This window comes from Monodelphis domestica, chromosome 6 (genome assembly GCF_027887165.1).
Source record: "Monodelphis domestica isolate mMonDom1 chromosome 6, mMonDom1.pri, whole genome shotgun sequence".
Taxonomy (NCBI): Eukaryota; Metazoa; Chordata; class Mammalia; order Didelphimorphia; family Didelphidae; genus Monodelphis; species Monodelphis domestica.
The window spans coordinates 279,397,439-279,469,527 of record NC_077232.1 but is presented as its reverse complement, the minus strand read 5'-3'; the positions used below and the strand labels follow the sequence as shown (position 1 = coordinate 279,469,527).

Genomic DNA, 72,089 nt, shown 5'->3' with positions numbered 1-72,089 from the left:
AATACTGAGTTACCACCTTCTGGGGATTAAAATCTAGAAATAGATTATGGATTATAAATCAATCTTCCCAATAAAGGAAGAGCTAAGTACCTTCATTGTTACAATCAGGAGTTTACAATTTAATCTTCACAATAAAGGAAGAGCTAAGTACCTTTATTGTTATAATCAGGAGATAGCTAAATCCAATCTTCACAGATTGCTGAGTTCTTTACAGGGCTGCTCATTCACCTTTGGTGTCTACCTGTCACCCAGTTCTCAACTGTGACTCCAAAAAGTTGTAACATATACAGTAGCAACACCTCAGTGCATTGTAGTCGATAAAAGATATGTTTAATATTTATTCTTTTCTACATTTAATGGGAAGTTCAAAGCAAGAAAACCAAATAACACTGATAATATTTTAAATTTTGAATAGTATGTTACATCTATTATATCACATCTTCACAACAATCCTGTGTGAGAGATGGTATTTGTATTTTAGTTTATAGGTGAAGAAATTGACTTTGGGAGAGAAGTGGCATCCAGAATTATATAGCAAAGAAGTATCTGAGATAGGATTGGAACTACACACTATCTACCATACTATGTAGCAACATCTTGTTTATGTCCTACCTAACCACGCCTAACTTTCCTAAACTTATACTAAGGTATCTAATTTTTATTTTTTTGTTTATTATTTATTTGTTTATTATTATTGAGATTTTAGTTCAAAAAGGGATGCATTAAAGCCCTCAAATATAATTTCCTATCTATATCTCTATAACATTTAGTTTTTCCTTTAAATATATTAATTTGTTGCATTTTTGTTAAGTATTGATAATAATCCACTGTCTGTGGCATCTTTTTTTTAAAAAATTAGTTTATTACATTAAAGTTCCCATGTATTTCCCTCCTTCCCCCCAAGCTAGTGTTTATGGCATATTTACATATATTATTATCATAGATTCAGAAAAAGCCTTTAACAAAATGCAATCTTCATTTATGCTAAAAACTTTGAAAAATATAATCAAAGAAGAACATCTTTTTTAATATCATATATAGCAACTCTCTCAAACTCAAAGTAATCATTGTATACAATAGGGATATACTAGTAACTTTTTCAATAAGTATCAAAATAAGGTAAGGATGCCCACCCTCCCAGCTAAAAACATGTTTAAATGGTTATAGAACTATCCTTATCTATTGTTGACACAATTGTATTGTGATATTGAAATCACTTTTAAAGACTGATATATATTAATTTAAGGTCGCCAAGGATTTTACTTATGAAAATCCAAAGTGAAACACTCAAATCAGAATGGAGTTTTATGGTAGTTTAATATTACAACAGGAGTAAGAAAGGAGAGGGAGAGAAGGAAAGAAGGGGATAAGGAAAGAAGTGAACTCAATCTTCTGGCAGAGCCAGAGGGAGTTCAGGCCTTGGAAGGCCAAGGCAGGGAAGGGAATCAGTCCTTTCACTCACATGACCAATCTGAAGGAAAGCTGCCTGAGGGCCACCTCCCTGCTCGAGCTCCTAGAATGAACTGCGCTTAGCCCTGTCCATAGGAAGTGAGCAAACTCCAGAGGCTGTTCTCTACCTCACTTCCTACGCTTCACATGTGCCAATGGTGGCTCAAACGTGGCTTAGGACAGCTCAGGTGGCCAGTTAGTTATTTCTGATTTGTCATTGACTAGCACATGCCCATGTAGTGTGGGTGTGCACAATTTTGGGTGCTAGACCAAGCAAGATGGAGATTTAAAAATCACAGTATGTTGATTAATTTTCAGTGCTCACGGTTGTGCCGTGATATTACAAGATAAATGACAATATTGCAAAGTTAATTTTCATTTCAATTTTACACCAAGCAAATCATCAAAGGGATACTTTATAGAACTTAATTATAAAAAAATTCTTTTGGAAAAAGCAAAAGAACAATGATGTCAAACTAAAAAATGAAAGGATCCCTTGAAGGCTGTGTATAAATTTAAAATACCATAAATTGACATTATCCTGTATTGTATTTCATTATGTCAAATATTTCTCAGTTACATTTTAATCTGATTCAGGCCACAGAGTTTGACACCTCTGATCTAGAATATCAAGTGATACAATAAAAAGAGGTGGGATGAAGTGAGAATAGGACTTCTAGAAACCAAACTATATTTAATAACAGTAGTCATCAAAACTACCTAGAACTGAGAAAGATCAAGGGAACAAATCAGACCAAAAAAAGGATCATAAAAAACAAAACTCAAAAATCTAGCATTTGATGAACTGGAAAATATAAATTACTGAACAAGAACTTTATCTGCTCAAAAATAACTTGGCAGAAATTAGACCAACCATATTCTACAATATCATGCATTCTAAATGGATACATAACCTTAATAATAAATCACATATTTCTAAAAATAGAGGGAAAGAAAATTTTATACTTCTTGTAGACATGATTGCACATATGATTTGGAACTCAAAAAAATTTTTAATGACTATTAAAAATTTATTTTGTTATAAGTGGGGGAAATAAAATATTAAATATATATATAAATATTTCTTGAAGGGATTAGTAGGAGAGGTAAAATTAATCAAACAAGGGAGATATTACAAAAATAAAATAGATGATTATGATTACATATAACTGAAAATCTATGCATCCATCCAATATTAATTTAAAATAATTAAGAAGGAAAGTAGTAGATTTGAAATTAGCTTTGCCCCCTTTGACCCAGAGATTCCATTATTGGCCAGAAGCACTAAGGAAGTCATCAATATGAATAAAATCCATATATATCAAAATATTTAAAACTATATTTTTGTGATTGCAAAAAACTGGGAAAAATAGGTTTCCATTGACTCTGGGATAATGAAAGAAAATTTGTCACATTGATGCAATGGAATGGTATTGTAATGTGAGAAATTCTGAATATAGTGATCATAAAAAGCATGGAATAAAAAGAGCTATAAATGTGATTTTGTTTCAGACTGAAGCAGATCCAAGAAAACAATGACTACAACAATGTAAGTAAGTAGAAAATGACACACATACATAGAAATGTTGCAAAATATAGATAAAAAGCATGACTGGAAAGAAGAGATATGAGAGAAAACTCCCAAACAACCTCTTTTGAGGTGGGAAGGGATGATGTGGCATCCACTGACATTGCTATTTTATATTTAGTCATACTTTTTCAATGTTTTGATTAACTGTGCTGACACTTTCCTCTGAAAATAATTTGTTATAGAAGCTAGCCCTGTTTAAAATGAATGGAAAGATACTGAAGGAAATAATAATAATAATGTAAAAAAAACAGAAGGGATAAATGAAATTTTTAAATTTTTTTCCATACTGTTCTTATCTTTAAAATAATGATTAAGAACCAGTGCTCTATAACTAGTGTAATCAGACTCTGTCCCCTGTCCATCTTATCCTTACCCAAGCCTCTTCACAATCAACCCTCTAGACTATAACTTGTTCAATGATTACCCAATTTATGGGCAATCCTCATATTCCCATGTTCTATCACTTCAAAAGAACTAAAACATTTTCTGTCCATTCTTATTTATAGATTTTTTAAGGTTAATCCTTCTTCTACAAACACTCCAATTCTTCTGTCTCCTTTCTCTATTTTCCCTGTTATTTCTCTCACTCCATTCTGTTTTGGTTGCCCTGCCTCATTTCAATTCCATGCAACAAGATGTCACTCCTCTGTTAAGCATATCACTTCTACTTTTATCATTATGCTGCTAACTCAAACCTTGATTGACACTAACTCTCTCAGCCTTCTCTTCCCTTTGACCAGAGGATTGTGTAAAAAGAAATTCTTTATTCCTTTTTTTAAGTTAGTAGAGGACTTGGAGATTTTCTTACCATAGAGATGTGAAGGAATTAAGGAGCCCACAGAGATAGAAAGTAGAAACTGTAGAGACAGGAAGGAGGAACCACAAAGACAGGAAGTGAGGTAGAAAAGGGGCCAGCATCAGTTGATCAGGCTGGCAGTTGCTGGCAGTTGCAGAGAAGTTGACTGTTGGGAGTGTGTTAGGTTAGTGATTGGTGTTTAGTTGCTGGAATATAAAAGGCGAGTCTGAGTTTACTGAGGGCTTTTTGGCTTTAGCCTTTAGAGGGCTTTTTGGCTTTTGGATTTGGGGCTTTTGCTTTGGGTTGTTAGGGTTTTTTTCCTTTCTTGAACTTTTTTGTGAGGTAGTTTGGTCTTTGTTGACAGATCTAATTGGGGTTGTATTAAACACTGATTGGGTTGATTTTGATTGGGGTGGATTGGGTTAGAACTATGTGGTGTGATTGTTATTAGTGGTAGTTATAGGCAGTTATAGGTAGATATAGACAGTTTTAGGTAGTAATTATAGGTAGTTATAGGATAACTAGTGTAGACATTAGGAAATTTTCTTTCTCTACCTCTTTCCTATATTTCTCTTCTTTACTATATTCTTTTGCCATCTCTATTTTAATAAAACTAAATTGTTAATTGTTAAAAGTTGCTAGAAGTTTTCTTTTTCTGGCTTAAAAGGATAATATTAAGTTACAATTCTAGTATATTCTCTTTAAAACTTAAGTTATTAAGAGCTGTTCTCTTATTTTGACAAAACCCCTATTTTAACCCTTACAGTTGGAGGGTGGAGTACCAAAATCCTCCCAATGTTTTCCTTTATAAAGGAGAAGATACTGTTTTTTTCTTCTATTCATTCCACATTGCTTTAGTTTCAACTCCAGGGAACAAGATGCCTCCATGAAAGACACCCACCTAGAATCATCCCTCACCACTTTCATGCAGTTCCATTGGGGAAGAAACTATCTTTCTTTTGACTAATATTTAATACTTAGCATAGTCCCTGGAATATAATAGGCACTTAATAAATGTTTATTGCATCGAATTATATATTTCCCCTTGAGGGGATCATTTGTTCCTATGATTAATTCAGAGTGTAATTAAGATTTGTGTAAGCTATTCTGCCCAAACCCTCCTCCTTGTTTATATAGATGGGTATTACCAAGCCTGACTATGTGAGATAATTTTTCTCTAACTTCCTTTTCTCTTTTTCCCATTCGCAATTTATTTCTCTTCCTTTTTCTCTCAAGTCTTCTCATAAGGAGAGCATAAGACTCATAACAGAGTCATTTCCCAGCTTTATCTAATTAGATTCTTTTCATGTCCCATGGTGACAATAGGAGTCATTTATCATACAACATATAAGAATGTAAGCAGTTTCTGATTGTTTATTCTCTTATAACTATTCATTCATATTTATCTCTTTTTTTAACTTCAAAATTTTTGGTCTTTTCATCAGTAATTTTAAAAAATTTTGTATTTCAGTAAAAGCCCATTTTTCTTTATTGAATTATACTAAGTTCAGCTGGATATATTCTTATCGCCTATATTCCAATATCCTTTGTCTTCTGGAATATTACATTCTGGGCACTCAGCTCTTTAATGGTATTGGACAAAGAACTGTGTATAATCAGAAAAGTGTTTGAATTCTCTGTTTCTGGCTGCTTGCAATATTTTTCCTTTTAACTGGAAGGCCTGGATCTTGGGCATAATATTATTGAGATTTTTAATTACTTTGGAGTTTCTTTCAGTAGCAAACTGGACATTACCTACTGGTTCTAAGAGAACCAGTTTACTTTTAAGAGTTCTTAAATAGGATGTCTGCACTCTTGCTTGAGTAATGACATTGAAGCAATCTGGTGATTCTTTAATTTTTCTCTTCAGTGTTTTTTCCCCCCAACTCAGTTGTTTCTGCTATGCTATCATACATTTTCTTCAGTATTATAGTGATATTACTTCCTTTTTGTCTTGTGGATTTAATGGCATCCATTTGAAGCATTCCAATTTTCACAGGGAAAGGGATTGTTACTTGGGTAAGGTTTTGCTCTTCTGGCAAGCTATACATTTCATTTCCAATTCATTCTTCCATAACTGTAATTTATTTTCCAATCTTTTTCTATCTTTCTATCACACTCATGGCATTGATAAGAATATTTTAATTCTTAAAAAAAAAAAACCTCGATTCCTCTCTTCTAGGAATTTTTAGTGGAATTTCTACTTAAGTTGTGTTTTTCTTTGAAACTTTGCTCTTTGATATTTTGCAGTCTTGAGTTCTTCTGGGTTTGTGTCTTTTTTGCTTACTCTTTTTTTTCCCAAAGTTCTTTACTTCAGACTTGGTATTAGGAATAAGCTCTATACCTTTGTTTTGAAGGTCTCATCCTATCCTGCTAGTGCTTTAGGGAGATATTGAGTGTGCTATATTGTTCCAGAATCTCAGAGATATCACGGGCTGGAACCTAAAAACTTTCGGTTTTCTAAAAGTTTGTATCCAGGATCAAAAATGATTGCTGCATCCTCGTAGGAACCTTATATTGTGAAGGGCTAAATTTTGGATTGGAGTTTGAACAAAGGTCAGGAGAGCAGTTTAGTAAACACAAAACAGTTTATTTTTAGGAAAGTTTGGATAGGAAATAGAAAGGAGGAAAGTGAGAATAATCTCCTAATATCTTATAATTATACCTAAGATCCCAACCCTAACTAAAATTTCCTAAAAAACCCTAAATCTACCTGCTCTCAAGGACAGTGTCTTCTGCTGGGCCAAGCCCAGTCTACTCTCCTACTCTGACTATCTAAGAATTTACCCACTATCTAACTACTTACTTAAGTTAATCAATAATTAATACTCAATAAGGCTATTAAGGCCTTAAATCCATCTTCTCTATCACCAACTGTCAGTTCAAAAACTGCCAGTCTCAAAGAGAAAGCCAGAAACTGCTGCTCCTCTCCCTAGGGGACCCAAAGTCAAAAGATTCCCAACTTGCAGCTGTAACTGATTCCAACTGACAAATCTCTCTGCTTCTCTGCCTCTTAAAGGGGCAGAGAGAGTGATTAAGAAAATCCTTATAACAGTATGTTCCTGTCCTAGGTGTGGGTCTGAGTAAACAGCTACTAGATTAGATGATGGATAAATCTATTTTTCTTTCTATCTATCTATCTACCTACCTGCCTACCTATGTCTATCCTAAGTTATTAGCAAAGTACCTAGGAAGACAATTTATGCTTAATAAATGTGTTTTATTCACTATTTTAAGGAAACATCTACATCAAAAATAAATCAAAACTGATTCAATTTTACTTTTTTCTCTAATCTTTCTATAGGTTTAAATTTTAAATAGTAGTAGGTTTGGGAGCATGTTTTTTTCTACTTACAAAAATGGCATTTTAAAATTATAAAACATTTAATTTCAAGTATTCAGATAATAATAATAATAATAATAAAAACCAAGAGCATTGTGAGAAGATGGTAGAATGGGACCTTACTCTCCAAATTCCACCATAAATAATTTAAAATAATGGTTGTGATTGTACTTCAAAGCAATAAAAGTAGTTAAGGGTAGGTAAGAAAAAGTCACCCCTAGTAGCAAAACTTGGAAAGAAGCTGGAACACTCTAGGTAGTCAGTCTGACAAACAAATCCAGAGACTGCAGGGCTCAGCTTCAGAACCTTCAGTCAACTGACTGTGTGTGGGTTGGCGAGCAGACTATTGTGGAGCTATGTACACTGAATAGACACCATCTTAGAGTGCAGCTGTAGAGATGGAGTGAACACACACTACTGAGTGTGGTTGAAGGGAGGTGAGAACCTTGAGAGAACACAGTACTTCATTGCAGTTCTAGGACAGAGAGGTTAAACTACACTTATAGCTTCTAGAGGAAATATGGGGGATAAAAGTGTTAAAAGTGATAGTGTTGCTGGGGACCCTGAAATATATAAATTAAAAGAACCAATAATTTAAAGACCCCTATAGAACTCAGGAAATCACAACAGAAACAAACTAAACCTGAGACATCATCACACACACACACACACACACACACACACACACACACACACACACACACAGAGAGAGAGAGAAGAGCCTGACACTAGCATAATATTTAGCAAGTAAATTTAGATGATAGTGATATTAAAACATGCATTTCCAAAACTTCAGAAAAAATATGAAATAAACAGAAACAAAAAAAGTATTTGGGGAGAGCAAAAGACTTTTAAAAACTAAAAGAGGGAGGTTGATGAAAAATTAAGGAAAAAAAGAAAAGAAATTCAAGAGAGTCAATAAAATTATGAAAAATCAACGAGTTGGGAAAAGTGATCCAAAAACTCACTGAAGAATATAACTTGTTAAAAATTAGAATTGGACAAGGAGAAATTGAATTCTACAGAAAAGAAATAATGAAACTAAATTTTAAAAAATTGAAGAGAATATGAAACATCTTATTACTGACCTAGAAAAGAACTGATCTAGAAAATAGATTCAGAAGAGGCAATATAACAATTCCTGGACTACCTGACAGTTATAATCAAAAAAGACTTTAGACACACCATACTTCAAGAAATTATTAAAGAAAATTGCTCTTAAGTTTTATAAGGAGAAGATAAAGTAAAACTTAAAAGAATCTAATGATCAACCTATGAAAGACTCCAACAGGGAAACTCACAGGAACATTAGAGCTAAGTTCTCTAACTCCTAGGTTAAGGAGAAAATACTAAAAGCTTCTTAAAAAAAAACAATTTAAGTACTATAGAGTCACAATGAAGATGACAAAATATTTTGTAATGTTTACATTAAAACAAAGAAAATAAAATCCAATATTTTTAAGACCAAAAGATCTGAGTTTACAACCATGAATTACCTACCTAGCAAAGCTGAGTACCATTGTACAAGGGGGAAAAAAAGATTATTTAATGAAATAAAAGACTTTCAGATATTCTTGAGGGGAACAAAAGACCAGAAATGAACAGAAAATTTGATCTACAAAAATGAGAAGAAAAATAAGGAAACATGGTAGCCCAATTATAAAGGACAGAATAAGATCAAACTATATTTTGTGTATATGGAAAATGGTATTTATTAACCTTACAAATGATATCATTAATTGGGCAATTTGAAAATGTATATATAGATATACCTGAGTCCAAGTTGAATTAATGGAATAATTCAAAAAAGTTAAATAAACTTGAATGGGTAGAGATAAAATGAAATAATTACCTTATACAAAAAGGGCATGCATGAAAGAAATACTACAGTGACTAGGAAGAAGGGAATGGAGGGCTCCTAATGCTAGAAACTTATTCTCGTAAGATCAGGGTAGAAGAGGAAATAATACATATATAGAGAAAGATAAAAATTTTCTTAAAATAAGGAGATAGGTGGATGAAGAATAAAGGTAAAAGAATCTTTTAGCAAGGTATAGAGATTAAGGGAAAATAGGGCAAGGGGATAAGGTAAGGGAGGGAATATTAGAGGAAGACAAGCAGGAAATAGAGGAAATCATCCAAGACATTCATACTAAGAAATATAAATCTAAGGTAGCCACAATTAGAAAAAAAAAAAGCAGAAAATTTGTGAGGAAATTATATAGATGTTTTGTCAGAGAAAGGTCTCATATCTAAAATATATAGTTAATAAATAATAAAATAAAACATAGAGAACTTTGTCAAATATTTAAGAATATAATCTGTTCCCAATTTGACAAATGGTCAAAGGTTGTGAACAGACAATTTTTGGATTAAAATATCAAAGCTTTATGTAACTATACAAAAAAGTTCTAGGTAATTATTGATTGGAATAATATTAATCAAAAAAACTCTGAAATGTCATCTTGTACCTCTAAGATTTGCTAAAATGATAAAAGAGCAAAATTACAACTGTTAGAGGGAACAATAATACACTGTTGGTAGATGTGAACTAATGCGACCATTATGGAGAGTAATCTTGAATTATACCCAAAGATTTATCTAACTATACACTATTAGGTTTATCTCTTAGGATGATTTGGGGGTGGAAATCCTATATGGAAAAGAACCTATATGTTCTAAAATATTTATAATAGCACTCTTTGTGGTGGTAAACAACTGGAAATTGAGAGGATGCCTAAAAATTTGGGAATGACTGAACAAGTTATGGTATATTTTTGTGAAGGAATACTAATGTGCCATAAGAAATAATGTGAAGGTTAATTTTTTTAAATCATAGAAAGACATACAAGAAATAATAAAGAATGAAATAAGCAGAACCAGGAAAACATTATGCACAGCAAAAGAAATATTGTTTTAAGAATGACTTGTGTGTATGTCTACCTCCACAGAAAGAATTGACACTATAGAAATGTAACAAGATATAGCTTTTTATTAAATGATACTTTCTCTAGCATGGGAAGGAGTGGAAGGAAGTGAAATGCCTGGGAAAACAATCATTCTTTTAACATCAAGCTATATTAACTATGAAAAATGTTTAATAGGGAAACATTGTTAAATAAATGTTTCATAAAGTCCATAAATCTTTTTTAATAATTTGTGAAACAAGTTCATTGAAGATTTAACTAATTTAATTTCTCTAATTTAATTAACTTAAAGCAAAAATAATAAGATGATAGATGACATTGATTTTATTGATTTTAATAATTCCTAGGTGATGTCAATTCATGAACTTGACAACAGAGGATCATGACAAAGTCCATTCGTTGAAAAACAAAAAAGCATTGGAGCTTTATCTTGAAGATCTATACTGTATCCTAATGCTTAAAATGGTATTCAGTTACTCAGTCACCTCTGACATAAATAATTCACACAAATGTCAACCCTTTTTCTTGTCATGGCTGATCTGGCTTACATCCATGAGATAAAATTTTCCTGGCAGAGAGCTGTGAAACAAGAAATGTTTTCCTGCCAAAACAAAACTAGAAAGTGTATGGCTGGTGCAGAGGGAGTGATAGCAGCTGAAGCAGATAGCATTTCAGAAGTAAGATACTCTACAAGAAGAAAATATTAGGGCTTGATTTGCTGCACTTGACTTTTTTTCTGTATTACCAACTTGGAATGATTTGTAACTTTTCCTTTTCATTATTTTCATACAGCATGAAAGAAAACTATCAGTAGATAAAACACATTACTTTCTTAAATAGGAACTTTTTATGAGTTTGCTAAATAGCAGTACCTAGGAGACATTTTATATTTTAAACACTTACATCAATAAAGTGAAGAAAAGGCAAATAAATTAATTGAGCATCCAAGTAAAAAAACTCAAAAAAGGGGTTAAAATTTCCAGTTAAACACCAAATTGGAAATTCTGAAAATCAAAGGAAAAAATAATAAAATTGAAAGTAAAAAACTAACCATTGAACTAATAAGAGTAGAATATGGTTTTATGAATGAATAAAATAGATAGATCATTCCTTATTCTAATTTTTCAAAAGGAAAGAAGAAAATCAAATTACCAACATCAAAAATGAAAAGGGTGAATTCCCTACCAATGAAGAGGAAATTAAAGGAGTCATTATGAGCTATTTGGCTAAATTATGTATCAATAAATAGTTGACATTCTACGCGAAAAATATTAAATATTTATGTGTATATATATACATATATATATATGCAACCCAGATTAAAAGAAAAAATAAAATACTTAAATAACCTGATCTCAGAAAAAGAATTTGAATAAGCCAATAATGAACTCCCTAAGAAAAAATCCCCAGCACTACATGGATTCCCAAGTAAATTCTACCATACATTTAAAGAACAATAAATCCTCAAACTATTTAAATTATTTGGAAAAATAGGCAAAGAAGGAGTCCCATAAAATCCCTTTTATGACACAGATATGATACTAATACAGAGGGCAATGAGAGCAAAAATTGGTAAAGAAAAGTATAGACCAATTTCCTTAAGTAATATAGTTTAAAAATATATGGAGACTACAGCAAAATATTACAAGGACCATTCACTATAACCAGGTAGGATTTCTACAAGGAATACAGTGCTAGTTAAACATAATTGACCATATCAATAACAAAACCAAAAGAAATCATACAGTTGTCTCAATAGATGCAGAAATTATTTCTCTAGACATGTATGCTAAATATGTGTATAGATTCTTAAATCCATTACTATGTAGTATTAAATCACTCTATAGTAGTAAAATTGGACCCAAAGAAATATAATCCATTGTATTAAGCAGCAAAGAATTTTCACTTCCATAAAAAGGTCAATCTGCAGAAAACTATTTCAAATATAGAATGCTGTTGAGAACAAATGTTTTGACAATAGAGGAAGTTGTAAAGGGTAAAGTAATAATGACATTGTAGATTATAGCTCTGTTTGTAGGGCAACCAAAGCACAAGAGATCAGTGTAGGTAGAGATAAAAGGGAAAAGGGGCATTCAATCACTAGCTTCCATTCTTTTTGCAATACAAATTACAATTTTCTTCTTCAAAAAAGATTAATGTTTTTGTTATAGTCATCTAAAATAATGGAAATCCTCTCTTTGTATTCTATTATCTTTCTGAACCAAAACTAGGTTGGCTTCATGTTAACTGAATTTTAAACATTTATTGTGATCATAAACCCATCATAATTTTGGAACATATTTTTTCCCTGACACTTCAGAATCTTTTATGAGTTTGCCAAATTATCTGTTTGTCCTTTAATAGGGTCCTATAAAAACATCTTTATGAAAATGACATTTAAGAAATGACACTAAAGTTGATAAACTGATTTGGGGGTTGTCATTTCCTGATCATTTTTCTCTCCTCATGAAAGATACTTTTATCCCTACTACAGAAAAACCTCTGCAATTCTCCTCAAACTATATCACTTATTTTTAATATGGAAATTAAAGAAGGTCCTCTTGGAATATTTTTAATTTGCTTAAATACTCAATAGAATTACAAAGAGCTCAGAACTATTTTTAACAAACAATTATCTCAGTAGGTTAAAAATCACAAGGGAAGTTACAGCTTCTTCCAGCAGTTTCGGAAAAAAAAAAAACATTCTGTCATTTCATATATCAAATAACTATAGATTTCTGACCCCAGAATTTAGTGGTCTGGTTACAAATGTTGAGCAGACCGTTTTTTAAGTAATCCTCAAGTCCTATTTTGGAACTCTTGTTAAAGATTTGATAGCAGCAGCAGAACTCAATCGTTCCACTAAAATTAAAAAAAAAACAGTAAAAAAGCAGAAGAAATGTCAACCTTTTTATCCTTTTTATATCCTTTATATCCTTTTTAGCAATTTGCTTTTGTTATTGGATTCAGTTTATTGGGCACAGTATTGACATTTTGTATGGGTTATTTTGACCTCCTGTCAAAAGGCTATGACTATAACATCAAATATGTCTAGTCATGACCTGCTTTTGGATAATTCATAATTCCCTAGAAACTGTAATATTACATTATTTATATACATACTACACATATACTATAAAATTTCCCCGAAGTGTTTCTTCCCATTTCCAGCAATCATATAATTTAAGAACTTCAGAAGTTATATTATACAACCTGTACTTGATTATAAATTCCTTCTATAGCATTGATATTAGGTTGTGACCCAGTCTCTGCTTAAAATTCACAAATGAAAAGGATCCTTCAGAGAGAGAATATTCTGCGTTTGTGCAGTTCCAATTGTTAGGATTTTTTTCGACATCTATCAATAAATAAACATTTATTAACTCATATTTCATGTTATATTAATCATCAAGGTTCCAGATTCAAAAGTGAAATAGTGCCTGGCCTCAAGAAGTTTACCTTCTATTGAGGAGATATATGTTCATTAATAAAATAAAGGAAAGGTACAAATGTATAATCTTGAATTTGTTTTTCCTCTTTTCCTTCTCCCCTTGTCTTCCATTTCCCTATTGAATGAAATGCATTCCTACACACAAATTGGTGTGTATATTCTTCTTTCTCTTGACTAGTTCAGTTGAAAGTGGGATTCATGAGTTGGCTGCTTTCCCTATTTCTCCTCTTCTTTATTTGTTATAGATGTCTACTGTTACACACTGATTATATGAGATCGTTTACCCCTTACCTTCCTTTCTCTCTCACACCTTTCAACCTACTGTATTCCTCTTCCATTTCTTTCCAAAGTTCAAGACATAGAATAACCAACCACTCCCGGGCCTTCTCTAATTGAATCACATTGACCTTTGATGAAATAGAAAAAGTCCAAATATTCCTGATGACAAGATCAAAGTTATGGAGAAATTTTAAAGTTCAAATATAGGAGTGAAGAACAACATAAAAAGATTAACATGAATGAACAATGATAAATGACTAAACCCCAAAGATGGAATGAGAGTACTTGAGGAAAAATCTTACAGGGGAAGAATGAGCTATGGAATAAAAACTGGAAAGTAATTTAATATCCTGGTATTAAATCTTTGCCCAAGCAATAAACTCCTTGAAAATTAGAATTGACCAGATAGGAACAAATTACTCCTTGAAGCAACAAAATCAAAAGACTGAAAGAAAAGAAAAAAATATAAGGCATTGCATAGCAAAAATAATAATAACTGATTTGGAAAACAGTTTGAGGAGAAAAAGATTAAGAATCACTAAACTCTATATGAACTCCATGACCAAGAAAAAGAGCCTAGACATCTTATTTAAAGAAAACTTCCCAGATCTCTAAGAGCCAGATTTGAAAGTAGACGTTGAAATAATTCACTGGTCATCTTGAAAATGAAAACTCATAGGAATATTATTGGCAAAATCCAAAGCTTCCAAGAAAATAAGGAAAAGAAATATTGTAAACAGTCAGAAATAAACAATTCAAGGATTCAGAGGCCATATTCAGGATTACAAATGATTTAGCAGCAACCACCATAAAGGATCACAGAATTTGGAATATGATATTCTAGAGGACAAATGATATGGGATTGCATTGAATATTACAACCTACTAAGGCAAAACTGAGTATGTTTGAAGAATAACTGTGAATGTCTTCCTCTGGAAAAAGAACTGATAAATAGAAAATTCCTTGACAGTTTTACATATACATTATTTTTTGTAAAATGACATCTTCTCTAATGCAGGGAGGGTAGGAAAGGAGGGACATATCTTGGAACTTTAATGTAAGAAAGAAATTTTTTTAAAGAGTGAAGAAAAATAGTGGAAAAGTTATTCTTAAGTGCATGTCTAACTAGAAATTACAAGATGGTCATATAGAAAAATGACAAATAATGGATGTATATCCTTTATATTAAAATTATTTACACAAAATATCAAAAGACAGAATGCCCTTATAGTAAAGTCTTTTAGTGCCCTTATAAAAATTTTGGTAGAACAAGAATCCATTAACTTAATATCTGGAATGAACCTTAGACATCAAGTCCATCGCCTTCATTTTATAGAAAGGAACCTGAGTCTCAGAGAGGTGAAACGAATTACACTGGGTCTGTGATCATTTCTTCACAGTTCTTCCTGACTCCATAATATCTTACAGGATGAGACATTCTGGACAAGATGAAATTTAAACCAGGGAAGGGAATGCTTACATTAATAAGAGAGAGCCATAATTGTGGGTGAGAGATGAACCAGGTTTTAGTAAAGTAGGCAATTACCTGAGAGCAGGAAAATTTGTCTTGAAAATTTGGTGAGTAGGTAGATATGATATATTTGTAAATATGTGTGTTCATAAACAAAGATTCACACATAGACACACATTGGTGCAATGGGAAAAGTGCTGGACCTGGAAATAGGAAAGCTTGCTTCGAATACGGCCTCTGGCACTTATTTGCTACTTCATTTAGGGCAAGTCACTTAGCCTCCATGTGCTCCAGTTTCCTCTAAGGAAGAATATAATAGATTGGGTCTGATATTCAACCAGTTATGCAACAAAACTCTTGGCATGGTTTTGAGAGTGGAAGAAGAAGCAGACTCTGGCTGGAGGTGCTGATTGATTATCATGAGGAGTTACTCAGCTGGAACACAAGGTTGGAAGGGAATTAAATTCTGGCATGATGGAGGTCTGAAAATAACCTAGAAAACCATTTAAAATACACCACTCTTCTCTCTTCCCTTCTCTTCCCAATCCTCTCCCCGCTCCCCTTTTAAAGCTTGACTTAGTCAGAATGGTGCCAGGATAGTAAATTATTAAGTCAGAGGGCAAAGTCAGAGATACCCAAACCTATTGTTCTCACTCCCTGGGGATAGGAGAGCAAGCTGGGATTGCTGGAAAATCAGGAGTTTCTAATTGTCCTTGCCCAAAGGATCAGAGAAGATGTGGAGAGAATCAAATGTGTAAGGGGAATTGCCTATACATTTTTATCACCCCTTTCACATGCAACCAAAGTACCTTCCTCTCCCACATAGTTTAATTAAATCTTCAGATGATTCAGAAATCTTTATGATGAATTTATAATAGAACATAGACAAAAATTGCACAAGATGAGACTTCCGGGTAAACATGGCTGCAATCTAGATGCGAATCGCTTCCTCTCCCCGGCATCAAGTGAAATAGACTACCTTAAAAGAGCATAAAAATCACCTTTGGAAAGGCAGAGGGACTCTCCAGTACCCCACAGAAACGAATGTACGTGGGGTTTGAACATTTCAACACTATAAGAAGGAGGAAAAGCTTGCACAAAAACATGAACTGAGCCACCCTCCCCCCCCACCTCCCCCACCAAACCAGAGTAAGGTATCAGTGTGCTCACTGGGACAGCGAGTGAGTGAGGAACATCTTTGTCTGGGGGGGGGGGCACACCAGGGTCCTTGAGATCTAAAGACTGCTAGGAAATGACCTCTCAGGGACGTTTCACGGGAGAATCCTGTGCTGAGCATGGGGGCGGAGCTGAGCACCAGCGCAGCAGAGCTGAGTACAAAGGCGGCTGAGCTGAAAATGGGGGCAGTTGCGCTGAGCATCAGGGCTGGTGCTCTAAGAAACCTCAGAGGCTGGGAAGAACTAGTCTGAGGCAACCTAAATTCACAAAAAACCCACCTGTATCACCCAGACCCCAGACCAAAAAGGAAAGGGGAATAAAACCACCATAGGAATGGCTCACATGTCCCAAAATCAAGCCTCCAAGAAGAAAGGGAAAAAAGGGACTATTGAAAACTTTTATGGTGGGAGTACCCAAGGAAAAGAAAAGAAAGAGGAGGAAATCCAAACAAAATCAAAATATGCCTCCCAAAATGGAAATTTTCCACAAGCTCTGGAAGAACTCAAATTGCAGCTTACCCAAAAGATGGAAACCTTCTGGAAAGAAAAATGGAGAAAGAGATCAGCAGTCTGATAGGCAAGACTTCACAATTGGAGAAAGAGCTGGAAGTCTCTAACAAAAGGGTAGAACAAGCTGAAAAACAAATCCAGTCCCTAAAGACCAGAAATAAGCAACTGGAAGAAGGTGAGCTGGCAAAACAGCAAGAATTAATAAAGCAAAGCCAAAAAATTAATGAATTAGAAGAAAACATAAAATATCTCAATGAAAAGGTCACAGACTTAGAAAACAGAGGAAGAAGAGACAACCTGAGAATTATTGGTCTCCCAGAAAAAACAGAGATAAACAAAAACTTCGATGGTATAATACAGGAGATTATAGAAGAAAATTGCCCACATGTTCTGGAGCAAGGGGGCAAAATAGAAATAGAAAGGGTTCATAGAACACCCTCTATACTAAATCCTCAAAAGACAACCCCCAGGAATGTAATCGCCAAATTCAAGAGCTTCCAAGAAAAGGAGAAAATCCTACAAGAAGCCAAGAAGAGGAGCTTCAGATATAGGGGGGCTCCCATAAGGATCACACAAGACTTAGCAGCTAACACACTAAGAGAAGGCAAACCATGGAACATGATATTTAGAAAGGCAAGAAAGCTGGGTCTCCAACCAAGAATCAACTACCCAGCAAAACTAACTATATACTTCCAGGAGAAGGTATGGGCATTCAACAAAATAGAAGATTTCCAAGCATTTGCTAAGAAAAGACCAGAACTTAGTGGAAAATTTGATATCCAATCACAGGAAGCAAGAGAAACACGAAAGGGTAAATATGAAAGAAAGGGGAAAGGAGATAAATCTTATATTTTTCTTTAAGTCAAACTCTCTTCTATAAGGACTACATTTACATCAAATTATATATATATATATATATATATATATATGGAGAAAATGTGTTGTGTAACTCTCAAAAAATGGTATCCATCATAAGAGTAGTTAGAAGAACCATGCATAGGGAAAGATTGGGACATCAAGAAGATTTGGTGAAAGGGGGAGCAAAGAAAGAAAAACAGAGGGGAAAGCATCAACAATACTAAGATTTACTTCAAGAAATGGGGGGGGGGGGGATAAATAGAATAATCTTTCCCATACAAAGATACACATGGGAAGGGGAGGGGAAGAACTCTCATATGAGAAGGAGAGGAAGAGAGAGTGAAGTGGTATTACTTAAACCTTACTCTCAGTGAAATCAACTCTGAGAGGGAAGAACATCTAGATCCAGTGGGATCCTGAATTCTATCTTATCCAAAGGGGTAAGAAAGAAAGGAAATTAAGGAGGGGGGGAGGGAGTATAAAAAGGAGGGGGGAGGAGAAGGGAACATTAAAAGGGAGGAGCCAAAAAGGGAAGCATATCAAGGGAGAGGACTAGGGGGACTGACCTAAAGTAAATCACTGGTTCAAAAGGATATAGCTAAAGAAGAAAGGTCAGAACTAGGGGAAGATATCAAAATGCCAAGGAATCCACAAGTGACAATCATAACTTTGAACGTGAATGTGATGAACTCATCCATAAAACGTAGACAAATAACAGATTGGATTAGAACCCCAAACCCTACCATATGTTGTCTTCAAGAAACACATATAAGGCGGGTTGATACCCACAAGGTCAGAATTAAAGGATGGATTAAGACCTTTTGGGCCTCAACTGATAGAAAGAAGGCAGGAGTTGCAATCATGATACCTGACAAAGCCAAAGCAAAAATAGACCTGATCAAAAGGGATAGGGAACATAAATACATTCTGTTAAAAGGGAGTATAGAAAATGAGGAAATATCACTAATCAACATGTATGCACCAAATGGTATAGCATCCAAATTTCTAATGGAGAAACTAGGAGAATTGAAGGAGAAAATAGACAGTAAAACCATATTAGTGGGAGACTTGAACCAACCACTATCAAATTTAGATAAATCAAACCAAAAAATAAATAAGAAAGAGGTAAATGAGGTGAATGAAATCTTAGTAAAATTAGAGTTAATAGACATATGGAGAAAAATAAATGAGTTCAAAAAGGAATACACCTGCTTCTCAGCACCACATAGCTCATGCACAAAAATAGATCATAAACTAGGTCACAGAAACATGGCACTCAAATGCAAAAAAGCAGAAATAATAAATGCAACCTTTTCAGATCATAAAGCAATAAAAATATTTATCAGTAAGGGTACATCGAGAGCCAAATCAAAAATTAATTGGAAATTAAATAATATGATACTCCAAAATCAGTTAGTTAGAGAAGAAATTATCGAAACAATAATTTCATTGAGGAAAATGACAATGGTGAGACACCCTTTCAAACCTTATGGGATGCAGTCAAAGCAGTACTTAGAGGGAAATTCATATCCATGAGTGCATATATTAACAAATTAGGGAGGGCAGAGATCAATGAATTGGAAATGCAAATCAAAAAAACTTGAGAATGAACAAATTAAAACCCTCCTGAAGAAAACCAAACTAGAGATCCTAAAAATTAAGGGAGAAATTAATAAAATCGAAAGTGATAGAACCACTGAACTAATAAACAAGACTAGAAGCTGGTACTTTGAAAAAACAGACAAAATAGACAAAGTACTGGTCAGTCTAATTAAAAAACAGAAAGAAGAAAGACAAATTAACAGCATCAAGGATGAAAAGGAGGACCTCACCTCCAATGAAGAGGAAATTAAGGAAATCATTAAAAACTACTTTGCCCAACTATATGGCAATAAATATACCAACCTAGGTGATATGGATGAATATTTACAAAAATATAAATTGCCTAGACTAACAGAAGAAGAAATAGATTTCTTAAATAATCCCATATCGGAAAAAGAAATCCAACAGGCCATCAAAGAACTTCCTAAGAAAATATCCCCAGGGCCTGATGGATTTACCAGTGAATTCTATCAAACATTCAAAGAACAGCTAACCCCAATATCATACAAACTATTTGACATAATAAGCAAAGAGGGAGTTCTACCAAATTCCTTTTATGACACAAACATGGTACTGATTCCAAAGCCAGGAAGGTGAAAAACAGAGAAAAATTATAGACCAACCTCCCTTATGAATATAGATGCAAAAATCTTAAATAGGATACTAGCAAAAAGACGCCAGCAAGTAATCAGAAGAGTCATTCACCATGATTAAGTAGGATTTATACCAGGGGTGCAGGGCTGGTTCAATATTAGGAAAACCATACACATAATTAACCACATCAACAAGCAAACCAACAAAAACCACATGATTATTTCAATAGACACAGAAAAAGCCTTTGATAAAATACAATACCCTTTCTTATTAAAAACACTAGAAAGCATAGGAATAGAAGGGTCATTCCTAAAAATAATAAACAGTATATATCTAAAACCATCAACTAATATCATCTGCAATGGGGATAAACTAGATGCATTCCCAATAAGATCAGGAGTGAAACAAGGATACCCATTATCACCTCTATTATTTGACATTGTACTAGAAACACTAGCAATAGCAATTAGAGAAGAAAAAGAAATTGAAGGCATTAAAATAGGGAAAGAGGAGACTAAGTTATCACTCTTTGCAGATGACATGATGGTCTACTTAAAGAATCCTAGAGATTCAACCAAAAAGCTAATCGAATTAATCAACAACTTTAGCAAAGTTGCAGGATACAAAATAAATCCACATAAGTCATCAGCATTTCTATATACTTCCAACACAGCACAGCAGCAAGAACTAGAAAGAGAAATCCCATTCAAAATCACTTTAGACAAAATAAAATACTTAGGAACCTATCTCCTGAGACAAACACAGGAACTATATGAATACAACTACAAAACACTCTCCACACAACTAAAACTAGACTTGAACAATTAGAAAAACATTAACTGCTCATGGGTAGGATGAGCCAATATAATAAAAATGACCATCCTACCCAAACTTATTTATTTATTTAGTGCCATACCCATTGAACTTCCAAATAACTTCTCTGCTGAATTAGAAAAAACCATAATAAAGTTCATTTGGAAGAACAAAGGATCAAGGATATCAAGGGAAATAATGAAAAAAAAAATACAAAGGAAGGGGGCCTTGCAGTCCCAGATATCAGACTATACTATAAAGCAGTGGTCATCAAAACAATTTGGTACTGGCTGAGGGACAGAAAGGAGGATCAGTGGAATAGACTGGAGGTGAGTGACCTCAACAAGACAGTATATGACAAACCCAAAGATTCTAGCTTTTGGGACAAAAGTCCACTATTTCATAAAAACTGCTGGGAAAATTGGAGGACAGTGTGGGAAAGATTGGGTTTGGATCATCACCTCACACCCCACACCAAGATAAATTCAAAATGGGTGAATGACCTGAACATAAAGAAGGAAACTATAAGAAAATTAGGTGAACACAGAATAGTATACATGTCAGACCTTTGGGAAGGGAAAGATTTTTAAACCAAGCAAGACTTAGAAAGAGTCACAAAATGTAAAATAAATAATTTTGAATACATCAAATTAAAAAGGTTTTGTACAACAAAACCAATATAACTAAAATCAGAAGGGAAGTTACCAATTGGGAAACAATCTTCATAAAAACCTCTGATAAAAGTCTAATTACTCAAATTTACAAAGAGCTAAATCAATTGTACATAAAATCAAGCCATCCTCCAATTGATAAATGGGCAAGGGACATGAACAGGAAGTTTTCAGCCAAAGAAATCGAAACTATTAATAAGCACATGAAAAAGTGTTCTAGATCTCTTATAATCAGAGAGATGCAAATCAAAACTACTCTGAGGTATCACCTCACACCTAGCATATTGGCTAACATGACAGCTATGGAAAGTAATGAATGCTGGAGAGGATGTGGCAAAGTGGGGACACTAATTCATTGCTGGTGGAGTTGTGAATTGATCCAGCCATTCTGGAGGGCAATTTGGAGCTATGCCCAAAGGGTGATAAAAGATTGTCTGCCCTTTGATCCAGCCATAGCACTGCTGGGTTTGTACCCCAAAGAGATAATAAGGAAAAAGACTTGTACAAGAATATTCATAGCTGCGCTCTTTGTGGTGGCCAAAAATTGGAAAATGAGGGGATGCCCTTCAATTGGGGAATGGCTGAACAAATTGTGGTATATGTTGGTGATGGAATACTATTGTGCTAAAAGGAATAATAAAGTAGAGGAATTCCATGGAGACTGGAACAACCTCCAGGAAGTGATGCAGAGCGAAAGGAGCAGAACCAGGAAAACATTGTACACAGAGACTGATACATTGTGGTACAATCGAAAGTGATGGACTTCTCCATTAGTGGCAATGCAGTGTCCCTGAACAATCTGCAGGGATCTAAAAAATACTATCCACAAGCAGAGGATAAACTGTGGGAGTAAAAACACCAATGAAAAGCAATTGCTTGACTACAGGGGTTGGAGGGGATATGACTGAGTAGCAACTCTAAATGAACACTCTAATGCAAATACCAACAACATGGAAATGGGTTCGAATCAAGAACACATCTGACACCCAGTGGAATCGTGCGTCGGCTATGGGAGAGGTGCGGGCAGGGAAGGGTGGGAGGAAAAGAGAATGGTCTTTGTTTCCAATGAACAATGTTTGGAAATGACCAAATAAAATAATGTTTAATAATAAAATTTTTTTTTTAATTGCACAAGATAGTCATGCCTTGATGAGTTGAAATTCTATATACTCTTCTGATGCCTCATGATTGCATGGAAGTAATCCTAGGGCTATGCCAAGAAAGCCTAAGCTCCAAAATTTCATAACATTGTGGGAATGCCTCATGTAAAATTTCCACAACAGACTCTGCTTCCTAAGAAGTATTCTAGCCAGAAAAAGAGAATCTCTTCTTGGATAGGCTGGACATTTGGCAGTGAATTACATGACCACTGCAACTCATGAAATAAAGAAAAAATGCAAAATGGCTTTTCTGCAATGACAGTGGCAGAGTAGTAGAAAATATGACAAAGCATTCCCATTACACATATGTATGCATGCATCCATGCACATGGGCACAGTTATTAGACCATTTATAAATAATAATTAGGGGGCAATTAGGTGGCTCAGTGTACTGAGAGCCAGGCCTAGAAATGAGAGGTCCTGGGTTCAAATCTGCCTTTGACACTTCCTAGCTATGCAACCCTAAGCAAGTCACTTAACCTCCATTGCCTAACCCTTACCACTCTTCTTCCTTGGAACCAATACTCAGTATTGATTCTAAGAGGAAAGGTAAGTGTTTTTAAAAAAACACGCACAATAATTATAAAAAGCCTCAGAATTATATAACATAGATATTTTATTTGGGAAAATAATTAAAAGGCAATATGCCTCTAATTGTACCACAGTTGTTCTATTCCAGGCTTTCATCTCCTCTCACATCAATTGCTTTAACTAGATCCAGTCTCAGTTCTTTCCTTTCTCTAATATACCCTTCATATGGGTTGGCAAATGGATTTTTCTTAAAGTTGGGACTGACCATATCACTACTCAAATTAAGAGGCTACAATGGCTGTTCAATCTTTGGTGCTTCAAGCCCTTCAGAATATGATTCTAGACTTCTTAAATAGTGATTGGCTAGAATCATCCTTCCCACATTCTATATTATAGCCAAACTCATTTGCTGCTCATCAAAGATGATAGTATTCATTTTCCTGCATCAGAGCTTTTCCACAGGCTGTTTCCATTTCACAAATTTTTCACTCTTGATTCCTGTAATCCCTATCTGCCTTGTAGCCTCAATCCTAAAAGACTTTACTGATTTCCCTGTCATTAATGTCCAAGTCTTCCTCATCACTGTTTTTTGTATATTTCCTTTATTGACTTCTGAACATGTTCTATCCCTCAGTAAAATGTAAAGACTCTGAGGGAAGGCAATGTTTGGGTTTTTTCTTTGGCTTCCTACCACATAATTATGTGTAGGTGCTTAATACTGTTGGTTGAGTGAGTAATGTGGAAGGCATTCCTGAATCAACTGTCTACTAACAATATAACCAAACCACAAATTGTAAATCCTGAAAATTAAAAGTGATATCAATAAAACTGAAGTAACACCATTGAACTAATAAATGAGCTAAAAGATCATTTTACATTTTTTTAAAAAACAATAAACATAGATAAACAATAAAATAGATAAAAAAGGAAAGAAGAAAATAAAATTACCAGTATCAAAAATGAAAATGGTGAATTCACCACAACTGGAAATTTAAGCAATTTTAGGAGTTCTTTTACCTAATTATACACTAATATATTTAATAATCTAAGTGAAATGGATGAATATTTATTTAAAAAACTATCCAGATTAACAGAAGAGGAAATAGAACACATAAAGAATTCCATGTTAGAAAAAGAAATTGAAGCCATCAATAAACTGCCCAAGAAAAACTCTCCATGGCCATATGGATTCAATAAATGAATTCTACCAAATATTTAAAGAACCATTAATCTCAACACTGTGAATTATTTGGGGAAACAGGCCATCCTACAAAATTCTTTTTATAGACATATTTATGGTGCTGATACCTAAACCTAGAAAATAAAAAACAGAGAAATAAAAGTATAGACTAATCTTTCTAATGAATACTATTGGAAAATTTGTAAACAAAAGCAACAGAAATCATCTGATTATCTGAATAAATTCAGAAAAAGCTTTTGACAAAGCACAACACCCATTTCTATTAAAAAAAGAAACATTAGAGACCATAGGAATAAATGGAGCTCTCTGTAAAATGACAAATAGTATTTAACATAAATCATCAGCATTATTTATAATGGTGACAAGCTAGAAGCCTTCCCAATAAGATCAACCACCCCATAAAGTTCTAATCCAATCCAGCCCAATCAAAGCCAACCCAATCAGTGCTTAATCCAATTAGGCCTGTCAAGGAAGACCAGCCACCTTCCAAAATATTCCAGGAAGGGAAAAAACCCAACAGTCCAAATCAAAAGCCAAAAACTCAAAAGGCAAAAAGTCCTCTAAAGGCTACATCCCCTACACCTGGGGAGGGGAGCTCAGACTCGCCTTTATATTCCAGCACCTAAATGCCAACCACCAACAAATCACTAACCCACACCACCAGCAACCAACCCCCAACAACCAACTCGTGCCCATCAGCCAACTTCCCCACAACTGCTAGCCCTAACTGTCAGCAACTGACCCCCTCCCCCCAACTGTCAGCAACTGACAGCCTGTCCAACTGATACTGGCACCATTTATACCCCCTTTTCTACCTCACTTCCTGTCTCTATAGTTCCTCCTTCCTGTCTCTATGGTTTCTACTTCTTGTCATTGTGGGCTGGTTAAAATAAAAAATTCCTTTTTATACAACGCTCTGGTAAAAGGGGAGAGTAGACTGAGAGAGGTAGTGTCAATCAAGGATTCCCTTTGTACACTAAAAAGATTAAAACTATGCATATCCTTTGATCCATCAATTCTATCACTTGGTTTATATCCAAAAGAAGATTTAAAAAGGGAAGTTTCTATTTATACAAAAATATTTGTTGTAGCTTTTTTTGTGATAGCAAAGAGTTGGAAATTGAAGCATTGTCCATCAGTTGGTTATGGTGGAAGATTGTGATGGAATAATATTACACAATAAGAAACAAAAAGTAGGATTACTTTTTTTTTAATATGGAAAGTTTACATGAGCTGATGCAAAGTGATGTGAACAGAAGCAGGAGAACATTGTATACAGTGACAGCAATATTTTTTGATGAACTACTGTGATGTCATCTGACCTTTGAGAAAGAACTGATGGAGTCTGAAAGCAGACTGAAACATGTTTTATTTTATTTTATTTCTACTTCTTTTTACTGTTTAAATCTCTTCACCAAAATGATTAATGGGAAAATTTTTTACATGATTGCACATTTAAACCTATATCAAATCACAGAGGATGAGGGATGAGTGGGAATGAGGTAAGGAGGTTGAGAAAGAGAGAGAGAATTTGGAACTCAAAAGTTTTTTTTTTTTAATGTTAAATTGTTTCTTCATGTAATTGAGAGGAAATAAAATATTATTAAAATACAAAAAAAAAATAAAGCCACCAACTTTTAATTAGAGAATAGATCAAAATTAATTTAAAAACTGAAAGAAATAGTTAAAATGAGAAAAATATTACACAGATTTTTTAAATTCTTATCTGAACTATTAAAACCAATTATTGACTTTAAAAATGGTAAGTAAAGAAGAAACTGCCACTGATAATAATGTCCCAAAGAACTTTAATCAGCACTAATTAATTGCATTGACTAAAAAAACAAAATGACCTAGAAAACTCCTCATTCAGGAAATACTTAGTCTTCTTATCAAGAATACAGATATGACAAGAAAGAGCAGTACTAGTTTCAGATATAAACATGTTTGTAAAGATCTGCTGAAAAATACTGTTGGAAGAATTTTGACAATATCATTTCCTAAACAGTGAGAAGCAGTGGGGGGGTGGGGGGGGGAGCTAAATAACCTTAATCAGAGATCTAGCTAGGCAAATTAATTCCAAGGAGATTAAATATAAAACTAGGAAATAAGAAAGGTGAAAATGGAAAATATCTAAAGATTTTCTGTGTAAAAGAGCCAAATTCACCACATATAGAATTTAATTTCACTGTACTGAATGAGGAAGTATGGAAATGGTGCAAAAATTAGTGAAGACTTGAAATTTAGCAATCTGAGACCAAAGTCAGTGAAAAAGGAATTATGAACAAACAAAATGATGACTTTTAAAAGAGAGCTGATATAAAGGAAGTTGGGCAAATTTATGACCTGCATCCCACCAAATGTCCATCACATAGTAGGTGTGAGAAATAATTGAAGGTTAACATGCATATTTCCAACACGTGTATCTACGTAATGCCAAGAGAATGCACGAAAGATCACTAGAAACCCTGGTGCTTTTTAGATTCTGTAGAATTTCCTTGTGGGCTACTATTATCTGGAGATCATAAGTTTAATTTGTTTATAGATACAGTAAAGAATAAATATGGATTGTGCTGATATGAATATGTGAGTAATAGAATATATATATGTGTGTTTGTATATAAGCATATAAATGTATGAATCTCCAGCTGGCTAGCATCTATATTTCTTTCTATAGTACAGGAAAAGATGAGTTTAAAATATCAATTATAATAGCTTTTTATGCTGGGCTGGTCTTCTACATAGAGGGATTCTAAGGGCACCATAAAAGTACTTACAAAGTTAATAGTAGTTAGTGGAAAAATACTATTACAATTTTAAAAGCATAAGTGAACTATAATTTTCCTTTATTAATGGTTCTATTGTGTACAATTAATTATGTCTGCAGTTTATTATGGTTTTTTATCAGCAGACGTTATTGTTGGTTGTAGGGTCTTGTACTGATTTTTTGAAATAGGCGTCAGTATCTCTAATTCTAACAGCATCACGCAGCTAACTTATTTGAATTCATGGAGAGTATATTTAGCTTCATTTAAGGACAGTGATGTTTGAACAGTGATATTTGAATAAGTATTTTCATAGCAGGAGTAATTGTGAACAACTTCCATCAAGAGCAAGTAATGCAAACCAACTATGAACAAATGAGCATTTTCTCCATAATTTGGTATGCTATTCACTATATCTCATTGGCTTAAAAAAGCAAGGGAATCCATGCTTAAAAGTTTTGTTCTCTGTGCATAACTGCTGCATTACTTTTATCATTTATGGCTAACTCACTAAAATATTAACCTTCTATATGACCATTTGAAACATATGAGAAACAGAATTTGCTTGATTAAAGAAACAACTGATTTTGCTCCAAAATATATTTAACTCCATCACTAAAACTTTATTCATAACATTTGGATTCTGAACTTTCCTTAGAATCATGAAGTGGCAAAGATCATAATGAGCCTAACCAATAATCACTTCTATAGCTAATAATTAAGAGAATATGGCAAGAAGAACATATCTAAGCTGTCTTCCATAAACCAACCTTTTAAGTACTCAAAGACAGAAGTATCTATATTTTTCTTGTCTTTTTTTAACCCCTCCAAATCAGTTATCCCTAGTTCCTTCAATCCATTGTAATATGGCATAGAGATGTTCCAATTTCTCACAGTCTTTATTTTTCCCTCAATGGACCAATAAACATTTAGTATATCAAAGTCCTTTTTGAAATTTTGGGACCAAAACTAGACACAATACTCTTTAGCAGTCACTTAAGGCTATAAGCATCCATTTTGAATGATAGCTCAAATAATTTAGGCATTAGTTTTTACTCTGTGAAATAAGCAAATTTAGAGGCAGCTTAGCATATAGTGGCTATTTAGCAGATAGGAAGTGCTAGGCACTGAACTAAGTGCTTTTATAGATACCATTTCATTGGATCCTCACAATATCTCTGAGAAGTAGGAGCTATTATAACTTCTATTTCGTATTTGATGAATCTAAGGCACATGTGGGGTAAAGTGACTTGCTCAGGGTCACACAGAAAGTAAGTGACTGAGACTGAATTTAAAGTTGAAATCAGATCTTCCAGAATCTGTACCATTTATCTTCCTGTACCGTTTAACTTCCTCTAAAAAGTGCTGGGGCTTGAAGTTTGCAAGAATTGGATCCAAATTCTTCTTCTGATATTAACTAGCTGTGTGAAGCTACTTCTATTCAGGGTGCCTAAAAAGCTCCTTGGGTCTTAATCTATGTTATGGGGTGGGGGGGAGGTTGGTTTTTTTTTTTTAATTTATGTAGCAAAGTGGAATTGGACCATTCTATGGAATATGTATAGAATTAGCCTAGTCAACCACATGGGAGTATGGATCTTCCTTCCAGCTATAAATATATGGAAGGACTAAAAGGTTTGCACATTGAAATGATGGAAAATCTTTTCTTCAAAGTCAGAATTATGACTCAGCAGATGTTTAAAATAGAGTAGCCTGTCCTGTCAGTCTCTTTGTTCCCTTCTGTCTACAAATCATATCAAGACTGCTTCAAATTCCATCAGGAAAGGGAGTTTAGGGGTGAGGGTAGCTGCCCTAACTCTCCCATTTCACTCACCTTCAAGGGGTCTAGGAGAATATGGCTTCTAAAATAAGCCTAAAACTTAATTACATCTTTTGTTTTTATTTTTTCTTTCCTCGTTTTAGTGCAATGAACACTTACCTCAAGACAGACGTGTCCAAGTTTGGAGGCAAGCTTGTGAGCTGAGAAGTCCAAAGAGTATTCAACTGAAACTGAATGACATCTGGGGAGGATTCTCCAGTAATTACTCTAATACTTTTGGAGAGAATGGCATGAATCAAACTGGCCCAAGTCTGACACCTGGACCAGGCATTTCTTAACCATGAAAAGAGAAGATGAAATGAAAAATGACTCATTAGCAGCCTTACAAATTGCTTCATTTTCTGATGAGATTGAGGTAGCTGTCTCCTGACTGATTGTAATAATAATTATAACTTACTAAATCCTATTTTAAGCTTCTTTTTTATCAAATGTCCACTCTTGACTTTCCTGAGTTTAGCATTAATATTATGCATGGAAATAAGTTATGAAATGCTTTTGTTTTGAATGTACACTCTTATGCCAAAGGGGACTGCCCCTATTTGGTTTTTGTCAATGTATCTAATAATGGTGTTTTTTCTCTTTTATTTTCCTCTTATCCCCAAATTATTGTAATTTCCCTTTAAAAACTGTGATATTTGTATATACCTCTAGTTAAAGTTATGTTAGTTATGTTTTCATGATCCATTGGGGAGACTGGTCTCCCAAAGGATCACAGGGAGAAATGTATTAATTAGAATATTGTGCCCAGGACTACAATTCCCACAATTCCCTTTTCCCTTTTGTGTATGTGCGTCCTTACTTTGTTGGGATTTTAGTTTCTGTTTGGGTCTTCCACCTCTTTTATTTTCCACGTGAAGGCTGGGGAGCTCTCTCAGTTGCTCTAGCCTTTTGCTTTCCCTTTGCTTCAAGTTAAATATTTTATAAATATTATTAAATATAATATAGTATTGAATATTAATTTTTAAAATTCACAGAGGAGAGCAACTAAGCCAGGCCTAGAGATCAAAGGTCCTGTGTTAAGATCTTGCTCTCAGACACTTCCTGGGTGTTTGATCCTGGGAAAGTCATTTAACTCCCATTATCTAATCCTTTAGTGTTCTTCTGCCTTGGAATCAATACATAATATTGATTCTAAGACAGAAAGTGAGAATTTGTTTTAAAGAAGTTACTCAATATTTGAGTAACTTTTCTTTTTGAGTAATTTTCTACCCTCTGTGGAAACAAGTAATAGTTGGCATTTATATAACACTTTTTAAACCCTTACCTTCTGCCTAAGAAGTATATGAAGCAAGATTTGAAACCAGGACTTCCTGTCTCTAGGCCTGGCTTTCAATCCACTGAGTCATCCAGCTGCCCCCTTATAAAGCATTCTATGGGTTGCAGAATACTTTATAAATATTATTTCATTTTAAACCAAGATAAACAAAGATCAAATGATTTTCCAAGAAATGGAATGAATAATCCCTATTCTTTAGGTAAGTGTAAAGGGAGGAAGAATATGAAAACAAATATTTAATAATTGACAGAGGGAAAACACTAGTATTAGTGAGAACTGGGAAAGACTTCCTATAAAAGGAAGGACTTTAGTTGAGACGAAGTAATCTAGGAAAGCCAAGAAACAAATAAGGAAGGGTCAAATTCCAGGAATGGATCACAGCTATGAAAATACAGATTTAAGAGTAGTGTATTGTGTGAGGAATGGCAAGGTGGTCAGTGATGATGTGGAAGAGAGAAAAGTATAGAAAGGCTGGAAAGGAGCCAGGTTATTACTTTAAAAGCTACAATACAGAATTTTATATTTGATAATGAAAGTAATAGGAAGCCACTGGGGTTTATCAAATGAGGATGGAGAATGACACTATGCTTTAGTAAGATCAATTCAACATTTGAGTGGAAAATTTAATAGAAAAGAATGAGCGGAGAACAACTTGAGAAAAGGAAATGAATCAGAACACCACTGTAAAAGTTCAAGCTTAAGGGATGAGACCCTGTCAGGAGAGGGGAAGATAAATGTGACAGATTTTACAGAGATAAAATCAACATGACTTGAGGACTCTTTTACTCCTTTCTTTTGAAGGAGAAACCCTAGTTGAGAGACATAATCTAAACTATATAAGTAAAATTGTTGCAAGGTCACTAAGATTAAAGAAGAATGAGTCAAAATGTGCTAAAACAGGGACACTATCCCCAATCCTCTAAGGCCAACTTTCCCAGGACTAAACCAAGGTAAACTTTGGAAATGTTTTGAGATTGACGAAGAACTGGAATAGTAGCCTCTTTGCTTGGATCCAGAAGCAACTACTTAACGTTAAATTTATACTCCTACATGTTGTTCTCCCTAAGATGGTTTCCTGGGACCCTGAACTATTTTAATATTGACTGTATTTCCATCATTTAGCAAAGTTCCTGGAACATAGCAGGCACTTGAAAATTCTGCTTAAATGAATGAAGAAGTCATAGTGTTATGGGCAGGAAGGATACCCTTGGGGTTCGGGAAGGATACCTTTTGTAAGCATGTAAGACTCCAAAACTTAGCTTAAAAACAAAAAGGAGATTTATTAATTTAGAAAGTAATGTTGAGAGTGGCCAGGAGGATAGCAAGGTAGAACAGTAAGATGGGGAGCAGTTCCTTGGGAGGACAGCATGAAAGGAAAGGCTATTCCCCCAGATGACATCAATTCTGGGGATTTTATACTTTTTACAACAGAGTTAGTCATTCAGGCATGAGGTGGGGTGATCATACTGGGGTCTGCCTGGGGACATAAAGATTCCTTAGTTTTAGGGAACAAACAGATGTCTGATAGGATCGAGATGTGGCCTGAAGGTGCATCTTTCTGTCCATCTAGAGGACTATCAAAGGAAGATAGTCATCTCAGGGCCCTAGAGGGGTCATTGGGTGTTTTTAGGCTCAGAGTCAGGAGGAGGCAAAACAAGGGAGTTTCCCCGATAATAGTTCGCCTGGGTTTCTGGGGTACAGTGCCCATGTCAATAGTATATTGTCATTCCCACATAAATATATACATAAGCCCTTGTTAAATTCCTACCTTAGCTTAACAGTTGAGGTATTTTAATAATTCTCATCATTATTAGTATTGCTATCATGATATCTAGATTTGTCAGTATATCTTTTTTTTTTATCAGTATAGGAAGCTAAGTCCCTGGGAGCTCTGCTTAGGAACTTGACTCCTACATACTAAGCTACATACTATAATCCAATATAGGATATAATGCTGTTGTTGTTTTTATTTATCAACATAGTTTCAGGATTAATCCTATTTATAAAAATCACTAGCATAAAAATCTCCCATTTGAATATTTAGATCAGGTCTTATGTTCTCTTTATTTGTCATGAAACAAAATAAATATATCAAATTCAAAGGTTCCATATGTCAGGGCAACTTTGAAAGATAAAAATAGTCCTAAAAATTTTTAAGTGTTTTTATAAGTTGATTTGTGTTAAGAAATTTTTAAGTGAGAAGGCTCCTGCAAACACCTGAGTGCTATGTAGCTTAATTGGGTTATAACTCATGCTGATTGAGTTTTTCCCCTGCTGAATCTAATTTCTTTCTATGCGAATATTTGTTGTTGAGTTTGATTTGGAAAGAATATGGAAATTAAAAAACTCTAATTTTAAGAGCCCTAGAGGGAAGTAGTCTTGTTTTAGTCATTCCTAGGACCACCTGTGCACTGTTGAGTTTAATTGTGTTACAGCTGGTGCTTATATAGTGTGGAGGGAATGAGGGTTGAAGTCTGAGAAGAAATTTTGATATTTTAAGCAATTGTTTTATTGCTCTAGTTGTTTTCCTGCTTGCTTCCCTTTTGCTGCATTTGTCAAGTGCATGGTTTAGATGATTTTGTGAGGAGAAATGAGCAATTTGTTTGAGATTCATCATTAGTATAGTATTGGTATATCTTAGTCACTGGTTCAGATTCTAGCTTTCCATTATCAAAAGCCCTCAAGGTGAGATGAAACTAACCTTTGAAATTGTATAGCCCCCATTATTTATAATGCATGTAGCTTTAACTTTGTAGATGCATTCGCAAATAATGGGAGATTGAGGTAGAAAAAACAATAGTGAAAATTGAAATATCAAAATGCTGGCATTCTGTTATTATCACCAATAAAACTGTTGGCAAAAATAATATTTAGACATGAATAATGTGGCTCAGACTATGATGCTCCAGAAATTTCAGGAGCTCTCAACTATATTTCAGGTCATAGATCTAGAGGTTGAAAAGACCTCAGAGTCCATCTAACTCAGTCCCCTCATATTACATGTGAGGAAATTAAGATTCTCTGAGACTAAGTGAATTCTTCAAGTTTACACAGGCAGTGGTTGTAAGAAGCTTAATTTGAACACAGCTTATCTAATTAATGAACTAATTTTCTTTTTTTTTTCTTTAAAAAAATTTTTTATTTAGAATATTTTCCAAGATTACATTATATGTATCATTGTTCAAAGCCTATTTCCATGTTATTCATATTTGCAGCTGAGTGATATTTTAATATCAAGATCCTAATCATATACCCATCAAACTATGTGATTGATCACATGTTTTTCTTCTGTGTTTCTGCTCCCACAGTTCTTTCTCTAGATGTGGATAGTGTTCTTTCTCATAAGTCCCCTGGATTGCCTTGGGTCATTGCATTGCTGCTAGTAGAAAAATCTATTACGTTCAATTGTGCCATAATGTATCAGCTTCTGTGTACAATGTTCTCCTGGTCCTGCTCCTCTCACTCTGCATCAAATCCTGGAGGTTGTTCCAGTTCACATGGAATTCCTCCAAGGAACTAATTTTCTTACAAACTCCCCATGTTGAACATTTAAAGCCCTTCTTAAATTGTCATGTGATCATCAAGATGGCTAAGAAATTGAACCTAATGATATGAAAAAGAAGAAAACATAAGTAGAGTAGGCAAAATTAATTAACAGGATAAAAAAAGACAGAAACACTTTGTAAAATCAAATTTCTGTCCCATCAACAAACTTAAATACTTAAATACTCAATATCAATGCACTTCTGCAACTCCTCTGGGTGCCAATAAACAACCAGTACAATAAATTTTGGAGACATGTGGCTATGGAAAGTCCAGGCCAAGCTCCTACCATCCCCATTGTGAATTTTAAAACTATTCCACCCTAATCAGATCATTCTTTAGAAGATTTTATTTAGCTATTTCCTGATCAATAACAATAGAGATACTTGGAATAACAGAATCAGGTCTTGGAAACTCTACATTTCTCCTCCCTTCTTAGTTTAACAAGATTTTGAAGGTTTGCATCAAACTCAAGATTTAATTATCTAAGGAATAGCCTTCAACAGACATGTGCAGAAAAAAGGACAGACCTCTGGGCTGCCCTAAGTCAAGCTAAGTCCTCATTGGTACAGATGAGACTCAGAAAAGTGATGTAAAAACGTCCATAGAAAGCATGTCACTTCCTGTCCCTTGCTCTTTCCCTGGACAGGCGACTCTGGCTGGCAGCATTCTGACATCTTGGGAGTAGTGGCAGTTATTGTCTGGGTTTTGGAGGTGAGTTTTGTCCTTGACCTGATCAGGTTCAGGCATCTCAGCTGATCCTCTTTTGGAGTTCAGGTTGATTCCTTCCTCCTTCATACTCCAAACCCTTACTTTCTAGATCTTCTAATCTTCCCACTCAATATCAGCTGGGGGGTTGGGGAGGGGAAGAAATCCTTCACCCTTTCCTTCTCCCTTCTTCTTAATCTTCTCCACTATATCAATTAAATCACCATAAAATTTGGCAGATGACTTGGGTATTTTATTATTTGGGTTTTTCATTAGGATTTTTATAAATAAAATCTTTGGCAACCTAAATTAAATTTTACATTCAGTCTCAGCCATAATTTCACCCTTTACACCATGACATGATGGCACAGTGAGTAGAAAGTTTGACTTGAAGTCAGGAATAGTTTGGGTACAAATAATACCTCAGACCATGGTTGGGTAAATATTATTTTTAAGCTGACTATTTTTTTTTAAAACCCTTACCTTCTGTCTTGGAGTCAATAGTGTGTATTGGCTCCAAGGCAGAAGAGTGGTAAGGGCTAGGCAATGGGGGTCAAGTGACTTGCCCAGGGTCACACAGCTAGGAAGTGGCTGAGGCCGGATTAAGCTGACTATTTTTGAGGATGGGAAAAGGTAGAAAAGTAAATGTATCCCTTTTAAGTTTAATTTGCATTATTAATACTATTACCATCATTTTCTTGTCTAGAAAAGAAACAAAACAATCAACCAAATTATGATTTATAGCATTTTTGATTCTGAAGATGTAAATATTCACATTGACATTTTAGCAGTCAGTCATTACATAACACCAGCTCTGCTATGTGCTTCCTTATCCTCTCCTATCAGTTTCCTCATCCATGAAGCTCAATACCTACCTTGCAGGATTGTTGTGAGGATGCAATAAGATAATGAATATAAAGTGAGTTGCAAATCTTCAAGTGTTATACTATTGTCAACAATTATTATTCTGTCAACTAAATGTTTTATGTGATAGATGCCCTCTCTCAACTTCTCTAAAATACAGAATTCAATCACTACCTTATGCTAACTTAGATGTCTAGATTCTTCATGTTGCCAATGGTGACTGGCAACCCTGTTTCTATTACTGGCATTAGCGGCTGCCTTCTTGTTTCACAAATAGGTTAGCCTGACTTCTTAATTATGGTAATTTTCTAGCAATATCTCTACTTCTTTCGTCTCAAATTCAGTTTTGGATATGTTGAATTTGAAATATCTATGGGACATCCAGTTGAGATGTCTAATAAGCAGCTAGAAATTTAAAAAAATGGAGGTCAGCAGAAAAATTAGGTCTGGATAAGTAGATTGGAGAATGATCAGAATAGAGATGGCCATTTAATCCATGAGATATATTGAGATCACCAAGTGAAATAGTATAGAATGAGAAGTGAACAGGATTCAAAACAGACCATACTGACATTTTCTATAGCTTGTCCTTCCAGGGAGTAAAGACTGGAAATGGATGGTGCTGAATGACTAAAACAAATTGCTTTTTTGTAATAATACATAAATAGATGTGACTAATATTATAATATGAAATAAATTCCACTGGAATTTCCATTGTTTTCTTTGTGAAGAGGAACATTTCCCTTTTTGAGATTAAAACATTTGAAAGTTAGGCCATAGAAAAGTGTTGATTACATTTTACAAAGAAAGCTCCTATAAGAACTTAAGCCAGTTCCTAGGTGAAAAGGAAAAACACTTTCCAGGCCCATATTTACTACTACTAACTTGGTCTCACTTTGTTTTATTAAGTATATACTTATAAAAGTGATTCATAAAGCCTAAATCATTCTAAATGAGAATTAGCAGGAAATAAAATGTGTTATCTTAAAGAATCCTTAGCATTGACTTATAATAAAATTTAAATGATCTAAACAACACAGATATATGGGCAAGGTTATATCACTTCACCAGCCCCTCCACTCATCAGCCCAATGGGAGCTCTTCCTCCCTCCCCTAGTTGGGTAAGCTGGGGAAGGGGATGTCCTGAATTCAGGGGAGGGGAGGGGCATGGCACTCCATCACCAAAAGGTTTGCCATCACTTTCCTGAGATTTCCACCCACAAAATGTGTTGGGGCTGGGTAGATGACCAGGGGATGATTAGGCCCCAGAACCACTGACCAGAGACACTGTTCCAGGCTGAGGTGAGTGAGGTTGTTGAGAGGGAGGCCCTACTGGCTGTGGTCACAGAGTCCCTATTGGTAGGTACAGCCCACAGGAGCAAGCTGGGGCTTCTGGCAATAGAAGAATGCAGTATTTTTTTGTGTTGCTTGGGTGGGGTAGGGTGGGATTAGGAGGGGTGTTAAGGAACACTTGAGGTCACTCCCAGACTCTGGCCCAGGGAGCAGAGACCACAGATGGCCCTGGATTATAGAGAGAGATCAAAGGCCACTGGGAAGAACTCAGAAAATAATAGCATAAAAAACCTGAATCCTGATACTTTCTAAGTTGTTTCACTTTTAGAAGGCTTTTAATCTTACACAAATGCCTTAATTTCCTTTTTTTATAAAATAAATTTATTAAAATTTTCTACTTTTTAGATCATCATTATTCTCCCCAGTATCCCTTGCTTTCCTAGAAAGTCATCCCACATAACAAATAGTAATTTTAAAGATGAAAAAGATAGTAAACCAATCAACACATTGAGGTGATCTAGCTTATTGTCTGTTTACTATCTGTCACACATACCTGCACATGCTTAGACAATTTCTAGAGGCAATCTGTTCAAATGCTTGTTGAAATCTGAGCCATAGTGATTCTTCATCACTGTAATCTTTCCTGTGCTTATAGATAGCCTAAACGCTTTTGAAGTATTCTATATTTCTTCCAAAAGACTCTGAAATGTTCTGGAGATTTCATGTAAATGGTGCAATTTTCTTCTACAAATAGTAGCTTGTGGAGGCCCTCACCATTCACAAGGAAACTCTCTTTAGCCAGTCTCTAACATATCTATCACAATGGTGAATACTTTGAGTAAGCATGTGTGTCCCTTTTTTATGATTAACTTTCATTTAACATTGATCATTGAACACAGTTATTTCTTTTGTTGTATCTTCTAAGAATTCTTGAATAATCTTGATGTATAAATGAGAGATTCTCTTCTGAATTTGTAAGATAATGGTATATGTCACAAAGTCTAGCACTTTACATACAAATATATAATATGATCAATGTATAATTAAAGGTAAGGAAACCAACTTAATCTAGCTTCATTTTTGTCAAGGTCTGACATCTAAGTCAACCTAAGGTCAGTAAGCACTGACCATTGCTTTCACAAAATGAAATGTTAGAATTATTGCTTGTCTTATATGATTTTCATAACTATGTATAAGTTTGTGTGATAATAAAAATTTATTGCTGTTGTTATTCGATCATTTCAGTTGTGTCCAGCTCTTTGTGACCCTATCTGGGATTTTCTTAGCAAAGATACTAGAGTGCTTTGCCAGTTCCTTCTTTTTCATAGGTGAGGAACTGAGCTAAACAGGGTTAAATGACTTGCCCAGGATCACACAGCTAGTAAGTGGCTGAGGTCACATTTGAACTCAGGAAGCTGAATCTCCTGCTTCAATCCAAGTACTATATCCATCATACAACCTAGCTGCCCTGTGTATATATTTATATACATACAAATATACACATATTCAGATACATATTACCGAGAGACTACTATTTATAATAAAATGTGTGACTGCAAATACCTGCAATCTGTTTTATGTGTGTATGTGAGAAACAGAGATAGACAGAGGGGCAGAGATAGACATAGACAGAGGTAGAGGGGAAAAAGAGATAAACATTTTGGCTTAGTCAAGCTAGGCAGTGTCCTGAAAAATAGTCCGCTTACACTACATATAGCACTGTGAAAATGTCAGGGAACCCAACTCCCAGAGAACCTAAGAGTTCTCCGAACCCACAATACTATGTAAGACAAACAGGAAGAAGATATGACCACATGATTGGAGGTCTTTGATAAAGATGATTGATATTGTTTGTGCTTTTTCAGGCATGTCCAACTCTTTATGACTCCTTTTGGAGTTGTCTTAGCAAAGATATAGAAGTGGTTTACCTTTTCTTTCTCCAACTCATTTTATAGATGAGGAAATTGAGGTAAACAAATTTTAGTAACTTGTCTAGGGTCATATAGCTAATAAGTGACTGAGGCCATATTTGAACACAGGTCTTCCCAATTGCAGGCCTTGCATTCCATCTATTATACTATAAGATTTAAATTATTATCCAATAACTCCAGGTATTTTATTTTATAATATTTATTAATAATCACTTGAAGTAGAAAAAATAAAAGGACAAAAATAAAAGGCTGAGTAAAGAAAAGTTTTCCCATGCATGTTAGTAGGAAAAGAGAGCAAGGACAGAACCACACAAAACTTATATCCTCCCTATGTTACCTTGTACCTTGCAAGTCTCTGATCAGAAAATGTGTGTGTTTTATGTCTTAGCAACAATGCTTCAACTTCATGTGAGCACATTATGGTTAAAAGGCATCCCAAAAGTAGATCAGCAAATTTAGTTGCTAGCAATGTTATGGCAGCTACACCTCTAAGACATGGTGTTGCTCCTGAAGCTCTTGGGTCCAGCTGGGGAAAATAATAAGCAACTGGGCACTGAGCAGGTCCCAGAGTTTGAGTTAGAACAGCTGAAGCTACCCCTCTCTGTTCATATATATACAAAGTAATGACTTGTGTAATCTGGGATGCCTAGAGCAGGGACAGACAGGATAGCTTGTTTTAAGTTAGAAAGAGTTGACAGGTATTCTGCCTCTAATTTAAGAGATTCAGAGACTGAATATCTGTCAGTGCAATAAGGGGTTTAATGATTTCCCCATAGCAAGAGATCCACTGCCTACAAAACCCTGTGGCTCCAATAACTGCCCTCAACAGTTTCTTAGTGGATGGTGTGCTCAGTTTCTGAACATCTTCAATGAACTTGGAGGAAATGGAGCAGGCACCAGCAGTAAAAATAAACCCTAAATATTTCACTCTGGGGAGACACCACTGAACCTTTGCCTTAGAGACCTTGTGGCCTCTCTTTTGCAGTTCTAAAAGGAGATGTTTGCTATCTTCCTGGAATACTGTGGCATTTGGTGAGACCAAGAGCAAATCATCTAAAAAGTGTACCAAACAGTTCTCCTTAAACTTAATATTTGCTTAATCTTATGAGAAAAAAAAGTCAGATTGTCCATGTACCCTTGTGGCAATTAAGAGCAAGTCCATTGGAAACCTTTCCAGATGAAGGCAAATATATTCCTGAAATTCTCATGAATAGGGATTGAGAAGAAAGCTGAACAGAGGTCTACTACAATAAAATATTTTGCTGTGCTAGGAATAAATGAGGTCATTGGAGGCTCTGTTTGGAGCCACAGGATGTTTTTGTTTTTTGGTTTTTTTATGACAAGATTATTTACAGCCCTTAAATCCTGGACAAATCTATAGATAGTTTTTCCATCAGGGCCTAATTTTGGTCTTTTTACAGGTAGGATGGGTGTATTATATTCAAATTTGCATGAAATTATTATTCCTTGCTCAATTAATGAATCTATTACTGCAGTTATTCTCTAAACTGCCTCTTTTAATAGAAGATACTGAAGAATAGAAGGAGGCAGACTACCTTTTGTTTTGATTTGAATAGGACCCACTGATTTAAGTAGGCCAACAACTGAAGATGATGTGACCCAGAGAGACTCAGGTACATCAGCTGGGATTTCAAAGATGGGAGGTTCATGCATCTCCCGACTGTCTGAAAGAAGTACAGGGAGCAAATTGAAGGATTCTGTGGCTCTAAGCTTGCATAAAAGATCTCTCCCTGGCAAATTTATTGGGGAGCTAGACATTAGAAGGAAAGAATGTTCTACTGATAGGGATCCCACAGATACCATCAAGGGGAAAGGTTTGGGACCTTTAGGGGTAGCCCTGAAACCCCCAACTACATTTAGTGAGCCAATGGAATCACAATGAGAATCATGTGTACTCATCAATACTGACCTGAAGGCTCCAGTGTCCAAGAGGCAATCATAATATGTATTTTCAACTTTCAGGGTTATGTGAGGTTCATCACTATGGGGAGTGGGGGGGGGGGGATGGACAGGGATAACTGGCATTAAAACATCAGGGTCTGAGAAATCAAAGGTTTCACTCTCCAATCCCAGCACCATTACCCCCACCTCAAACCTTTATAAAGATCCTTGGGTATTTCTCTGGGATCCCCCACACTGAGGGGCATTTTCACCCTGATTATAGAATGGACAAGCCCCACTTTGCATATATTGTTGTTGTGAGAGTTATTATTTGCCTCATTTGGATTATTATTTCTATAATTGTTATTACTTCTAAAATTATTAGTTCTAATCATCTGATTCCACTTCTTACAGTTCATCATTATATGACCCCTTTTTGCACAGAATTGCAAGTAAATGATTGATTTTTGGATTCTTGAAAAGGTCAATGGCCATTTAACCTGCTTTTTCTTTTTCAAATCTTTCAGTTAAAGCTTTTATTTCCCTCCTTAATGTCTCTACTAATTCATTGGTCTCATCATTTTTCTGTTCATGGTCTTAGATACATCAACTGCAACTCTCCTCAATTCCTCAAGGTCCATATTAGGCCAGTTTGAACAGTTTGTCTTAAAATAATCTTTGACCACTTTGTAACAGTTATTTACAAACTGTCTCCTAATGTGCCTGACATCTCTGACTTTGGAGAGATCTAGATCTATATATCTACCTCCCAGCTCAATAATTCTATATATAAACTGGGAGGGAGTTTTCTCCTCTGATTGCTTAAAACTCTCAAACTTGGTCCATGTATCTGGCCTATTAGAACAATCTTTCTTTGCTTTTAGCAATTCCTTTCTAGCCTGGCATAGTTGTAAATAATCCCCCTTGTCATTACCATCCCATCTAGGGTCTTGCTCCAGCCAGTGAACTACATTCTTTCCCTGGGCCTTATTAACAAAATAAATAATTTTATTTTTCTATCTTTCTGTCAAAAAGACTTGGAATAAATTTTCCACATCTTGATATGCAGGATCATGCTTACACAAAAATGTTGTCAAGCTTCTTAATAATTACAATAGGCTCATCTTCAAAAGAATGCTTGAATTTCTTAATATCTTGGGAGGTAAACGGTGCAGGGTGCCTTAGAGACCATCCTTATTTATTTAAGGTAGGCTTTTCTCTTGGGGGAATAGGCCTTTAACTGAATTATTTTTGGTTCTTGTCTCTTGGCTAGATTTCTGTGAGGCTACAGAGTAAGTAAGGGGAGGGGGAAGAGCAGGAGAGGTGAGAGGGAGGGGTTGGTCTGGGAATGGGGAGGACTGGGGGTGAGGAGAAGGGAAAAGGGAAGATGGGGAAGCCAGGAGCTTCACAAGGCAAGAAAGGAGGTATTCAACCTGAGGCATGGATGGGGAGGGATCTTCCATTTGCATCTTGAGATGACTTAAGATTCTTTCAAAAGTGTCCATTTGGGTCCATAAGTTAAGCAGGCTAAATTTCTGTTTTTTATTCTTGAGAGTAAGTAAATAAAGTGTAAAATGTGGAATGAACATAAATAGAGCCAGTAACAGAATTAAAAAGAGTCAATCCAAACTTGCAAACTTTTACAATTTAGTAGAATTCTCTGGGAACAAAACCTATACCCTTAGAGTTTGAACCATGCTTTGTAGCATCATTACTCCTCAGATAAGCTCTATGGCTTTTGATTACAGGGAAAACAAAAGACACTTACTTGAAGGTAAAAAAAAAAACCTTCAGGAGTTATCTAAGAGGTTTGGAAAAGCATTCTTCCTTCTCCTTCCCCCTAGGACAGTGATGGGCAACCTTTTGAACTTGGTGTGTCAAAATTTATCAAAAAACTGAGCATAACTCAGGTGGTATGTCACTTCAAGAAAAAAACATAATTTTGTGATATTTATAGTTTAAATAACAAAAATGTATAATTGTAATATATAACTGTATTTAATAAACCAAAAACTAATTATTTAACTTACTTGCTTAATTACTTCTTTGTTCATCTGTCAGTCGGTTTCTTTTGTTGGTCTTGATACCATTTAACTTGTATTGGGTGCCATGAACTAAGATAAGTGAAGACAAGGGGGAAACCTTTAACTAATCTGCCTATTAGTGACTTTTTTGTTGCTGAATTTCATTGGTTAAATCTTCAATTGAAGGCTAGTATTTTGCACACTTCAAGCTCAAGGAAGCGCTACTAACTTCTTCGGTCAATCTGTTTCTTTTGTTCGTTTTTTATATTATTTGATGCTGAGAATAAGGTCTGACAAAAGTACGTAGAGGGGAAAATTTTAAGTAAAACCATTGCTATATTTTTCAGGGTGCTAAAAGTGTCAGGTAATCTGTTCCGGACACTCCTCCTTTGCACATGGGCCCCAGCCCCACCCAGTCTTCCTCTGTCCTGGCCCTGCTACACCATGCCCCTCTCATCCAGCTGGCCCAGGGGCACCATGAAAGTAGCGGAAGCTGCCCAACAGCCTGCCTGCCCACGCATGCTCCTTCTATGCACGCAGTCTTCCTCCCTGCCCCCGGAGCCCCACGCACCCCAGCCACCTGGTGCATGCTGCTCACCCCCCCACCCCCGCAGCCATTGCATGGAGCAGCCCACATACAGCTTTGTGTCATCAAAAATGGCTTTGCATATCAGTGCTGACACGCATGTCATAGGTTCACCATCACAGCCCTAAGGGCAAAAACACCAGGGAGAACAAAGGGGTATTTGAGTAGAGAATACAGGCTCCACCTTATGTTTGGGTCAAGAAACCCCAGAGACTGATTTCCAAAATTCTGACTTCAAATCCACTGGCTTGCTACCTGCCCCACCTATTATGCTGGGTTTTAGAGTGTGGAGGGTGGCACAGAAAACTCCCATGCAGGCTAACCCCTCAGTTTCCACCCTCTCAGCCAGGAGCATGAAAACCCCAGAGGGTCAGCTTAAAAATTAGCCTGAAAGTTAGGAGTAGGGTAGGGTGGGAAGCATGTAAGGGGCTGCTCTCCTGCTCCAAGCCAACAGGAAACCAGTGGTGCTGAAGTCACATGGTTATGGGTTTTGAGGCTGTGTGAGGCAGGGGGCCAGTAGCAGCCACTCAGCTATTAGTAATATAAGGGAAATATATACTTTACCTTTCACGTGGGAGATTTGGGAAATCAGCTGTGGGAGGCAGCAGTCAGGGAGCAGCAGCTCTTATGGTGGGCGGGTCCCCACCACCAAGAAAACTCCTTATCTTTACTCAAAGGTTATTTTAAAAGAAGATAAAGGATTCTATCTTCCGTAGTGGCTCACCAACAAATATAAAATTTAAATTAATATCCAATAGCTCCAAGTACTATATTTTATAAGATTTATTAATAATCACTTGAAGTAGAAGAAATAAAAGGACAAAAGTAAAAGCCTGAGTAAAAAAAAGTTTCCCAGCTGCCTTAGTGGGAAAAGAGATCAAACACAGAGCTACACAAAATTTATATCCTCCCTATGTTAGCACATAACATGAGAAGGAACTTGGAATTCTCAGAGAAAGAGAGAATCCTGGCTTACAAATCCTAATTACACAATACCACTTACCTGCCCTGATAAAGATGGCAGAAAAAGGCAAATATGGACTTTTAAATGGTAGATTGGAGATCCCCCTGACTTCCAGCACCTATGACCCTTAAATCTCCTAAAAAGGTACTCCCCATCCATTTATTCCAAGGATTATTCTCTCCTTTGTGAAGTTGAGTTAATTTTCTCTTGCTCCCAAACAGAAGAGTCCATTTATTCTGGATATTCTATTGTCTAACATACTCTGCATAATTTCTACAATTTCTGTTTATTGCTTACTTTAATAGTTTTATTAGCTACTTAAGATGATGGTTTATGTAACCAGCATTTTGTGGGAGGCAGCTAAATTGGTGATAGAAGCTAGTATTATCACCCTTCCTTTAACAGAAGCTAGAAAAATAAATTTTATTCTAAACTCATTTTACCCTACCACCTGGCACAGAGTAGATACTTAATTAATGCTTGTTTATTTGACTTGTTGCTCCCTAGATTACAAATATATTTTGTGTAACAGAGAGATACTCTAACTTGATACCCCTCTTGGAGACCATAGAGATTATCCAGGAACCAAACTGCTGGATCCTGTTTGACCCCCTCCCTCTAAATTGCTAGTATTGCTGGCACAGGCTTATTCTGTAGCAAAGGTAGCAATTATAGTTTCTCTTGGAGACAGAATATGTCCAATCCCACCATATTTATCTACATCAAACATAAAACAACATATATTGTTTGGTCTGACATCTGAGTCAATCTAATGTAAGTAAGCATACATTTCTGACCATTGCTTTCAAAAATGAAATGTCAGAATTAACATCTGTCCTATGTAATTATCACATAACTGTATATAATTTTATATATATGTATATATGTATAGAGAGAGAAAGAGAGAGAGAGAGATGGATGCATACAAAATCTCATAGACATTTTTATAACTTGGGAAATTTACCTCTTTATCAACTTTTGTTGATATAGATCTCTCCTTTGGCCCCATTATCATCTACAGTATTTTATTAATTTCAATATGTGTTGTTCCCAATATTCATATTATCTTTTTATCATTTTATGTATCTTTATCACTACTTAAACTGAATTCAATTCATCTCCCACTGCCCCTCTTCAGACCTACAATACTATCAAGGAATTAATGCTGGTTTTGGAGGAAAATAACTTGAGCTATAAACTCTAGCTTTCTGATTTACTCTCTATGTGGCTCTGGGTCAATGCATTTCAATTCTCTGGCCCTCTATTTCCTCACCTTTAGAATTATGATATCAAAATAAGTGACCTTAAAGTCTCCTCTAGTTCTATCCCTATGATCTTATGAGCGTGAGACTATTGAACAAATTGAACTGCTCCAATGTCTTTAACCATTCATTTTACATAGTATAATTCTTAGGTCTTTTACCATCCTGGTCATCATTTCTTCTGGATGCAATCTAATTTGTCAAAATCCTTTGAAAACTTGACAGTTAGAGTGGAAATAATAGTCTGAATGTAATCTAAATATAGAGAATTATAAAACAATTACTCTTAACAAAGAGAGAAGAGGGGAAAAAATAGAATCATGGAGGTAACTAGAGAATCCATGTGGGCATTTGTTGTTCTGGACCAGGACACTGATGTATCATTTTGTATCTGTTTGTGATGGAAATTCTGAGGAAAGAGGCAAACAAAGACATAGTGATAAATCCAAGGCTTATTAGGGCATTTAGTAATAGGAGATCCTTAAAGTTAGCTCCATGAGATGAACAGCAAACCATCAGACCATGCATATTATGTAACTTATTGCAGGAGGTTTGTCTTTGAGCTATTTTGTGTTTTATAATGCATGAAATGCTCTTAGGAAAGAGTAGGATAAACAATATATGATATGTCTAATTGTAGCTTGCTCTTAAATTACACCCCAGATCCATTTAACCCACAATCAACCCCTTTGTGGTTGACCCACACAATTTTTTTTAACCCTTTACCTTCTGTCTTAGAATTGGTACAAAATGCAGGCAGCTAGGTGGCTCACTGGATTGAGGTCCTAGTTTTAAATCTGAAGATTCAAACACCTACAAGTTGGGTGACATAGGGCAAGTCATTTAAGGGATCCTAGAAATTTCAGATGGATTAAGAACAAGAAATTTTTCAGTAACCAAGTCAATAGCGTCATGGGCCTTTTAAGAAAGACTTCTACAAATCAGAGAGATGCAAATCAAAACAACCCTGAGGTATCACCTCACAGCAAGCAGATTGGCTAACATGATAGCAAAGGAAAGTAATGAATGCTGGAGGGGATGTGGCAAAGTCGGGATATTAATGCATTGCTGGTGGAGTTGTGAACTGATCCAACCATTCTGGAGGGCAATTTGGAACTATGCCCAAAGGGCGACAAAAGAATATCTTCCCTTTGACCCAGTCATACCACTGCTGGGTTTGAACCCCAAAAAGATAATGGACAAAAAGACTTGTACAAGAATATTCATAGCTGCACTCTTTGTGGTGGCCAAAAACTGGAAAATGAGGGGATGCCCCTCAATTGGGGAATGGCTGAACAAATTGTGGTATATGTTGGTGATGGAATACTATTGTGCTAAAAGGAATAATAAAGTGAAGGAATTCCACGGAGACTGGAACAACCTCCAGGAAGTGATGCAGAGTGAGAGGAGCAGAACCAGGAGAACATTGTACACAGAGACTAATACACTGTGGTATAATCGAATGTAATGGACTTCTCCATTAGTGGCGGTGTAATGTCCCTGCACAATCTGCAGGGATCCAGCAAAAAAAACACCATTCATAAGCAAAGGATAAACTGTGGGAGTAAAAACACCGAGGAAAAGCAACTGCCTGACTACAGCGGTTGAGGGGACATGACAGAAGAGAGACTCTAAAGGAAACCCTAATGCAAATATTAACAACATAGCAATGGGTTTGAATCAAGAAAACATGTAATGCCCAGTGGAATTACGCGTCGGCTACAGGGGGTGGGGGGGAGGAAAAGAAAATGATCTTTGTCTTTAATGAATAATACTTGGAAATGATCAAATAAAATATTATTTTAAAAAAAAGATTCGTCCTGCAATTCTGAAGGACTTATGACAAAGAAGGCTCTCCACCTCCAGAGAAAAACTGTTGGAGCCAGATGCAGATCAAAGCATGCAATTTTTCACTTTATTTATGTTTTCATTTAGGGGTTTTGGTTTTACATGAATATTCTCTTACAACAATAACCAATATTGAATTCTATTTTGCATGATAATACATGTATAACCTTGATCAAATTGCTTACTATCTCCAGGAGGGGGAGAGAAGGAAGGGAGGGAGACAATTTGTTTCTTATAATTTCTGAAAAAGCCATGTTGAAAATTGTTATTACATGTCATTGGGAAAATAAAATATCTTAGAAAAAAAAAAGAAAGACTTCTACAAATGGTCTGGGAAAATGGGATACCTATAAGACGGGTCCTCTCTCCTTCAAATATTTAGGTAGCCTGTTGCTACAACCTGAAGGATTTTAATAAAATAATTATACTCAACAAATCCAGACAATTTTTTTATTTTAATGTCCACTTAAGTCCCAAGTGAATTTTCTTTTTTTTTTTGCTTCAAGTCAAGAGTTCAAGAGCTCTGATGTATTGTTTTATGTTCATTTTAAAATGCCGGTTTCATAAAGTAGAATCATGTTTTATTTATATAATATATAAGATACCACTAATACCTTATGGGGAATCTTCTTAAGGATGTCCAAATTTCATTAACTTCACTTCTACAGAAAATATCAAGTGCCAACTTTGTTAGTCAGGAGGAAGAGAGAAAACAAGACCTTTGCCCTCACAAAACTTATAATTTAAAATTTAAGAATAAAAAAGCATGTTGAATAATATTTCAAATCACTAAAATCATACTTAGATTACTCTCAATGTTTCACATACAACAATAACCACAACCAAATTCACACATTGAAAATGTTTCCTCATAAGCAAGTAAAAGATCTTATCTTCTTCTGTTTGCCTAAGTTATGCTATAAATTCTTCACTTATAATGGGAAAGCTTTGAAATATCAAGATAATTACAAAAATGAATCTTCTATCCTAGCAGATGTGCTTCTCAGACTGGCGGTTCATCAGGTATGAAATTTCATTTGCAATAAATGTTACAAATGCTGGAAAGGCAAGTCTAGGCCAAGTGTAACTAGGCCTGCTTAATTTCAAAGTGTTGTCTCTAACATAACCATATAGAGATATAAATAAAAATGGACCCATGGTATTCCCTATAGATTTCACTTGAGTTTTCGATTTAAAATTTCAATGTACTCAGTGTTAAAGTACAAAAGTGTTTGGTGTCAATGAAAGCATTGTAGTCCTAAAAGAAAATTAAAGGAATGAAACTTTATGTAGAAAAGAACCCTAAAAACATTTGTTGTGTGGTAAATATGTGATAGGAATCTGATACATGATTAAAGTAACTCAATTGGCATCGCCACATGGAAGACCCTAAGAAGGTGATTATGGGAAAGCATTGTGCTAACATGTAGAAGAAAGGAGGGAATTCGAGGAATATATTGTGGAGCATGTGTAGATAATCTGCAACTGGTTTGGCTTTACTGACCTCTTGACAAGAGACTGTTTATCTGCGAATCAATCCAAATGACCCATCAACTTCAACCTGCTCCTTATGGCCTTAGGCTCTTGGGGTGAACATAATAGAGTTCTTGGGAGTGACTTCACTTACTGAGTTCAAAAGGGATCCTTAGAATCCAGTTATTTGTAGAAACGGTGTCTTGCCACCTATACAGCATTAATGCCCTGCAGAGAAAAGAGCATTTTGGGGAATGACTTCCTGAAAATCAGACTAGTGATAGCTAAGATGCATTTTCATTCCATAAAGTTGGAGGAATCAATGTGGTGTAGTAACTAAATTAAGTTTTCAAAATAGCTACTCCTGATGATAAACAGGATGACTTCAGAAAAATCTGGAAAAGACTTATATGAACTGATGCAAAGTAAAGTGAGTGGAACCAGAAGAGCATTGTACACAGTGACAGCAATATTTTTAATTCATCTATTTTAATTTCTCAGTTACATATAATAATAATTTCCAGCATATATTTTCCAAAATTATACGATCCAAATCATCTCCTTCCGTTCCTTCCCTTCCCCTTTCAGGACATGATAAATGATTTGATCTGGGTCATATATTGTTTATCATGCAAAATTCACTTCCATGGTCATAGTTATAAGAGTACACTCATACAAAACCAAAACCACAAAATAAAATCATAAATACATGGATGTGAAAGATAGTATGATAGCAATATTTTTGATAAACAACTGTGAATGACCTAATTATTCTCAGCAATGCAGTGATCCGAAACAATACCAGAGACTCAGGATAAAAAATGCCATGACCTCTAAGAAAAAGAACTGATAGAGTCTGAATACAGACCAAAACACTATATTTTACTTTCTTTCTTCTTTTGTTTTTTTTTTTATGTGAGAACTCTTCCACAAAATGGGAAAAATATTTTCCATGATTGCACTTGTAAAATCTATATGAGATTGCTTACTATCCACAGGAGGAGTGGGAAGGAGGAAGAGAAGGAGGGTTAGAAGGAAAGAGAATTTGGAACTAAAAAAAAAAATTAAATTATGTTAAAAATGCTTTTTACATATAATTGGAGGAAAATAAAATATTATTTAAAAAATTTACTCCCTCCCTATTCATGTGGAATAGGGTTGGTTAGACCCCTTAGGTCCTGGAATAAATGTTTATATATTTGTTCTTGCTATATCTTTTGAGTAAATATCCCTTTGTAATGGCTAATCAGATGCTAGTTTAATGGAAATGGGAAAACTAGTCACTGAGTGCCTGATAAATGGAGGAACAGTCAGTGGAGTGAAGAACAAACCCATAGCCGCTCCTTAGGTTACCTGAGAACGCTGAAATAGAAATGTAATAGGCATGGTGCTCTGAGAGTAAGGTCAGAAACAATTATGTTGCAAATCTATATATATAGACATACATAAAAATAAAGATACACACATATATAAACATTCCTAGATATGTTATCTATTTGTAATATAATACTGCTTTAATTACAATGCATATATATGTGTATGCCTGTATATAGATATATATTCTGCATTGTGAATGTATGTCTTGGTACAAGTAAACACAACAAAGGTAAACTGAGGTACATACTTTTAACAAAATCCATTTATTAGTATTGATGTGTATAACTTAATAAAACAAAACAGACTGATCACCTCAGTAAGGCCAGCAACCCCAATGCAGAAAAGAAAGGGGTTTAGGAACACATGTGTGTGTGTGTGTGTGTGTGTGTGTGTCTGTGTGTGTGTAAAATCATTGACTCTACTAAGAAAAATGGGTTGGCATTGAGATGGGGTTAATCATGACCCTCTCTGACAATTAAGGAATATTAATTGTATTATGGGGTTTATCTGCCTCTTGTAATCTTTTCCAGGAGATGGGTACCAACACTTTCCCCTTGAATGAAATCATTTCTTCTCTAACTGCACGAGGACAGGCAAGCACAGAGACATATGCTTTGGGGTACAGCACAGAGGTAAGTTGATTGGAGCCAGTAAACAACAAGCAGATGTCTCAGGGGCTAATGGCATGAATAATAGCAACTTTTCCTTTCAACCACACTTTTAAACTAATGTGGAGGGAAAACTATATTCCTTAGCTTAATTCAAGAATGGAGAAAGGTTACAATGAAATGGAGCAATAATGCATAAGAGGTCAATTATAGTACAAAATTAATTATTAAATGAAACAAAATAATTTTAATTCTCTTAATTGTATATATGTATTTGTAACATGTTTATCTTTAGTCTTAATATCTTAGGGTGGGCCTGTTACATCTCCCTCTTTGGGTTCTCAAAAACTTTGAAGGAACTTGTTGGGATCTTTTTTCTACCATCACCTTGAGCCCTTGTAGACAACCTCCTCATTTTTAGGGAGCTAATGACTAGCACCCCAAGTTATATTAACCAATTAACATTGGATTAGCTTTTGTTAATTCTAATAATAATAATTAGTTTCTGATCATGGAAATTTAATTCAAAAATATAACAATAAAAATAACACTAATAAAGTGGTTTTGAGATATATGTATATGTAAAGAGAAATATTGGGAAAATTCTTTTATTAATTTGGAAATTGTTATTTAATCAATTAATTTTGAATATTTTTCCATGGTTACAAGATTCATGTTCTTTCCCTCCCCTCCCCCAGCCCCTCTCCTGTAGCCAACTCGCAATTCCACTGGGTTTTATATATATCATTGATCAAGACCTATTTCCATATTATTGATATTTGCACTAGGGTGATCATTTCCCATCAAACCATGTGATCAAGCAGTTGTTTTTCTTCTGTGTTTCTACTCCTACAGTTCTTCCTCTAAATATGGATAGCATTCTTTCTCATAAGTCCCTCAGAATTGCTCTTGATCATTGCATCACTAATAGTAGAGTAGTTCATTACATTCAAGTTTACCACAGTGTATCAGTCTCTGTGTACAATGTTCTCCTAGTTCTGCTCCTTTCACTCTGCATCAATTCCTGGAGGTTGTTCCAGTTCACATGGAATTCCTCCACTTTATTATTCCTTTTAGCACAATAGTATTCCATCACCAACATATACCATAATTTGTTCAGCCAATCCCCAATTGAAGGGCATCCCCTCATTTTCCAATTTTTTGCCACCACAAAGCAAGCACCTATGAATATTTTTGTATAAGTCTTGGAAAATATTCTTCTAAGCAAAATTGACTTCATTGTGAACACACAATTTTACATTAATTAGTGGTCTACAGGCATCCCCATTAGAACCTGATAATTTGACTAATATTTTGAGTCAGATTACATATGACAAGTGGGATCAATACTTTCTTGGAGTCAAAATACTCTCTTTCAAGAAGGTCGGGTCTTGTCATATTTCTTTTCTATAGGACAAATTATGTAGCCATCTGTTCCTTACATGGTAATAATGAGGATGGCCAAGATTATTTTGTAGCTTCAAGGCAAATGAGATAACATGGCTCCATTCCTAGATATATTTCAGGATGCTGAAGATATGTGGCAAAGAAATTTTGCAGAGAATATATTTCATTTATTTATACTATGATTATTGGTGATTGGCCACTGCTCTCCTCAGAGAAATGGTGCTCCAGGATAGAATTGTGTCAATAATATTAGTCTATGGAACTTCAACAAGTAGAATTATTTTTTGCTGTTAAATCTATTATGATTACATCATTATAATACTGGGTATCTAATAGGACTAATGACAGAGGATATAAAGCCATAGAGAGGCACAAAACAATAAATATAAACCAATTAACAAGACTTAAGTAAGTCGTCCTTTACTACAAAAATGCATATGCATATGTATGCCAAAAACTACTTTCAAGATAAATGTAAATGTAACCCCAGTCCCAAAGCCCATTGTTATGGGGCTCTCTCTTTATTGTTAGAAATAAAACTTAGAAAGGGTATGAGAACTCTAGTCTCTCTAGTTTATTTAGATTTTCTTTGAGTCATCAGAGTCTTTCTGGATTCAGAGGTCACTTTGGACATTTCTATCTTCTATCTTTGAGAGAAAAGATGGAAGACACCAACCCTACCACAGGTTGCTGACTCTAGAATGAAGTTTACATAAAAATACATGGCAACCCTGCATACTACATTAGAGACTTCAGAGAACTAATCCTTGGATGACATCTAAAATTCTCTCTTGACTGAACTAAGTGAATTGGTTGAGTTCTCAAAGCTACTTCAAAATGGATTTTCTGATATATATTTTCCTATGTATATCTTCTCTGATTTTAGGGATTTGGTTGTTTTGTTTTGTTTTTCATTTGGATCAAAGGATTTTTTTGTTTTGTTTTGTTTTTGCTATTTGCTTCGAGTATTCATTGTGGAACTGATATTTTGTAGGAAAGAAGCCTCAGATATAAAACTCAGGGTTTTATTCCCCTAATAATGAGAGAATGATTGGAAATTAGCTTGAACTTGAAAATCAAATTCCATAGACTAATATTATCTAAAGAAGCAGAAAGACACAATTCTATCCTGGCGCATCATTTCTCTGAGGACCGATCTCTGCAGAAACTATGGTCTCACTTGGACAGGGTTTGCAGGAGAAAGGATGTCTATTCTGCCTCCCTTCAGAACACACAATGACAACCTCTTTATGTGGGAGATATCCTCTTTGCTACATATATTTCCATGAATATATGTATATATGCATATACAAATATATACATATAAATGTATGTGTGTATATATAGATATAACTGTCTATTAAGCATAGAGGGACTGAGTGGAGACAAAGTATGCATACTGAAAAATCACAAACTTGAAATGTTAACATTCTAGTATACAGTGGTTGTCATTTTCTTCTCACAATTGTTTTTTTTAACATTTTTATAAGGAAATATAATTTTTTTCTGAAAACCAGTTTTATTTAAATAAGAGCTTACATACATTACTTACCATTTTAATTAATTTAAAAAAACAAAACAAAACCAGTCAGTTAACTTCACATGACATTGGGCAGCTGTTGCTATTAAGAGGAAAGCCCCCATTTACTACACTGGCTGGTTCCATACATTAGTTCAAATTTTGTTCCCTTGTCAAAAGTTTAATTCAGGTAAAGTTGGCTTCACAGTATGATATTCTCTCTACTTGTGCAGGGCACTCCTACTAAAATCTGATCAAACATTGGACCTTGGTGTGATGTAAGTAAGAAAATGTCCTGCCATTGCCCCAGAATGAAATTCTTCCCTCTGTTCATTAGTGCAAATCTGGCTATCTTATCTTGGTTGTACAACTGGGCATTGGAGGCCTTAGTCTTCTGAGCATCATTAAGGATAGTTCAGAGGGTCATAGTTTTCTTAAATGGACAAGGAATTCTGCAGGGGAAGCACCAAGGAGTCTTTGAACAGACATGGTCTCAGATGTTGCTAGGACTTTAGACTTGACTGAAACATCAGATTATCAGAGTTTCAAGCTGGATACTGATAGGCTTTACTTCTGTTTAAATGAGGGACTTCAAGACTAGACAGCATGGCTCTTTTTGGCTTATTACATGAATGGGTTACACTAGTCCAAGTAAAAGAGTGGACTCCAAATGGTTCCATTATACAAGCTATGAGGTTTTCTAACTTGTGACAAGGAACAGAAGGGAATTTTTCTACTCAACTCAAGGAAATCCTCACTTAAGCTTTAGTGAACTACAAGCATGGTTGAAAAAACATGAACCTTGAGCTGGTTGTCCTTAGTCCAATCTGGAGGAGGAAATGGCATATGTTCTTTCACTGGTCACCCTATAGCTGAATTATTTATCCCTATTCTGGATAGTCTATTATAGTACCATTGCACCCAAATTTCTTCTTGAATCCCTTCACTAGTTTCTTTTTATCATAAGTATCAGTAATCCCCTGGATAGTAGTGATGGTCTTCCTCCCATTCCTCTGTTGAATTCTTCTATGGATATAATCCTTAGTTCCAGCAAGAAGCCAGTCATCATCCTTACTTGTCTCAGCAAAGGGGTCAAAAGAGTGGAGGTTCTGGATAGTAGACATGTTATAAATCCTTTTCCTCAGTGGAAACAGTCTGTGGAAAGTGATGGTGGAAGAAGGCAGCAAGGTGGATGGAACAATGGGAAGTGAGGGGGCTTAAGGGGGGAAGCTGCTGAGTCTTCAGGGGTGGAGCAGTGACTGGGACCTAAATATAATTTTTGATGATCATTTTCTTACATTTTGCAATCCATGATCTCTCCCACCCTCATTTCCCTCCTCCCTGGGGTGCTATGTAATAAGATAGTATTACTAACAATAATTGTCACTCACATTTAATCATAGTACAGTATTGCTATTACTGTATGGAGGGTTCTCCTGGTTCTGCTCACTTTAATTTGTATTATTTCATAAAAGTTCTTCCAGGAACAACCTCCAGGAAGTGATGCAGAGCGAGAGGAGCAGAACCAGAACATTGTACACAGAGACTAATACACTGTGGTATAATCGAACGTAATGGACATCTCCATTAATGGCGGTGTAATGTCCCTGAACAATTTGCAGGGATCCAGGAGGAAAAAACACTATTCATAAGCAAAGGATAAACTATGGGAGTGGAAACACCGAGGAAAAGCAACTGCCAGAATACAGCGGTTCAGGGGACATGACAGAGGAGAGACTCTAAATGAACACTCTAATGCAAATATTATCAACAAAGCAATGGGTTCAAATCAAGAAAACATCTAATGCCCAGTGGATTTACGCGTTGGCTATGGGGGGTGGGGGGGAGGAAAAGAAAATGATCTATGTCTTTAACGAATAATGCTTGGAAATGATCAAATAAAATATATTTTTAAAAAAAAGTTCTTCCAGGTTTTTTATGATCATATTTCCATTATTTCTTATAGAGCAATAGTATTCAATTAAGAATCATAAACCACAACTTGTTTAATCATTTCCTAGTTGAAGGAATCCCTTCATTTTCTAATTATTTGTCACTATAAAAAGAGCTACTATTAAATATTTTTGTACAAGTAGGTCTTTTCCCCCTATTTTTATCTCTTTGGAATATAGACATGGTAGTAGGGTCATGAAATATGCACAATTTTATTGCCCTTTGTACATAGGTCCAAATTGCTCTCTATTATATCAGTGTATTCGTCTCCCAATTTTCCTACATTCCCTCCATTTATCACTTTCCTTTTCTTAGCCAGTCTGATTGTAGGAGATAATATCTCAGAGTTGTTTAAATTTGCATGTCTCTTATGACTAAAGACAATTTGAATTTCTTCATCTGAGAACTGTCTGTCTTCGATCATTTATCAATTGGGGAATAACTTGAATTCTTATAAATTTCACTCTGAATTTGAGAAATGAGGCTCTTCTCAAAGACACTTGCTAGAAAGATTTTTCCTACTTTGTTTTCCTTCCCTTGCTTTCTGTGGTTTTGTTTGTGCAAAAACTTTTCAAATTTAATGTAGTCAAAACTATCTATATTACATCTCATGATGTTCTCTGTGTTTTGTTGGTCATAAATTATTCCCTTTCCCTAGTTCAGACAGGTAAACTATTTTGTGCTCCCCTAAATTATTTATGATATTGCCGTTTAATTCTAAATCATGTATTCATTTTTTTTATCTTGGTATTGGCATGACATGTTGGTCTTTGCCAAACTGTTTTCCAGTTTTCCCAGAGGTTTTTATCAAATAGTGAGTTCTTCTACAAGCTTGTACCTTTGGATTTGTCAAACATTAGTTTACTATAGTCATTTACTACTCTGTGTTGAGTGTCTAATCTATTCCATTGATCCATTACTCTATTTCTTAGCCACTACCAAATTGTTTTGATGGCTGCCATTTTATAATATAGTTTGAGATCCAGTACAACTAGGCCACCTTGCTTTATTTTTTTTTCATTAATTCCCTTTATATTCTTGTTCTTTTGTTCTTCCAGATTAATTTTATTATTGTTTTTACTAGCTTTGTGAACTAATTTTTGGATAGTTTGATTGGTATGACGCTAAATCAGAAAATTAATTTAGGTACTATTATCATTTTTATTGTATTGGTTTGGCCTACCTATGAGCAATTAATGTTTTCCATTTGTTTAGATCTGACATTATTTGTGTCAAAAGTGTTTTGTGATTGTCTTTATGTAGTTCTGGGGTTTATGTTGTTAGGTAGAATCCCAATTATTTTAAATTGTCTGCAGTTATTTTAAATGGTGTTTTTCTTTCTATCTCTTGTTGTTGGGTTTTATTGGTAGTAAAAAGCAATGCTCATGATTCATATAGGCTTATTTCGTATCTTGAAACAGTACTACAGTTGTTAATTATTTCGATTAGTTTTTTGGTTGATCCTTTAGGATTCTCTAACATGCCAGTATGTCATCTGCAAAGAATAAAAGCTTTATTTCCTCATTGCCTAATCTAATTCCTTCAATTTCTTCTCCTTTTACTACTATAACCAGCATTTTGATATGATATTGAAAAATGGTGGTGATTATAGACTTCACTTCTAATCTTATTGGGAAGACGTCTAGCTTATCTCAATTACAGGTGATGCTTGCTGATGATTTTAGATAAATGCTATATATCATTTTAGATAATGTCCCATCTATTCCAATGTTCTCTAGTGGTGTGCTTTTTTAAGCCCTTATCTTCTGTCTTAGAATCAATACTGTGTATTGTTTCCATGGAAGAAGAATGGTAAGGGCCAGACAATGAGGATTAAGTGACTTGCCCAGAATCACAGAGCTGGGAAGTACCTGAGGCCAAATTTGAACCCAGGATCTTCCAGCTCTAGACCAGATTTTTCAATCCACTAAGCCACCTAGCTGCCCACTTCTCTAGTGTTTTTAATAGGAATGAACATGGTATTTTGTTAAAAGATTTTTTCTTGATCTATTGAGATAATCATATGGTTGTTTTGGCTTCATTATTGATATGGTTAACTGATAGTTTTCCTAATATTACCATCCCTGCATTTCTGGTACAAAACCCACCCAACAATGGTGTATAATCTTTGTGGCATATTGCTATCATCTTCTTGTTAGCATTTTTATTTCTATTTTTTACATCAATATTCATTAACGAGATTAGTCTATAGTTTTCTTCTTGTTTTTTCTCTTCTTTATTGAGATATTAACACCATATATGTGTCATAAAAGTAATTTGTAGAATTCATTCTTGAACTATTTTTCCAAATATTTTATATGGTGATGGAAGTAATTTTTTTTTTAAACCCTTACCTTCCGTCTTGGAGTCAATACTGTGTATTGGCTCCAAGGCAGAAGAGTGGTAAGGGCTAGGCAATGGGGGTCAAGTGACTTGCCCAGGGTCACACAGCTAGGAAGTGGCTGAGGCCAGATTTGAACCTAGGACCTCCCGTCTCTAGGCCTGGTTCTCAATCAACTGAGCTACCCAGCTGCCCCTGGAAGTAATTGTTTTTTAAATGTTTGGTAGAATTCACTTGTGAATCCATCTGGCCTTGGGTACTTTTTCTTCAGAAATTCACTGATGACTTGTTCAATTTTTTTTTCTGAGATGAGTTTGTTTCAATATCTTCCCACAATGTGTTAAAAGAACTATTAAGCTTATGTTAGAATTGATCCTCCAGTTCTTAAAAATTATTACTACTTTTAGAGAGTGATTGACCTTTAGTTATTCCAGGATATGAATTAGAATAAATACTTTAGCGATACTGTCCTTTTCTAATTACAAATGTAGTATCATCAAAGTATTAGCTTTCTCACTACTTAAACATTTTCTTTATACTGCTGAAATGAATTCAAAATTAAGTATCAGTTTGGGCATTAATTTTAGATAGATGTCAAGATAAACTGCATAATTTCCCAAACCATAGTGACAGACACCTAAAGTATCATATTTAACTCATTATGAATTCAATTTCCTTTATAAATGCCCTCACTATGTTTTAATGGATTTTGAAAAATTATACACTGAGTCAAACCTCTTCATTTGACACTGTAAAGTAATATTGACCTACATTTTGAATGATACATTCCTGCAAAGTATTTTTTATTATCACTAAGGAATAAAATATTTTTAAGCACCTACTACTACATGCAGGATAAACTTGCAAGAATTCAGGATACATAGAGGTATACCATAAGTATATTGTAGCTAGGTGGCATAGGATAGAGCCATGTTGGCAAACCTATGGTACTCATGCAAAAGCCTGCTGGAGAGTGTTGCTCCATTCCCCTCTCACATGACCCATCTCTCTGCCCAGCAGCCCAATGGAAGCACTTTCTCCTTCCCCTGTCTGGGATAAGGCAGGGGGATCAGATGTGGCATGAGGGTGGCAGTTTGGGCATTCACTCTCTAATGTCTCTAAAATGTTTGCCATCACTGGGAGAGAGTCTTAGAGTTGCAGTTAGGAAGACCTATGCACAAATACCACCATAAACATTCACTAGAACAAGCCATTTAACTTCCCTTATTTTCCTTATCTGCAGAATGGGGATAATATTAGCAATTACTTCAAAGTGTTTTTGTGAGCACTAAATGATTTAATATATAAATTTCTTTGAAAACCTTACAGGAATATTTAAAGGCAAGTTATTATTATAATTATCATTATCATCTAAAGATAAACATTACTTTAGTAATTTTAAATTACTTTAGTGATTTTAAATGGGGTTAACTATCAATATGTACAATATAATAATAATATTCATATAAATTAATCCATTTTTATTTTAGAGAGGTAGATTGAAAAGCAGCTTTACAAGATGGTTATCATTTTAGATATTTTGTTTCCAAGGTAGAACTAATTTGTTTAGAAGATTGTGTATAAAATATTTTTTTTAAATGTGATTTTAGGATCTATTTGCCAAACAATATTTCATATCTCCTATATATAGACCAACTTTGTATAAACTACCTTTATATTCTGGTATTTCCCCCAAACATTCTAAAAAAGGAAATTATGAAGCTTTGAGGAAATCTTGGTAGATACTTAAAGAAATTTTTTTTTCATTTTCAAAGGATCTATCACATCATTGGTAAAATCACAAAATTTTCTTCACTAAAGAAATCATCATAGATGCTAATAGCTATTCTAGCAGAATTCTGATTCTGCCAACTTAGTGACAATAGTGAACAACTTGGAAATATTTCAGATACAGCCCAGAATGGACCGGTTGCCTGTCTTCCAAGTACCAGCTAAGTTAATTTCAGAGATGTTCTGACCAAAATGGCTCCAACCAAGTATGTTCAGAGGAGGTGGTGCTTGATTCCCTCCCTTAGTCAAAGTTAAACAGACATAGCTTAAATTCTCCATCTAAATAGGGGGCAGCTGGGTAGCTCAGTGGATTAAGAGCCAGGCCTAGAGACAGGAGGTCCTAGGTTCAAATCTGGCCTCAGCCACTTCCTAGCTGTGTACCCTGGGCAAGTCACTTGACCCCCATTGCCTAGCCCTTACCACTCTTCTGCCTTGGAGCCAATACACAGTATTGACTCCAAGATGGAAGGTAAGGGTTTTTAAAAATATATATTTAAAAAAAATTTAAAAAAAATTCTCCATCTAAATCAATAAGGGTATTGGAACCCTGTGATCTGGCATGTGATTTCCCCCATATCATATGAGAAGATCAGGGAGGGAATGGAAAATACTAACCTATACCCTCATTAGGTATCCAATGATGAGATTTGACTATCAAGGAGAAGACTCAATAATGAACTTGTAAAATTGTATCTAAATGGCTCAAGGCTCTGAATAAATTGTCTTTGATTACCAAGAGAGATCATAGACCAATTAACTTATTGATTATTGCTATAAATAGTTTTTTTTCTTATCCAGAAGCTGGTCTCTTGGAATTTTTACTTGTCAAATTAGTATATCTTTGATTTTTTCCTACTCATGCCACATAAGGTCCTATTCTTGTCCCTCTTCTATTTTCTCTTTAAATTTTCACAATTAGTGAGCTCATTAATTGCCAAGGCTATTAGGTAGAGAATTAGTACCTCTATGAAGATAAATCCTAAAACTTTCTCTAGTTCATATCTACTAAAGGTTTTCTGTACAGCAATAAAAAATCTACATATTTAACAAATTTAAGACAAATCAAATCAAAATGTGTTTGTTGAGTGCTTACTATATTCCAGGCATTGTGATTAGCAGTGAAAATTGAAACACAGGCAAAAATAGTATCTGCCCTCAAGGATCAATACAGAAAGTAAAGCTGGAAAGATGAATAAATCAAAGAAAATACAAACTAGTATAAAAATTGTTGCATATCTAGAGACCTATTAACTAATAGTAACTAATAATTACAAAGCAAGAATATGTTGTAGGAATAAGTGGATTTCTCACACTTCTTGAATACCTAGAAGAAATTAAGCAAGCAATGAAAATGAAATAAAAATTCTGGAAGAATTGGAATAAAAATAAATATTTAGTCAATAAACATTTATTAAATGCCTACCCTGTATTAAGTGCTGAGTATGCAAAAAGAGACAAAAGATAGTCCCTATACTCAAAGAACTTGCAATCTTATAGGAGATACAATAAGCAAATAAAGCATTATATACCAATATGAAAACAGTGGGAGAAGGCACTAGAATTAAAAGGCATTGGGAAAAGATTCCTATGGAAGATGAGATTTTATTTGGTACTTAAGGGAATCCAGGAAAGTCAGTAAGTAGAGATGAGAAAGGAGAGTATTCCAGACAGGTGGCAAACCTTTCTAGGCAAGTGGGAGAGCAGAGAAAATGCCCAGAGTAGACAGATGGAATTCTTGCTCATGGAAGAGCCATATGACTGATTCAAAGGGTACATGGTGGAGTTTATGATTTTAAAATATTAGAAAGAAAGGAAGGTGTAGTTATACGAAGACTTTTGAATGCCAAATGGATTTTGTATTTGATACGGGAGCCAGAGGTGTTTAGTAAGTAGGAGGGTTTTATATGACTGCACAATTGGAACAAGCTGCATTTTTAAAGCTTCCTGACTAGGAGAAGGGACTCCAGAGATGGTGACAGTCATGTGCACTAACAGTATGGATGCCATGAACTAAATGGGTAAAGAATGGACTATATTTTAACCTGTGGCCTTGAGATTTAGAGTTGGAGTTTTGTTTTGGTCCGCTACATTTGTCCTGTTCAGTTCCAGGTGCAGGCAACCCAAGAGCTTAAGCGTTGGTGACTTTGGAGGCAGGATTCCAGACTATATGTGTGCATCTAGCCAATCCAGTAGAAGTCCTGAAAAGACTAAGATAAGAGCTCAAGGGGGACTTTGGCCTTGGAACTCCATTGAACTATGCTATATAAAAATAGAGCTAGCCTGTGAATCAAATCCCTTATGAATCTAATACTTTAAGAAGCAGCTAGTGGCATAGTGGATAGAGGACTAGAACCGAAGTCAGGAAGAACTGATGTACTGTAAGAAAGAGAGGAGAGATCAGCTGAAGAGCAGAAGAGGAGGGGTGGAGAGAGAGAAGCTCCTACTATCAAGTCTTCCAGCCTGGGAGGTGGAGGAGAAAAGGAGGTTTTCCTGGAAGCTGAGAAAGAGCCCATCCATATGGGATCTGTTATTCCTTCTGAGACCCAAAAACACCTCCACTAAAAGTCTTCAAGAACAGCTACCAGAATTCTCAAGGGTTTTTTGGATTTGGACTCATGCTGGCCAGAGCCATCCAGATCTTTCCCTGAGATTTCTCTCTCCCTGACCTGTTCCTAGACTCCTGAATCAAAAGCTAGTTAGCTAAGGAATAGGGATAAACCAGCAGATGTCTGGAGGAGGGTTCAAGGCACTGAGCCGTGAACCCCAAGAACTTGGGGGGGGGCAGTCTGCCAAAGGGGACCAGTGTTAGGGTTTCCTAATCCCCACTTTCCTTGCTTGACACCCCTACCTTTCCTTCCCTGTGTGAACCCAAATAAATTGTTTACTTCTTTAGAATTAGGTCTGGTTGGATTCTGATGCTAGGAAAGGGGACAGATGATTTGGGGAGAATCACATCTCGCCCCAAAAGGGGAAGGTTAGCTCCGAATCCCAGGTATCCAAACTGCCTAACCCAAGGAACATCTCTCCTTGATAGTGGGGTGACCCCAGGTTTCTGAAGGGAAATGACAGTGGTTATCCTCCATCTCCCAGAACTATTCTCTGAGGAGACATATTCCCCCTGTCAGGAGGACAAAACTTGGCTACCTCTCCCCCAGAAAAGAGAGGGAAAGAAGAATCTTCTCTCCCCATTTCCCTCTCTCCTTCCATTCCCCCTGTTCCCTCTCAATCCTTCCCTCTCAAATCCTTCTATTACACTGAGTTTTAATCCAACCATATATATTTCCAAGCTGCATGACTCCAATCAAGACATTATACCTCTGTTTGCCTCACCTTCCTCAACAGTAAAATAGAGACAATAATAACACTGACCTTGTTGCAAGGATCAGAAGAGATAATATTTGTAAAAAGCACTTAGTGTACAAGGTAGGCACTATACAAATGTGTATTCCCTTCCCTACTCCATATGTTCCTGGCAGAGGGCTAATTATGACCCTAGTTGTTAGAGAAAAGCTTTATATGTTTATTCTTGTTATACCTTTGAATAATTATTCCTTTGTGGAAACTAATCCCACTTTTAAGTGGCTAAGTGGAACTGTTATTAATAAGGGCTGGAGCCAATGACAGAGCATAAACATTCTCAGAACTCCTTAATGGCACAAGAGAAAACTGGGAGAGAAGTGAAATGTAACATATCCCAGGGAGACCTGAGTTCAAATTTGACCTCAGATATCCTCAGATAGCAATGTGATCCTGGACAAATCACTTAAAATTCATCAGTCTCAGTTTTCTCAACTATAAAATTGAGATAACAATGCCACTTATATTACAGAGTTGTTGTGAAACTCAAGAAAATATTTTCAAAGTTCTTAGCACAATGCCTAGTAGGCACTTAATAAATGGTTATTCTCTTTCTCCCCTCTCACACTCTTTTGGTGCACTCATGAAGACAATGATTGGTGAGAAAACCTGGACACCGTTCAGAGACTTTCATCTGTACCATACCTCCAAGTCAAGAAGTGTTCTACCTTCTAACTAATCAATTTCTATGAGGTCATGCTTTCCCTCCCACAAGGGTGAAGTCTAACAAATGGCCAAAAGAGCCTGCCACTAACCACTGGATAGTCAATAAATTGTACCTCTTTGCTTTTTGCTCTCTTCCTCTCTACTATTTTATTTTATATTACTCTTTATACAAAAGATAATAGTGGTAACTAACTCTTTTGGTTAATCAATGTTAGTGATGAGAATAAAAATTCAAGAAACTGGTCAGTCCAAGAAAATGGGAGATGCATCCAGCCACTGGCAAGAAACCTGTATCAAAGTGGCAGAAAATTGATTCCCTTCTCCTCCCCCTAACCAAGAGAACATAGGCATTCTTTTTAATCATTCTTCAGATATTCATCAACCAGCTTGAAGTTGATTTACCATAGATAAGTCAACTTAAGGTATATTAATAGATTGAAGTAAAATTTTTAAATCTGCTGAACAAGACAAGGTAAGTTCTTTGGGGACATACTAAAGCCAGGTTTAGATGGAGAGGGAAAGTGTGTTGTTTTCACAGGCAACCAGTAAATTCCTCTTTAGATTCCTTTGTTTGTATAATCTGTTGCTCTCCTCTATGTGGATTTGTTTATCTAACATGAAGAATGGTTTTGTTTTAAATTTGGGAGAGGCATTTAGGGAAGAGTGATAAATAGTTTTAGGGGAGGGTTTGAAGTATTTAAAGCAACTCACAGAAGAAAACAGAAAGTGAAAGAGGAGGCAAACAAATGAGATGGCTTTGAAAATATGTTTTAATTTATTAAATGAAATAAGATATACTTTAAACCAGAGTTAAGCTGTTAGTAGTAGAAATTTTATATTTCATGTTTTTTTCTGTTTTTTTGTATCCAGAAATGTTTGTGTTGTTTGACATTTGTTAATTAAAAATAACTAATATTAAAATTATTTTTTAAAAAATAAACAAAAGTAAATGAAAAATATTAAATATTTTGCTTTCTAAAGGATAATCAGCTTTTTTACTTTTTCAGATGTTACCCCAATGAAAAGAATATGTCAATTTCTAATTCTGTGCCATAACCCAAAGAGCTGCTAGGGATATAGGTCCTTTTCCTTTTTCTTTGATCTCTTTAGAGTACAGATGTAATAGAGGTGTTGTTGGGTCAAAGAGTAGACACAGTTTTAGAGTCTTCTGAGGATAATGCCACATTTTTCTCTAGAACAGTTGAACTAGTTCATAGCTCCACCAAGAGTTCATTAGTGTAACTATTTTCCCAAACCCCAGCATTTGTCATTTTCCTTTTCTGTCATGTTAGCCAATATTCTGGAGGTGAGGTGGTATAACAAAATTGTTTAATTATTAATACTTTAGAGCATTTTATTTGATGATTGATTGCTTTGACTTCTTCTTTTGAAAACTGCCTGTTTATATCATTTATCAGTTGAGAACTAGCTCTTATGTTTTATAATTTTGCTTCAGTTCCCTGTATATTTGAGAAATTAGATCTTTATCAGAGAAATGTGTGAATTTTCCCCTCAGTTTCCTCCTTTCCTACTAATTTTGGCTGAATTGGTTATGTTGTTGAAAAACCATATTCTTTATTGTAATCAAAATTATCCATTTTACCTGTATTGCTCTTATTTTATTTTATTATTCTTTTTATTTCTTTCATTAACTTTTAAGAATTCTTTGAGTTTGTAGCTAATCTGAATTTATCTTTGAGACTTTTCTTGTAGACTTTTTTGTCATTATTTTCTGTGTTCATGTTTCTTTTTAGCTTCCCTATCATCATAGAATATTTTTATATTCAGGTTATTTTTTTTTTGTTATTGCTCAATTTTCCTTTGGACTTTATATTAGAGTTATATTCTATTTACCTCTGGGAAGAAAAGCTATTCTGAGCTTCTATTACTAGACCTGAGATCCTGTGATGTTTAGTGCTTTGAAGGTGGTATAATCATGGCAGAATTCTTATCACTATCCTTTTAGTCTGAATTTTTATCATTGTGCTCTGATAGGGATTTTGCTACTTCAAGACCACAGCCTCTAACCACTCTTCTCCACCCTAGAACTGCAACTCAAACTTGGTAATGGGTGAAGGTTTCTGGTACATTTTATAATATTTATATGTTATATAGAATTATTTATTTATAATAGTTTTATGTATATAGTGTATTTATATTTGTGTAATTTGTGTACATATGTACACATATTTTTACTTCAATTTACATCAGATAATACAAATCATCCATATATTTTGTACTGAGTCTGACTCAGACATGCCCTTTGTAGATTATTTTCAATAATGGAATAAAATAAGACCTTTGTACTTCATTTTATGTGTTAAGAAAATATATATTTCTTTAGTCATATAAAAATAAGGATATTCAAAAAGGATATGCACTAAAGACATCCCCAGCTGACTCAATTAAGTACAACTTCCTGTTTCTGACATATATTTGGATTTCCTCCCAAGGACCTGGAGATTGACATGTATATTTTGTATTTTAGTAACTAAGAAATTGTCAGTAGCCCAATACTTTAATCTCCAGGCCAATAAAATTTAAAAAAATGATAAGAAAAAAATAGCCAAAATTAAATTGGGAAACATAGTCAAATAGTTGCTCTCAACACACTCTACATCCTAATGGAAAACTTCTTAAGGTCTTTTGAAGGACTTTGTACTTCTTGTTTTTTAGAATTTTCTAATTATTTTCCTTCAGTTACATGTATAAACATTTTTACCATTTTGGAGAGCAAACTGGATTTATTCTCAAAGACTTATAAAAAAATATGTTTACCTTTTTACCCAGCAATACCACTATCATGTTTATTTCCTAAGGTGATCAGGTAAAAAGGAATCTCTGTGCTCTAAAATATTTATAACATCTCTCTTTGTTGTGACGAAGAATTGTAAATTTGAGGGATGCCCATCAATAGGGAAATGGCTAAGCGAGTTGTGGCACACGATTGTGATGAAATACTATAACTTTGGGAAAATGTGGAAGACCTACATGAAATTATGAAGAGTGAGACAAGAATCAAGAGAACATTATATGCAGCAACAAATATATTGTCTTAATAATGACTTGTTTATGTCTATTTAAGAGAAAGTAATAAGACATAGTGATATATATATATATATATATATATATAGATTTGTCAAATGGTGCCTTCTAAGGGAGGGATTTAAATGGGTATTTTAATGGAGCATACAAATAAATAAATCATTTAAAATTTTTTAATTCTTTTTTTTCATTTGAGTCCTAAATTCTCTCTCTCCTCTCCCATTCCTCCTCCCTGAGATGTTAAGAAATCTGATACAGATTTTACATGTTCAGTCGTGTAAAACATTTTTCCAGATTAGTCCTTTTGTGGAAGAAAACTAAAAAAAAAAAAGAAGAAAAAATGAAATAAAGTATACTTTGGTCTGGATTCAGATTCCATCAGCTCTTTTTCTGGAGGAAGATAGCATTTTTTATCATGAATCCTTTGGGATTGTCTTGGATCATTGTATTGTTGGGAATAGGTAAGTCATTCACACTCATTCAACATAAACTATTATTGTGAGCACTGTTCTGGTTCTGCTCACTTTACTTTGCATCAGTTCATGTAGGTCTTTCCAGGCTTTTCTGAGATCATCCTGTTTGCCATTTCTTATAGCACAATAGTATTCCATTACAATCATATGAAAACTTACTCAGTCAGTCTTCAATTTCCACTTCTTTCCCATCACAGAAGCTGGTATAAACATTTTTTATAAATAAGTCCTTTTCCCTTTTAAAAAATAACTTTGGGATATGGACCTAATAGTGGTATCTCTGGATCAAGGAAGTGGGTTTTAAAGTAATATTTAAATTTATTTTGGTATTTCTTTTATTAAATGAGTTAAATGGAGATTTAACTCATTACCCCAAATCCCTCATTAATGAAAAGGCATAGTTTCTCCAACCCTCTCTACTTCTTTATATAGTCTAATATAGATTATACCAGAGCTTTTATGCAATACATATTTTCATATTACTCATGCCATTACAGAACACACTTTTCATACATACAAAAAAAAAAAACCTCTTGAAGTAAATAAGGTGTAAGGTGGAATGCTTTGACCTACAATCACATTCCAACTTCTTTGGCATTTTTCATCATGGGTACCTTGTAAATATCTTGAGACCTTGCTTAGCTGATTATAGTTTAGTTCTTTACAGTTAATCAAAATATAATATTTCTATTACTGAATACATTGTTCTCCTGATTCTTCTCAATTCACTTTGCCTCAGTTCATGTAAATCTTCCCACATTTTTCTGAACTCATCCTGTTTATCATTTTGCAATAGTATTTAATTACAACCATATGCCACAACTTGTTCATCCATTCCCCAAGTGAATGAACTCAGTTTCCATTATTTTGCCACTACCAAATTATTTACCATTGCTAAAAATATCTTTTTACAAGTTGGTCCCTTTCCTTTATCTCTGACTTTTTAGAAATAAGGCTTTTGCCAGAGACACTTGCAATAAAATGTTTTTTCTCAATTTGTTGTCTCCCTTCTAATCTTGTTTGCATTGGTTTTGTTTCAAAAAAAACTTTTAAATTTAACATAATCAACATTGTCTGTTTCATTATTTGAATTGTTCTCTATGTCTTATTTGGTCATAAATTATTCCCTTAATCATAAGTCTGACAGATAAACTTTTTCATGTTTCCATAATTGATTTTTTATAATGTCACCCTATATTTCTAGATCAAGTGTCCATTTTGACTTTATTCTGGTATGTTGTATGAGATATTGTTCTATGCCTGATTTCTGCCATACTGTGTTCCAGTTTTCCCAGCAGTTTTTGTAAGATGGGGAGTTCTTCACTCAAAATCTTAGATGTTCAGGTTTATCAAACACTAAATTGCTTTGACATTAACTACTACAGGTTGATAACTTAATATATTTCATTGATGCACTACTCTTTTTCTTAGCCAGTACCCAATCGTTTTGATGATTACTACTTTATAGTATAATTTGAAATCTGCTATGAGTAGCCCTCCTCCCTTCATATTTTTTCATCTATTCCCTATATATTCTTGGTTTTTTGCTTTTCCAGATGAATTTTGTTATTATATGGAAAAACAGAAAGCCAAGAATAAAAAGGGAATTTTTTTCTTTACCTGTGAAGCAATTTTTTTGTACTCTGATTGTTATGCCACTGAATGGTTTAATTTGAGTAGGATTGCCATATTTATTAGGTTGGCTTAGCCTATCCATGAATAATTAATGTTTTTCCAGTTGTGTAGGTCTGACTTTATTTTTGTGAAGAATATTTTGTAACTGTTTATATAATTGCTGGGTTTATTTTGGTAGGCATACTTGCAGGTATTTTATATTATCTAGAGTTATCATGAATGGAATTTCCTTTTCTTTCTTTTGCTGTTCAACTTTATTGGTGGTAAATAGAAGTGCTGGTAATTTATATGAACTTATATCCTGTAACTTTGGTGGAATTGTTAATTTCTATTCATTTTTTGCTTGATTCTTTAGGATTCGTTAGATACACCTTCATATCAACTGCAAAGAGTGATAACTTTATTTTCTCATTGCCTATTCTAATTCCTACAATTTATTTTTTTCTCATTTATATAGCAAGCATTTCTAGTACAATAGTAAATAGTAGTGGCGGTAATAAGTATCCTTGTTTCACCCTTCATCGTATTGGGAAGAATTATAATTTATCCACATTATAGATGAGAGTTGCTAATGATGGCATCACTTTAAGAAAAATTCCATTCCTTCCAATATTTTCTAATGTTTTTATAAGGAATGGCTGGTGTATTCTGCAAAAGCTCTATTTTTATCTATTGAAATAATCATATCATTTCTATTAATTTTGTTATTGATATGGTCAATTGTGCTGAAGGCTTTTCTAATATTAAACAAACCTTGCATTTCTGGTATAAAACCCACCTGATCATGGTGTATGATCCCTGTGATGTAATACTGTAATCTCTTTGGTAGCATTTTATTTAAAATTTTTGCATCAATTTCATTAGAAATTGGCATAAAGAGCGTTTGAAAGGATTCCTTCTTTCCATATTTTTCCAAATAGTTTATGTAGTATTAGAGTTAATTAGAGTTTGAATGTTTAGTAGAATTCACTAATGAATCCATCTAGCCCCAGAGTCTTTTTCTTAGGAAATTCCTTGATAGTTTGTTCAATTTCTTTTTCTGTAATAGTGTGTTTAGGTATCCTATTTCCTCTTTTGTTAGACTGGGTAGTTTATATTTTTGTAAATATTCATCTATTTCACTTGGTTATATTTATTGGAATATAGATAGGCAAAATAACTTCAGATAATTATTTTAATTTTTTCTTCATTGGTTATTATTTTGCCATTTTTGTTTTTTCATGCTGGTAAATTTATTTTCCTTCTTTTTTAAAATCAAGTTAATTAATCTATTTTGTTTTTCATTAAAATTATTTTTTTTACTTATTAGTTCATTGGTTTTATCTTCAATTTCATTAATCTTTTTCTCATGTTAAGAAAGGTTTTTTATTAATTTCTCCTTTTTTCTATATAAGAGGAAAAGAAACAATAAGATTTTGGAGTAAGAGACCCCTTGCTGTGCAGATTGTCAACTGGTGACTCCTGCTGTGCCACTTGGCAGTTGATGGCAATAAGAAGGGTGTGACTGAGTGTGGTTTGTATGTTGCAGACCATTAGAAAGGGCTGTTAGTCTCTGGATCCCCTGGGGAGAGAGGCAGCAGTTTCTGGCTCTCTCTGAGAGCAATTTTTGGCTCTCTTTAAGATTGGAACTTTTTCTGAGGCCTTTACAGTCTTATTGATTACTGATTACTAATAAATTGGGTAGATAAGGTAGATAGATAGTGGTTATATTATTAGATAGTGAGAGTAGGAGAGTAGGTGAGGAGGTGGGGGCTTCAACCTAGCAGAAGATACTGCTTTCTGAGGCAGATAGATATAGGTTTGGGTTTTTTTTTTTTTCCTAGAAAAATTTAGTTAGGATTAGGATCTAATGTACAAGATATTATAATATTACTTTCACTTTCCCCCTTCCTATTTCCTATCCATATTTCCTAATAACAAACTAAGTATTTTTCATTTAATAAACTGTGTGCTGGCTTTTGATCAAACTCCTGCCAAAAAAAAAACAAAACCTTAACTCTTCAAACTTGATTGTCAGGATTTCAAATTTGGTGTTTAATAAGAAATTTTTAATTTGTTCTTTTTTTCTTTTAAAGTTGCATGCTCAATTCATTGATTTGCTTTTTCTTTACTTCATTGGTGTAAGGATTTAGAGATATAAGTTTCTCTTGAGTATAGCTTTGGCTGCATCCCATATGCTGTTTCTTCATTGTAATTTTTTTAATGAAATTGTTGATTGCTTCTATTATTTGTTCTTTGATCCACTCCTTCTTTAGGATAAGTTCCAATTAAACTTTAGTCTTGTTTTTGAACTTTGGTGAATGTAACTTTATTGCATTGTAGTATAAAAAGTATGAATTTAACATTTCTGCTTTTCTAGATTGTATGCCCTAATACATGGTCAGTTTGGGGAAAGGTGCCATGTAGTGCTGAAAAAAAAAATGTATATTCTTTTTTATTTTCAGTTTTCTCCAGAGATCTCTCATATCAAATTTTTCCAAAGTTCTATTCATCTTTTTGACTTCTTTCCTTGGACTTATCTTCCCAGGGGGAAAGTTAAGGATTATACCCAGTAAGGTTTTACCATCTATTTCCTCCTTTAATTCATGTAACTTCTCCTTTAGGAATATAAATGCTGTGCCATTTGATGCATATATGTTTACTATTGATATTATTTCATTGTCTCTAGTGCCTTTCATCAACTTGTAATATCCTTTGATTAGATAACTTTTGTTTTATCTGAGATCATGATTGCCAGGCTGCTTTTATTTTACTTTAAGCTAAGGCATAGTAGATTCTCTTCCCACCCCTTAATTTTACTCCATGTGGGGCTCCCTTCTTACCTGTGTTTCTTAGAGATAACATATCATGGGAATTTGGTATTTAATACACTTTTCTTTTCTTCCTTCTTTATGACTAAATTAATTCAATTCACATTCACAGTTATGACTACTAATTTTGTGTTTCACTCTTCCCCCCTTATTTCTCCTCCATTTCCCCTTCTTTCTTCTTAGCCTTTCTTTTAGCCTTTTCCTATTCATAAATGTTTTGCTTTCAACCACTGCCACCCTCAATTCACCCTCCTTTTTGTCCACCTTCTTCCCCTTTTCCACCACCTTCTGAGTTCCCTATAGCTTAAGGTAGGTTTCTATAGTTGATGGAGTGTTATTCCCATTTTGAGCTAATTCTAATGAGAGTAGGGTTTAAGCATAACCTCCATCCTTTTCTCCACTATATTGA

The 72,089-nt window shown here is 34.8% G+C and overlaps 1 pseudogene; it reads right to left on the bottom strand.

Moving 5' to 3' along the window:
- Positions 1–54,179: 54,179 nt before the first annotated feature.
- Positions 54,180–54,733, bottom strand: LOC100619334 (eukaryotic translation initiation factor 1-like; annotated as a pseudogene).
- Positions 54,734–72,089: the final 17,356 nt, after the last annotated feature.